Below are 72089 nucleotides of genomic sequence, written 5' to 3'. Positions count from 1 at the left end.
AAAACAACTTTATCTGCAAAGGTAAAACAAACAGGTGATTCACTGAGAATGTTACAATATGACATGATAAAGAACAGAATTATTTCAAGCTTTTAGAGTGCCTACTTATCAGTGAATAACTGAGCATCTGATCTACACAATTATGTTCAGCAGTGAACATTACTAACTGTTTCCAAGAAAGCCAAAACTTTATTCCATTTGGTGGCTGCCATCTGAAGACTTCCATGTGCAAATAAATTTTTAGTCAACATTTCACATAATTATTGACCAATTTTTACATTCCTGTAGTAATGTGCTTGTTGAAAAATACAACTTTATGTTACACGATTAATTCACTGTGACAAGTTAGGAACTGTGTGTATGACTGTATTCGAAGCCTCACTCCCTTTAGGCATATGCAAATGTTATATTCATCAAGTATTTTATAACGAGAGCACTTAGTTACTTGCAGTAAACTTCACCCCAAATTTAAAATTATTATGAATATTTCTCAGCAATACCTCACACAAAGTAACAGAAAAAATGTTTATCACTTACCACATTTTTGCTGTTCATGCAGTCAAATTGCCGCATGAAACAAATACAATGCAACCCTTCATTCTTTGCTTACAGATGGGTACATACAGCCACAAGCAGGCATGGTAGATGATGTGGGGTATTTCTCAGGTGCATTCTTCATAGAGGTGAGGCAGGACATACTTTTATGGGTATGGCAACAGGATGGAGTAGGAGACATAATAGGAATGAGGTGAAAGTGGGTGGTGTACCATCTGGAAGGTACCTTACAATGCTATCTTGTGAAATTCAACAAAGGGCTCTGTTGCTGGCATGTTAAGGGGCCTGAAACAAACTCAGTGCAGGTCATCTTGCCCATGACAGGCTCTGTATAATTTCTGTACAGAGGCCCATAACACTGGACAATTTTACAGTACTCGTGCAATGCACAGCCTTCATAGATCAGTGCACAGTGGCTTACCAGCCAACCCGGGTCACAAACGCTACATCACCTATCTACTTCGGTGTGCCATGGCTGTTTTAATAAGAATGCAGCCGTCAATATTGGCGTCACCAGTGCAACCTACACTCCAGGTGCCTACAGCAGTGTTTCTCAGTTGTTACCGACTGAGGGCTGAACTGGAGATTCCAGAATAGTTCTCATAGTAGCAAATATCTTTCAGTGGAACAGGGCATTCTCTATCTTGCCTTCACTAGAAATGTGTTTCATTAGCTGCATGTTGTTACACACAATGTGTGTTGCTATGAAGCTCTATTCCATTTGACTACTCAGGAACATCTCTGTTCTTGTGTCATTTTCATTACTTCTTTGTTTCTGGAAACTTATTACCAGTGTCATTCCATCTCACCATCCTTCTTCAGTGATGATGTGGCCTTATTACTGTATTATTCTTCCAGGTCTGTGACTCCTGGATGGCACTGCCATTGCCTCCATGAGGATGACAGTTATATTTTAGACAATTTTTCCACTGAGCACATCAACAACATTGGAATCGAGGACATCACCAGTCCAATTTGCAGTGCTCACCTGACACCTTAAAGAATGATTCTCATGTTAGTGACAACCTTAGAGTATATAAGAACCATTTTTATGTTGCTTGCACTAGGAAGCTGATTCACTTGCACAACATTATCATGTGCCTTCTGTGTTTCAATGAAGTACTAACGTTATTGCTACCTGAGCAACATTTCTCTCCTTGTGCATGGATCATCCACATTAGGTGGGAGATATGACCATGAGTTTGGGTGGCCAATAGCAGCTCCCCGCTGCACTCCCTGTAGAGAGGTGAACCAGGAATACAAAGAGCTCTAACGAATTTCGACCGTAATAAGTGCAAAATATGTTCAAAAAGAGTTATACGAGGTATTCTGTGTATTAACTGCAAATACTGGTACCACAAAAAATGCATCAAAGTTAACCTGAAATACTTTAACAGAGAAGAACAGTGGACATGCCACCAGTGCATCATACTAGCATCTGAATCCACAGTAAACAATGCTCTAAAAATGCAGGATCACATAATTACGTTACTGAAACAAGAAACAATTGACCTCAACCATAAGGATAAAAGCCTACTGGTTAAGTATCATGAACTATTAGTGAAGTGTAATGAATTTGAAGTGGCAGTAACCAGTAAAAACACAAACAATGAACTCTTTATCCACACCTTGAATGTAAATATCAGTAACAAAAACTGGCATTTGACAGGACAGCGTGCTACAAGAAATAGTCAAGCTGTAAATCATGCTCAGAATGCAAGGCTCAGAAATCATGTGTTGTCTAGCACAATGTGTGATCATAGCTCTATAAAATCTGCATGTAAACAAACTGCAATGGAAAACAAAGCTAATGTGGTGGTAGACCTATGTGAAATGGATCCAGAAAGTGATTTTAAAAGTGTAACTTCTGATAACCACCTGGTGCAAGATGTTAGCAAGATCAATTTACAGTCTAACGTTGCACAATATCTTACACAAAAATTAACCCAAAGTGAACAATCTGCCACAAAGTATACGAGTAATCCACTGACGAACATAGTTTCTCAAGCACCAATATATGTGCAGGACAAAAGCGAAAGAAATTCCAGAATGTTACAGAGCAAGAAAATTTCGGAAAAAATGAAAGTTCTAATATTAAGTGACAGTGATGGAGGGGCCTGTGCTCAAAAACTGTAAGAAAAACTAGGGCCCTCGTATCAGGTAAAAAGCATAGTAAAACCTGGTGCCCCACTAAAAAGGTGATAAAAACGCAGAAAATTTGACAAGAAACTTCAGTACACGTGATACGAGGTCTATCCATTATGATTTGGAATTAAAAATAAAGCATTGGAATTTTTTTTATTATATACAGATGAAAGCCACACTTAAATACTACTATTCTACTTAGTTGCCATTTAAATTAAGGAACTTGTAGTGATAGACAAGCTTGGACATTCCTTCACCGTAAAATTCAGTCGCCTGCACCTTCAAACAAGTGGTTACCCCTTCTTGAAGCTGTGCGTTGTCATCAAAACACTGCATAGCCAACCAGTTCTTCATTACTGGCTCGGTGCCAGGTCGGGACTGTCAGGTGGATGAGGAAACAAGCCCCAGTTGAAAGATTCGAGAACTTCACGAGTGACATTTGCCATGTGGGTCCGGGTGTTCTCATGAATCAGCAAGATCTTTGAGCCCAACTTTCCCCTGCACTTGTTTTGTATTGCTCTTTCTTAGGTTGTGCAGAGTTTGGCAATACTTTTGAGAGTTTATTGTAGTGCCTCTTTCTGGGAAATCCACAAAAATCACACCTTTTCTGTCCCAAATGAGGTAACCATGTGGTAGAAGGCGCAGGCAGCTGAATTTTATGACTAAGGAATTTTCAAGCTCGTCCCTCGCTACGATAAGTACCTTAATTCAAATGTCAACTATGTAGAGAAGTAGTTTTTAAGTGTGGCTTTCATCTGTATATAATAAACTTTTCCAGTACTTTATTTGTACTTAATTCCAATATGTAATGTACTTTGTGGATATCATACGTTGAACATAATAGGTGGTTCTAACGACATAGACAAACCTCTGAATCTAATGTTGAAACATGTGGTAGAACCATTGGCACCAACACTCACTCGAAGTCACAAAATGAATATCATTATCCATTCTATACCCAGGAGATATGATGTTCAAAATTTAAGTAGTAAAATTGATACTGCAAACCTCCACCTGAATTTAAAAAAACATGCATACAAAAGAAAAATTGCTGCAAACTTTGAAATAGAGAGACTAGCCAGAAACCACTTCACAATGCATGGTTTACACCCAAAACAAATGTGGTAAGGAGATTATCTGCAATAGACTGGCCTTCCTGACAACTATGGGGGACAATAAGAAACCAAAATTCAGAAACCATAAACAGATGCTAATAAGCAATTGGATAAAGACAAACAAGATGGGAAATAAAAAGAGTAATAGCGACCTTAATGTTCAAACTGCGCTAGACAAATGGGTCACAAAGTCACAGAGATGAAACACAAACCCCTGGACACCTCATAAAGGTCAGGAACTGGAAAGGATCAATAATGTGATGGTGAACATTATGAATATGTCCCTCCAAAATGTCAATGTGATGCCTCAGCAGTGTGAAGTGCATGTGGACACTTTTCAGGCCCACCTGGAAGATGAGTCAACTGCCAAGGACAACACAGCTGCTCAGATGTCAACATACCGGGAATACAGCACAATTTAAACTAAAGGTCAGTGACACAGTAAATATGACTTCGAGCCCCTCTGAGTAAAACCCACTCAGACCTGAAAATCTGTTATCACAATGTCCAATCCTTGAGCAACAAAACTGATGACTTAAGCATTTTGCTGACCAGTGAACTCAGTGACATCTCAGTAGTATGCCTAGCAGAGCGCTGGCTCTGCACTGATGTAGTTAAGTTAATCTCACTACCGAACTTCAAATTGGCTTAACACTACTCCAGATCAAATGATGGACGTGGTGGTGTTGCCATCTCCATCAATCAACACATTGAATATAGCCCACTTCCTATCCTAAAGGAAATAGGAACAGACAAGATCTTTGAATGTGCAGCCATAAAGCTTACAGATCTAAATGTAATTGTAGCTACAATTTACCATCCCCCTTCCAGTAGTATTAATGATTTTCTGTTTCAAATGGACTTGTTTCTATCCAAAATAAGTCAGTGGAAACAAGATGTGATTATATGTGGTGACTTCAATATAGACTTTCTCACTCACAACAGACACAGGGAAACATTGATTAACAGTGCAAAAACTTTTAATCTGCATGGCCTTGTAAACGAGCCCACTAGAATAACACCCACATCCAAGACAGCTCTAGATCAAATTTTTGCAAATAGAAATAAACTTAACCCAACTCTACGAGTATACAATGCAGGATTCAGCAACCACAAAGCTGCAATTCTAAAGGTTGATGTGAGCAAAGATACCTCATACCCAGTCCCACCTAAAACATTAAAGTTTTTCACCCAAGAGTACTTCAACAAGCTAAATGCCCTCCTTAGTAAAGAAAAGTGGACAGATATGTACACAGCCAATGATGTCAACATGAAATTCAAGATATTTCTTGACAAAATGATCCACCACTATGAAGAGGCCTTTCAACAAAAACCAGTAAGAATAAATAATAATAATAATAATAATAATAGAAACAAGAGTTGGATTATACCAGCTATAAAAATCTCTTGCAAGCATAAAAGAATACTCCATATGTTATGAAACAAAGTAGTGACTCCCAAACTAACAGAATATAATAAAAAACTACACATTTATCCTAAGAAGAGTGATAGGACAAGCAAAAAAGATGCAAAATGATGAGTACATTGACAAATCCAGCAATAAAGTAAAAGCAATGTGGAATATCATAAAAAGGTAAAGAGGGGAAATGAAAGGTTCACACACTAACATAGAAATTAAAGTCAACAATGAATCTGTATCTAATCCCAACATTGTGGTGAACTCTTTCAACAATTTCTTTACGACTATAGCTGAAAAATTGTCGAAAATAATCCTAATACAAATTAACAACCAGCAAACCAAAAATATCACACATGTGCAGAGTCAACTTTAATTACCAAAGTCACTGAAAATGATGTTGCAAAAGCCCCCAGAGAGTTAAAAAATTCATATTCAGCTGAAATTGGTGGTATCCCAGCAGCTGCAATAAAAAATTGTGAACACAAAATCGCTGAACCATTAACTCACCTCTGAGGCTGTTCTTTCCAGGCAGGTATCTTCCTGAAGCTCTGAAACTTTCTAAAGTAATTCCTGTCTTCAAAAAAGGTGGTGATAAGGACATGAATAACTACAGGCCTATCTCAATCTCATACTGCTTTTCTATAGTTTTTGAAAAAATAATGTACAAAAAAATGATGAACTTCATTGAAAAACAAACAAACAAAAAAAAGTTTATTAAGTTTAGCTCAACATGGGTTCTGAAGCAACAAATCTACTGAAATTGCAGTATATGATTGCATAAATACGCTATTAGAACTGTTAGATAGAAAACAACCCATAACAGGCATATTTCTGGATCTTCCAAAGGCTTTTGACACTGTTGATCACAAAATATTACTGGAAAAAATAGAACACTATGGTATCAGAGGAATTGCGAACATCTGGATTGCTACATTCCTAACCAATCAGATGCAGAGAGTCAGCATGAAATACACTAATAGACAAAGCAACTCAATAACCGAAATACTATCAAGTAATAAAACTGTAAAACAAGATGTTCCACAGGTCTCAGTATTGGGACCTCTAGTTTTCCTCCTGTATATTAATGACTTCAGCCTGAATGTTGACGCACACAGAACAATAATATTTGCTGATGACACAACTGAACTCCTCAAAGGGGAGAATACAGAGGCTGTGCAAAAAGCTGAGAACTTGGTCACTGAACAACTCAGCATATGGGCTAAAATAAGCAGATTAACTATTAATACCAAAAATTAAGATTCCATGAACTTTCACACAACACAAAGCACAAATTCCTCTCAGTCATTTGTCACTGTAAATAACCAGCAAATATATACCAACACTGTTTTCAGATTCCTGGGTCTGTGGGTTCAAGATAACCTGAAATGGAATACACATACAGGAGAGGTAAATGCCAGGATTTGTACTGGCTGTTTTGCATTGAGTGTACTGAAAATGTGCAAGCCTGAAAACATTAACCAGCACGTACTGTGATTACATACGAGCCCACCTAAAATATGGTGTAATATTCTGGGGAAATTCTCCAACTGCTTGGAGCACATTCAGAATCCAGAAGAGAGCAATGAGGATTACTACTGGGAGAAAACCCAGAGACTCCTGCAAACCCATCTTCAGAAAGTTGGAAATCCTTTCACTGCCTTGCCTCTACATTCTCAAGACTCTAAAATTTTTCAGAAACCACATAGTGCCAGCTGACCCCAGAGTCGTAAAAAATAATGAAATACATGAACACAACACCAGGAAAAATGCAAATCTGCATGTTATACATACAAACACTTAACTGTGTAAAATAGGGAGCTTTCCACATGGGCCTCCAACTGTTCAACAATCTTCTCACAAGTGTTAAGTCCATCGAAGACAACATAAAATTTAGCAAAGCTGTGAAGTCATATTTGTTGTGTCACTGTTTTTACTCTGTAAATGAATACTTAGAACAGTAATCTTGCTATTTCTATTAAATTGAAAACATTGAGCAATATAATACATTAGGATACTATGGGTCCATATTAATATATGTTAACAATGTTAACTGACATTTTCCGACATCTGCAACACACTGTGTACCATCAGATCACCCAGAGTAAGTAAATAAAACAAAAACAGATTGGTCTGGGAACAAACTGTAGCAAAAATCTTAATGGCAAATATTTTATGAACAAAGGGATAGTGATACTGTACTTACATTATTGTTGGATCCTTATTATCAACCATTCTCTCCACATGTGTGAAAACATTTCTTCTATGGAGACAGGGAAGGGTCAGAATGGGTGAGAAAACTGACTACACAAGGTTGAGGCCAGAAGTGTTATGGGGACAAAGGATGTACTGCAGGCAGGGTTCCCACTTATGCAGTTCAGAAAAGCTGGGGTTGGTGAGAAGGATCCATAATGGCACAGGCTCTCAAGCTGTCATTGAAGTGAATGATGTAATGTTGGGCAGCATGCGCAGCAACAGGGTGGTCCACTTGTTTACTGGCCACAGTTTGTAAGTGGCCTTTCCTGCAGACAGACAACTTGTTTCCAGAATGAGATTTTCACTCTGCAGTGGAGTGTGCACTGATATGAAACTTCCTGGAAGATTAAAACAGTGTGCCCAACTGAGACTCAAACTCGAGACTTCTGCCTTTCGCGGGAAAGTGCTCTACCATCTGAGCTACCAAAGCACGACTCACGCCTGGTTCTCACAGCATTACTTCTGACAGTACCTCGCCTCCTACCTTCCAAACTTTACAGAAGCTCTCCTGCAGAGTGAAAATCTCATTCTGGAAACACCCCCTAGGCTGTGGCTAAGCCATGTCTTCGCAGTATCCTTTCTTTCAGGAGTGCTAGTTCTGCTTGGTTCCCAGGAGAGCTTCTGTAAAGTTTGGAAGGTAGGAGGCAAGGTACTGGCAGAAGTAAAGCTGTGAGAAACACGCGTGAGTCGTGCTTTGGTAGCTCAGATGGTAGAGCACTTGCCCACCAAAGGCAAAGGTCCCGAGTCCAAGTCTCGGTCGGGCGCACAGTTTTAATCTTCCAGGAAGTTTCAGGCAGCTTGTTGCTTGTCAGTCCCATGCAAAAAGGTTCACAGTGGTTTCAGTTTACTTTGTAAATCACATGACTGGTTTCACAGGAAACCATGCCTTTGGTGGGTAGGTGATGTATGTAACCTGATTGGAGTAGGTGATGGTGGAAGGATGTATGGGACAGGTCTTGCATTTAGTTCTGTTATAGGGATATGAGCCATGATGTAAGGGGTTGGGAGTAGGGACTGTGTTCGGATGGTCAATTATATATTGCAGGTTTGATGGATGGAGCAAAACCACTGTGGGAGGGGTGGGAAGGATAGCAGGCATGGCATTTCAAATTTCAGAACACAATGACAGGTAGTCAAAACCTTGGTGGAGACTGTAATTCAGTTGTTCCAGTTCTGGGTGGTACTGAGTTACAAGGGGAATGCTCCTTTGTGGACGGACAGACAGACAGACTTGGGGGGTTGTGGGAGACTGCAAAGATAAGGCACAGGAGATTTGTTATTGTACGCTTTATTGAGACACACAGTATATTTCACGGAGTAATGCTGATCACTGTAGATGTGAGAACTGTGGGTGGATAGGCTGTATGGAAGGAACTTCTAGGTATGGAATGGGTGGCAGTCATCAAAATGGAGGCATAATTTGTGGTTAGTAGATATGATATAGACAGAAGCAGTGATATAGCCATCTTTGAAGTGGATGTCAACTTCTATGCTGGTGGCTTGTTGGCTTGAGAAGGTCCAGGTGAAGCAAAGGGAGAGAAGCTGTTGAGGTTCTGTGGGATGTGAATAGGGTGTCTTCAATCTGCATCCAGATCACAAAGATGTCTTCAGTGAACCTGAACGAGATGAGTGTTTAGGAAGTATTTTCAACCCATTACCCCATCACTCATATCCATGTAACAGACGTAGATGCAAGACCTGTCCCATACATCCTACCACCACCACCACCACCACCACCACCACGACCACCACCACCTAGTGCTCCAGTCCGGTCACGTTCACCACCTATCCCATAATAGGCAGGGCTACCTGTGATACCAGTCATGTGATATATAAGCTAAGATGCAGCCATTGTGCTACATTTTATGTTGGGATGACAACAAACAAGCTGTCTGTCCACATAAAGGGCCACCTATAAACAGGGCAAGAAACAAGTTTGCAGCAAGAAACAAGTTTATATCGTCATGCTGGGCAGGCTGCCCAACACAACATCCTTCATTTCAGTGACTGCTCCACAGCCTGAGATATACAGATCATGCCCACAAACACCAGCTTTTCCGAAATGTGAAGGTGGGAACCCTCCCTGCAAACATATTGTATGTTCCTACAACCCTCCTGGCCTCCACCTTGGTTTATTCACTTTTCTCATACATCCATACCTTCTTATTCCAGCACTGCTCAGCCCTCATTCCACCATCACTTCCAGTCTTCACTTTTCTCCTTTTTGGCCAAAACGGGTCTTGAGAATGCAGTATACATGTTGTGGAGCTACCAACAAGTCAGGCATCTTGTACTCCGTAGCATGTTGTCATTTGGTAGTCAATTAACCTCTTGGCAGGCGAGGGATAACTGTGGCACCCAGATGTGTCAGGCTATTTCACACATTAGTCAGGTGGCAAAATATGACTTTGGGAGAGAAGAAGCATTACAGGTGCAATATTCTTCATTTCAAGACATGATGATGAGGTTTCAAATCACTGGCCATGAGTGTGGTTAACTTGTTCCAGTCCCCAATAATATTGGCAGTTTTTCTATTTAAGAAGCTCAACTATGTTGAGTGTTAGTTGTATACTTAAATAGCAGCCCCATCAGTCTTACCTGGTGTGGGCCGCTACCCTGCACGGTCTTAGTCGCAAGTGTAATTTTGTCACGGAGCAGTTGCAGAGTTGTATGCCACATTATGGTGCGTGACGTCATTGTTCATTCGGCCCCTGATAGGGAGGTCCGGCAATGGGCCCTGCAGTTAGAAGACCTTTCCCTCGAGGAAGTCCTGTCCATTGCTCAATCGTATGAAGCCTCTCACGCTGCAGGTCAACAGTTGGAAGCGTCATGTGGCGTCGTGGTGGTTCAGGATGGTGCGCACGCGTCCACTGCGTCCGGGATGGCGACATGTGAGCGGTACAATCCAGCCGTTACAGCCGCTCCCACACGGCGCCTAAACGGAGTTCCGGCCACCAGTCCCTGTTACCGTACTGTGTGTTGTGATATATACATCACGATCGGTCAGAGTGCCCCCAGCATTCTATATCTACATCTACATCTACATCCACATCCATACTCCGCAAGCCACCTGACGGTGTGTGGCGGAGGGTACCCTGAGTACCTCTATCGGTTCTCCCTTCTATTCCAGTATCGTATTGTTCATGGAAAGAAGGATTGTCGGTATGCCTCTGTGTGGGCTCCAATCTCTCTGATTTTATCCTCATGGTCTCTTCGCGAGATATACGTAGGAGGGAGCAATATACTTCTTGACTCTTCAGTGAAGGTATGTTCTCAAAACTTTAACAAAAGCATTAAGCCGTTTGTCACAGATGTAATAAAATTTCTAAAGTTTGCCACTCAGCCTCAAAAGAATTGAAGGAAGCGAGTACAGAGGACACGGACGTTGACATTCAGGAAGTTTCATCAGGCCAGGCTCCCGATGCATCAGCACACAAACTCTTTATTGAGGTGTTGGTTCGATCTCACCAATTATAACTGCAAGTTGATATGGGGGTGGCAGTTACTTTATTGAATGCACAGACTTACTCCAACCTTGGGTCGCCCCCATTGGCACCAGTTTACCAGCGTCTACATGGTTATGGTGAACAGTTCATTCCCCTACTGGATCAATTCACTACCAACATGAATTACAAATCAGTTACTCGGGCTATTACTTTTATTGTTGTCAGTGATGCGACCTCTGCTAACCTTTTTGGTTTGGATGCCTTTCAAGCTTTCGGTTTTACTATCACTGACACCATACAGTTGGTCTCGAAAGACATTCCCTATCAATCATTGGGATCTTTGATCTAGGACTTTCTGGATATCTTTGAGGAGGGCCTTGGTTGTGTTTCAGACTTTGAAGCTCACTTAACATTTTCTATGCACGAGGAAGATCCCCTTTGCTCTCTGCACTCAGGTAAAAGAAGAGCTAGACTAGCTGACAGCCCTCGGGGATGTTCTTCCCATTTCTTTTAGTGAGTGGGTTTCGCCCCTCGTTATTGTCAGGAAACCCACAGGAAAATTACGTATTTGTGACGATTTCAAGGCCACCATTAATTCCCATTTGGTGGTGGACACCTATCCTTTGCCTCGTGCTGATGAATTGTTCTCCACCGTTGCCGGATGTCAATATTTTTCGAAAATCGATCTTTCGAAGACGTATCATCAGATACCACTTGATGAGGGCTCCAAATGGCTGGCGGTTGTCAACACCCCGTTTGGCCTTCGGAATATCCAGTGCCCTTGCGATATTGCAGCATTATCTTGAGCAAGTCACGTTGAAAATCCCTCATTGTATTAATTAACTGGATGATGTAATTGTCACAGGCTGCAGGATGGGGGAACACCTGCACAACCTTCTTACCCCCTTTCTCAAATTCAGGTCTGTGGGCTTGCGTAAGTCGAACTTCTTCCAACCGTCCATTGAGTATGTGGGCTACACCATCTCTTGGCACAGTGTCGAGCCTCTAGGAAGTTTAGTCGAAGTTATTGTCAACCTTCCGAGGCCCGCTTCACTGAAGGAGTTACAAGCTTTTTTAGGCACGACTGCCTATTACCACCGGTTCATTCCCAGGGTTTCCAGCATAGCCTGCCCCCTGTACTGCCTTCTGCGCAAGGGTGTTCATTTTGATTGGTCACCTGCATGTGAGTGAGCATTCACGTCATTGAAAGGCCTCCTCACATCAGCGCCGTGTTTGGCTACTTTTGAGCCCCATAAGCCATTGGTCCTGGCTACAGATGCTTCGCAGTATGGGGTTGGGGTGGTCCTGGCCCATTGCAACAAGGATGGTTCCGAGCAGCCACTGGTGTTTGTGTCTAAATCTCTTAATCCCGCACAGGCCCATTACTCCCAGGTGGAAAAAGAGGCTTTGGCCATGGTCTATGCTGTTACCAAGTTTCACCCTTTTTTGTATGGCATGAAGTTTCAGTTAATCACTGACCATAAGCCATTAATATCATTATTTGGCCCTGCCTCTCAGATTCTGGCGACGGCGGCCCACAGACTACAGCACTGGGCCTTGTTCCTCTCTAAGTACCATTATGACATTCATTTTCGACCTACCAGACAGCATGCCAACGCACATGCTATTTCCCATATTCCGGTGGGCCCGGATCGTAAGTTCATACGAGAGAAGATTATGTGTTTTCATTTGGATGTGGCGTCCTGCTGAGAAGTTGATGGCTTCCCAATCACTAGTTCTAGAGTCGCCAGGGAAACGGCAGCTGACCCAGTTCTCCAGCAAGTAGTTCACATCATTCAGCAAAGGTAGTCATCCAGATCTCCAGGCCGGGTCTCGGACCCTCTTCATAATTATTTTGTTCTATGAGACTGCCTCTCTGTCTTGGAAGGAGTTTTCCTTCTGGCTACTGATGATACAGCTCCTCGCATTGTTGTTCCTGCAAGTTTGTGAAGGTCTGCCAACAGGCATCTCCCAGGTCAGTGTTCTCTTTATGGCCACCTGTAACCCAAGGAATGGGAACATGTTCACATCAATTTCGTGGGCCCGTTTCTCAATGGCTTTTGGCTCATTGTCATTGATGCTTATTCCCTATTCCCATATGTGGTTTGCTGCTTCTCAACCACTTCAGAAGTTGCAATCCAGACAATGGAAAAAATCTTTTCTGTGGAAGGTCTGCCAGTCAACCTGGTCTTGGACAATGGTCCACAGTTTATTTCACAGACCTTCCAGGATTTTTGTAGGCACTTTGGTATTCGGCACATTTGCTCTCCCCCCTTTCATCCACAATCAAATGGGGAAGCCGAGTGCATGGTGTGCTCATTTAAGGCACAGATGAAAAAGTGTGGGCGCAAATTTCCTGAGGAGGAGGCGTTGACATCAGCTACGTCCACGTTTGGGCACCCACCCTACGACCCCTCTGGCACTGGCAGCCATGTTGGTTTCTCAGTGGACGCTACCACCCGTCCCCCCTGTGACTCCACCACACTTTGATGGTTCTCAGCCTTGGCAGCATCCAGTAGCTCCAACACTGCCACAGCCATCATTCGAGATCCCTAGCGAGAGCCGGCTCCCCTCGCAGACCTGGTTTCTCAGGACGATGGATCACCTGTGGTCGTCCATTCCCCATCGTCCCCGCCACTGTGTCTTCCCCCTCCATAGGTGGACCAGGATCTGGAATTCGACAGCTTGTCTCCGGTTCTGTTCTGGGCTCTGGTGGTGGGATGACGGGGGCCTCTTCATGTGGGTCACTTCCAGCCATATTCGAAGGTTCCAGCTCAAGGGTTGGCAGATCCCCTCGACTCCAGCCTTCTGATGGATGTGGAGGTCATCGCTCCACCTTCGACACAGTGGCTTCACCCCCCAAAGGAGAAGGAGTGCAGTAGCCACCAGAAAGATCGCAGGTGTGTTATGGACAGTAGTTGCTGCAAGTAGAGTCTCGTCCATCAGAGGGCACACAAGAATTTGGCAGCGACCTCTGCCGGCAGAACAACAACAACTCAGGCAGCACGGGCTGTGCCCAGTAAGTTCACATTAGGCATGCCTAGAAGACAGTTCCCAGTCTACTCTATGTGAAATGCAATGGAAAACGTGAACCATGTTACTACTATATTCATCCAAGGATGATGCTTTTAATATGAGCCATGACTATGAAATAAGGGGAGCGATCTAAACATTAGTACTTATTGTGGTGTGCCAATCTGTAATGTTAGCTTACCTATACAATGACTTATTTTTAAATGTAAATTTGGTACCTAAAAATTTGTCTTCGTTCTTTTTTATCACATTTCCCACACTATCTACCAAAGTACACGTCTGAAACACAACTGCACATTTGTGACCAATCTCTTGTAGTTACAAAGGCACTGCCAATTTTCAGTATGAATTATGTACTACGTAATTAATATCCAGTGTCAGGTTCAAGCATAAAATTCTGAACAACTGTTTCACTGATATACTTTAGCACATCACAAATGAAGAATTAATGTCAAAGAAAAAGATGAAAAAAATGCCACACAAGACAACATTAAAGTGATAACTTTAACATGTAATTAAGCTACTGAAGAAAGAGAAACTCTCACCTGCTACTACCTCCTCTGACTGCACCTGTTGTGGCTCCTGCAAAAAAATTAGAAAGCTGAATAACTTTACATCAATTAATTTAAGTGTCAATCAAACACCTCTAAATGTGTCAGTGGTATGTCATCTCACTGCACATGCTCATCTAAGTGTTGATATGGTGGTAAATTAAATGTTGATAGCGATTAGGAATCAGGTGCAGTGACGAGTAGATAGATATGGAATTTTATTAATGTGAGACTGATGAAAACAGCATAATGATCCAAGTTAAGAAACACAAAATATTTTTATTTTAATTGAGCTTAACGGTATAAATTCACTAGAGCTGCCAACTGCCACATACAGCCACTGTTGCAGAGTAGGACAAAGGTGCCCACAAAATGCAAGTCAGCAGGGTGGGAATGCAAACCATAGCTGCTGGATGTTTGAAGGCTGCTATAAGGATACTGCCAGTGATCAAAATAGAAGTACAGCATAGTTGGCTGGATCAAACATGCCTCAGCTATGACCTGGTGTAGTAGTCCAAAGGATTATGGAAGGGGAAATGAGTAACATACCATTATAAAATGACAAAATAGTACAAATGACTCTGAGAACTACGGGATGTAACTGCTGAGGGCATCAGTCCCCTAGAACTTAGAACTACTTAAACCTATCTAACCTAAGGACATCACACACATCCATGCCCATAGCAGGATTCGAACCTGCGACCATAGCGGTCATGCGGTTCCTGACTGTATCGCCTAGAACCACTCGGCCACTACGCCTGGCATAAAATCACAGATCATAAAGATAGTGATTGAGTCCATCATCACTCCATCTGCTGCTATCAGGCCAGGACTTTGTGAATGGATCATGGTCCCAGAGAGCAATCTGATATTGAGCCACACAACAGAAAATGGAGTAGAACTGTTAAAAGAACTAGTAAATTAAATCTGGCTATTTTTTTCCATCCTGAAGTGTGCAACAACACTGTGTGTGCAACTGTTTATAATGAATGTTGTTTGCCATCATAGAATGATGATTAAAAACATCTCTGCCTGTGAGTTCAGTCCCAACATGACTTAGCCAATCGAGTGACTATGACATGGCATGGTAAAGATGAAGTGAACTTTGTTGGCAGTAATGATTACATTTCTAACTGCAGAAATAATGTTTCTCGACAGGTGCCATGGAGCATAAAATCTCTAGTCATCCTTGGAAAGCTGCCATTTTCATGTAGGTGGGGATGAGACAGAAAATGGATAGCAAATGGATGTAGACTGTCCAGTGACAGGGATATAAACAGTAGAAATGGAAAAGTGCAGGAGAGGAAGTAAAAGGCAGACAGGAATAGCTTGAAGCTGGGTTGTCAGGAAGACTATGAAAGTCATCCTAAATGAGCAGCACAACTCCGCTGCATGAATGGAATCTGTCCCTGGGTGATGGTGTGAGGTTGGGGGCATTTCAAAGCAGACTGGAAATAAATGAGAGAGTTCAAAGCAGGTTGTGAGCATGCAATTTTGTTTCCTGGACGCAGAAAACAAGTAGAGGCAGTGATTCCAAGAGCAGCAATAAATCCTCTTTGTTGGATCAAAGAGCCACAAACATTCCACTGGAAGAGTGCAATGATTAGGAAAGGGGAAAGGGAAATAATGGAGGGGGTGTCATCTCAGTGGGTAATGAGTGGCAGTTCACTGCAACAGGGCAAAGAGGCTGCAGATTCCACCTCCATAAGATCTACAGAGGTGTCAGCATTCTCATTCTGTCTCTCCTTGGAATTAAGAGCAGAGAAATGGCTGGTGGTGCATACCGGCAACAAGGTGGTCAGCCAGTGATGGATATCGTGCTGACACCATCACGGATGATCTCCGAGCTGATAAAGAAGCATATCATTTGCCTTTCTTTGATTTCTTGGAGCCTTTCTGGTTGCCATGGGAAGACACATCTACATCTACATCTACATCTATATTTACATCTACATCATCTACATTCATACTCAGCAAGCCACCTGACAGTGTGTTGCGGAGGGTACCTTGAGTACCTCTGTCGGTTCTCCCTTCTATTCCAGTATCGTATTGTTCGTGGAAAGAAGGATTGTTGGTATGGCTCTGTGTGGGCTCCAATCTCTCTGATTTTATCCTCATGATCTCTTCGCGAGATATACGTAGGAGGGAGCAATATACTGCTCGACTCCTCGGTAATGGTATGTTCTCGAAACTTCAACAAAAGCCCATACCGAGATACTGAGCATCTCTCCTGAAATGTCTTACACTGGAGTTCATCTGTCATGTCCGTAATGCTTTCATGTTTACTGAATGATCCTGTAATGAAGTGCGCTGCTCTCCGTTGGATCTTTTCTATCTCATCTATCAACCCTATCTGGTATGGATCCCACACTGGTGGGCAGTATTCAAGCAGTGGGCGAACAAGCATACTGTAACCTACTTTATTTGTTTCCAGATTGCATTTCCTTAGGATTCTTCCAATGAATCTCAGTCTGGCATCTGCTTTACCGATGATCAACTTTATATGATCATTCCATTTTAAATCACTCCTAACACATACTCCCATATAATTTATGGAATTAACTACTTGCTGACCTGCTATATCGTAGCTAAATGGTAAGGGATCTTCCTTTCTATGTATTCGCAGCATATTGCACTTGTCTACATTGAGATTCAATTGCCATTCTCTACACCATGCATCAATTCGCTGCAGATCCTCCTGCATTTCAGTACAATTTTCCATTGTATACAACAGTATCATCTGCAAAAAGCCTCAGTGAATCTGATATCATCCACAAGGTCATTTATGTATATTGTGAATAGCAACGGTCCTACGACACTCCCCTGCGGCACACCTGAAATCCCTCTTATTTCGGAAGACTTTTCTCCATTGAAAATAACATGCTGTGTTCTGTTATCTAAAAACTCTTCAATCCAATCACACAATTGGTCCGATAGTCCATATGCTCTTACTTTGTTCATTAAATGACTGTGGGGAACTGTATCTAACACCTTGCGGAAGTCAAGAAACATTGCATCTACCTGGGAACCCATGTCCATGGCCCTCTGAGTCTTGTGGGTGAATAGCACAAGCTGGGTTTCACATGATTGTCTTTTTCAAAATCCATGCTGATTCCTACAGAGTAGATTTCTAGTTTCCAGAATAGTCATTATACTCTAGACCTGTATCTCTAACGTTGATCAGTTGTAGAATTTTGGAACACGTATTATGTTATAGTTCTGCACATCTGTTCGACGTCCCTTCATCAAAACGGGGATAACCTGTGCCCTTTTCCAATCCTTTGGAATGCTACGCTCTTCTAGAGATGTACGGTCCACTGCTGAAAGAAAGGGGGCAAGTATCTTTGCATACTCTGTGTAAAATCAAACTGGTATTCCATCAATTCCTGTTACCTTTCCTCTTTTGAGTGATTTTAATTGTTTCTCTATCCCTCTGTCATCTATTTCGATATCTACTATTTTGTCATCCGTGCGACAATCTAGAGAAGGAACTACGATGCAGTCTTCCTTTGTGAAACAGCTTTGGAGAAAGACATTTAGTATTTCGGCCTTTAGTCTGTCATCCTATGTTTCAGTACCATTTTCTGCCAAGTCAGTACATAGAACTTTACTTTCAAATTCATTGAATGCCTCTTGCATGGCCCCCCTCGCATTACATTTCATTTCACTTTGCATAATTTTTGTTTGTCTGCAATGCATTGGCTATGTTTATGTTTGCTGTGTAGTTCCCTTTGCTTCCACAGCACTTTCCTAACATGGTTGTTGTACCATGGTGGCTCTTTCCCATCTCTTACGATCTTGCTTGGCACATACTCATCTAACACATATTGTATGATGGTTTTGAACTTTGTCCACTAATCCTCAATGCTATCTGTACTTAAAATAAAACTTTTGTGTTGATCCATCAGGTACTCTGAAATCTGCATTTTGTCACTTTTGCTAAACAGAAAAATATTCCTACCTTCTTTAATATTTCTATTTAAGGCTGAAATCATTGATGCAGTAAGCGCTTTATGATAGCTGATTCTCTGTTCTGCGTTAACTGTTTCAAATAGTTCAGATCTGTTTGTCACCAGAAGGTCTAATATATTATCGCCACGAGTCGGTTCTCTGTTTAATTGCTCAAGGTACTTTTCAGATAAAGCACTTAAAAAAAAATCACTCAATTCTATGTCCCTGCCACCCAATATGAACATTTGATTCTCCCAGTCTATATCAGGCAAATTAAAATCTCCACCCAGAACTATAACTTGGTGGGGAAACCTACTTGAAATATTTTCAAAATTATCCTTCAGGTGCTCAGCCACAACAGCTGCTGAGCCAGGGGGCGTATAGAGACATCCAATTTTCATGGCTGAGCCTGCTTTAACCGTGACCTTCGCCAAATTATTTCACATTTCAGATCTCCATCAATTTCCTTCGATACTATCACACTTCTTATCCCTATAAACATGCGTCTTCCTTCACTGTCCAGGCTGTCTCTGCAGTATACATTCCAATCTGAGTTTAGAATTTCATTACTGTTTACATCTGGTTTCTGCCAACTTTCTGTCCCTAGTACTATATGGGCACTGTGACCGTTTATTAGTGAGAGCAGTTCTGGGACCTTTCTATAGATGCTCCTGCAGTTTACTTTTAGCACATTAATAGTTATTCCCTGTTTCATTTTGCCTACTCCTACCATGCCGTGTCTCAGGAGGCAGCTTGTCGGGCCTAGGGAGGGAATTCTCTAACCTAAAAAACCCCCATGTGCACTCCACACGTACTCCGCTACCCTTGTAGCCGCTTCCTGCATGTAGTGCGTGCCTGACCTATTCAGGGGGACCCTACATTTCTCCACCCGACAGCGTAGGTCGAGAAATTTGCACCCCCAGATCTCCGCAGAATCGTCTGAGCCTCTGTTTTAAGCCTTCCACTTGGCTCCAAACCAGAGGATCACGATCAGTTCTGGGAATGATACTAAAAATAGTTAGCTCAGATTCCACCCCACGAGCGAGGCTTTCTGCCTTCACCAACTCCTCCAACCGCCTGTACAAACTGAGGATGACCTCTGAACCCAGTGCTCACTATCACCGCAGGCAGGGCCTCCTCCACATCTTGGATGAGACCCCACGGCAAGCTGACAGAGTGAACACTGGCCTTCTTCCTCGACCTTTCCGCTATTTCCGTAAGGTGCTCTATCACCCATGTAACGTTGAAGCTCCCAATCACTAATAACATCCTCCTTCCGTGTGCCTCCTCGGACCTTGCTGAAGGATCGGCCACATGTCCACTGACAGGCAGAGTGGGAAATGCCACATAGCCAGCCTCCACATTAACCCTCCGCCTCTTGTACTGCGAATGCTACTGAACCCGCCATTTAGCTTGGTGAGAGAGTGGCCCAACCGCACCTGGTACCTACAAAGATGTCTCGACAGCAGGGATAGTGGGTGATCCATGTAACACCTGGAGTGTACCACATGGTGCACCGGACTCCCCACTGCCACTACACTCCGAGTGTGTGTGTCATTGTACATTTTCAACACCATGTACACACACACACACACACACACACACACACACACACACACACACACACACACACACACAACAGGATACAGAGCTGTTATCTGTGTAGAAATTCCATCTGACTACACTCATTTACTCAATAGGCACAGTTCATGGCTAAGAATTGTGGAAAATCATCATTTACTGTCACTGTTTGCACAACATTCCACATTTATGTCTCAAATATCCTGACGTGCCACTCAACCTCTGAGTTCAATATTTGATGGAAGATAGTGGTGGCCAGGGACTATATACCACTGCAGTGACTGAATGCATCAAACCTTGGGTGTCAGTAGCATGGCTGGTGCACCCTCTTCTTGCTGGTGGATCTCACTGTTTTGTGCTGCTTTTGTGGACATCCATGCTATATAGCGGAAGTAGGACTGGAGGTCCATCAGTATCAACCACATTTTCCGAGGAAAGGTACCAGAAAATCTGTGTGTGAGCCAGTTGAGTGCAACGTGAAAACTTCCTGGGAGTGGTCACTGAGTACCATGAACAAGTGTGACACAGCCTAACCTGACATTCAATACAGCAGCTTATCTCGGGCCAATATATGTGCCATCAAGCTAATGCTTTCATGCGTGTCACACTCCAGTGATAAGTGTGCAGCAACTGGAGGATGTGTGGACAAGGTAAAGGTGAAGGTGGAACTAAAATGTGACATTCATCATCCATTGCAAGCAACAATATTGCCTGACAGGCTGATTCCCTGTTGCATACTGCAACAAGGTAAAAAATTGCGATGGGCTTCCTTAGGAAAGTGAGCAGGTCATGACAATTGATCTGCTACAACAATACTGCACAACACTGAGCTATGACTTGTGTCTACTGATGCTTCTTTGATGATAAGTATTTCAATGTTGTTTCTAAAGTACTGTCAATGACAAAACCAATATTTCTTCCCTATCAAACTCCATATCAGGACCCACGAGCAACTAGGACAACGTATTGGCCTTAGCGTGCTGGCTGGTGGGCCAAAAACAGGTATCATCAAAGTAATTGTTGACAAATATTCTGAAAACTGTCATGTGGGCCATACGGTCAGGAAGTCTAGCCTTATGTTTCAGCAATTATACCAACAGTTTATGATATGTGATCAACTGAAATTTGGAGCCATACTGGAAAACTTGAAACTTTTTGACACCTTCTCTCTATCTGGGAGTAAATTTTGGCTGTGTGAAAGGGTATCAATCGCAAAAGAAATTGGCTTCTGCAATGCATCTGTGGGCAGTATTAAATTTCCTTCAGAAGAATGGTAGTGAGGTGAGGGGCAGTGCATAAATAATGTTTTAACCACAAAAAATCATTCCAATGTGTGTGTGACCAAATAAGCTTTGCACTTGTGGAGCTCATTGAGAGGGTGCGAGATGACAGACACATCTGGTTTCAATTTGTTGTAATAGTTTCCATCAGCAACAAATGACAACAGCCCATTCAAGTTCTGAGAGACAAAGTGGTTTAATGCTCTCTTTACTTGAGGTGTGCCCTTAGTACTGGACACTGGGTGCAGTAAACCTAAAATTTTCCAACTACAATGCAGACCACTGTCCTCCACTCCTGCAACACCATGTGTAAGAACTGCAAATGTCCTTCCCTTTTGATGCCTCTTGTAATGGTTGCCTGGTCGTAGATATTGCTATAATCACACTATTTCACTCCCATTTACGGAGCTTGTTAGCACTTGATGTTAGGTTGGCGCCATTAAAATGCATTGTGGTAATAATTGCTGCTTGCTGGATTGCTGCTGTGTCTCAATGCTAATGCTGGCTCTAAATCTGGTTGTATAGGGGTAAAAAGATGAGGTCCCATGTTTTGATGTGCTTTTGATGATAAATAATGAGCAAAACCAACAAATATTTAAACTTCAATTATTTACTACTCTAGTGTCCGTCTTAATTCCACTGTGCACCATAGACAATGACACCACAAAGTAGTACTTGTTTCACATGTTCTTTGCATTGTTTATCCACCTCAAACAATAACACACAAACACACTTTACCAAAGTGACACTCCGAGTGCACTCCGGACCCTTCTTGCTGCTTGTATTTATAACCTTGTCAAAGAACTACTAAAAAAGAGATATAGTTTATAAGTCACATGTACATCTGTTACCATAATTTATGCAGAAAAGTTATTGATTTATATCAAGTGACATAATTGAAGAGGTTATTAAAATGGCAGACAGAGTTTTTGACTTGGAAGGAGAGGGAAAGACAAAAGGATAAGGGTTTTAAGGGAGAGGGTAAGGAGTCATTCCAATTCCGGGAGCAGAAAGACTTCCCTTAGGGGGAAGAAAGGACAGGTGTACACTCGCACACACACACACACACACACACACACACACACATCCATCCGCACATACACAGACACAAGCAGACATTTGTATAGGCAAAGAGTTCAGGCAGAGATGTCAGTCGGAAGTACAGAGGCAAAGAAGTTGTTGAAAGACAGGTGAGGTATAAGATGCGGCAACTTGAAATTAGCGGAGGTTGAGGCCAGGCGGATATCGAGAAGAGAGGATATACTGAAGGGTGAGTTCGCATCTCCGGAGTTCAGATAGGTTGGTGTTGGTGGGAAGTATCCAGATAAAACGGATGGTGTAACACTGTGCAAAGATGTTCTGGCCGTGCATCAAGGCATGTTTAGCCACAGGGTGATCCTCATTACCAACAAACACTGTCTGCCTGTGTCCATTCATGCGAATGGACAGTTTGTTGCTGGTCATTCCCACATAGAAAGCGTCACAGTGTAGGCAGGTCAGTTGGTAAATCACGTGGGTGCTTTCACACTTGGCTCTGCCTTTGATCATGTACACCTTCCGGGTTACAGGACTGGAGTAGGTGGTGGTGGTGGGAGGGTGCATAGGACAGGTTTTACACCAGGGGCGGTTACAAGGGTAGGAGCCAGAGGGTAGGGAAGGTGGTTTGGGGATTTCATAGGGATGAACCAAGAGGTTACGAAGGTTAGGTGGATGGCGGAAAGACACTCTTGGTGGAGTGGGGAGGATTTCATGAAGGATGGATCTCATTTCGGGGCAGGATTTTAGGAAGTCGTATCCCTGCTGGAGAGCCACATTCAGAGTCTGATCCAGTCCCGGGAAGTATCCTGTCACAAGTGGGGCACTTTTAGGGTTCTTCTGTGAGAGGTTCTGGGTTTGAGGGGATGAGGAAGTGGCTCTGGTTATTTGCTCCTGTACCAGGTTGGGAGGGTAGTTGCGGGATGCGAAAGCTGTTTTCAGGTTGTTGGTGTAATGGTTCAGGGATTCAGGACTGGAGCAGATTTGTTTGCCACGAAGGCCTAGGCTGTAGGGACCGTTTGATATAGAATGGGTGGCAGCTGTCATAATGGAGGTACTGTTGCTTGCTGGTGGGTTTGATGTGGACGGATGTGTGAAGCTGGCCATTGGACAGATGGAGGTCAATGTCAAGGAAAGTGGCATGGGATTTGGAGTAGGACCAGGTGAATCTGATGGAACCAAAGGAGTTGAGGATGGAGAGGAAATTCAGGAGTTGTTCTTCACTGTGAGTCCAGATCATGAAGATGTCGTCAGTAAATCTGTACCAAACTTTAGGTTGGCAGGCTTGGGTAACCAAGACAGCTTCCTCTAAGTGGCCCATAAATAGGTTGGCATACAAGGGGGCCATCCTGGTACCCATGGCTGTTCCCTTTAATTGTTGGTATGTCTGGCCTTCACCTGGCTCCATCAAACTCCTGACCCCTCCTTATCCTCTCCCTTCAAACCCACATCTTTTCATCTTTCCTTTTCCTTCCCTCTCTCCTGACGAAGCAGCCGCCGGTTGCGAAAGCTCGAAATTCTGTGTGTGTGTTTGTGTGTTTTGTTCATGTGCCTGTCTGCCGGCGCTTTCCCGCTTGGTAAGTCTTGGAATCTTTGTTTTTAATATATATATATATATATGTGTGTGTGTTTGTGTGTTTTGTTCATGTGCCTGTCTGCCGGCGCTTTCCCGCTTGGTAAGTCTTGGAATCTTTGTTTTAATATATATATATATATATATATATTAAAAACAAAGATTCCAAGACTTACCAAGCGGGAAAGCGCCGGCAGACAGGCACATGAACAAAACACACAAACACACACACAGAATTACGAGCTTTCGCAACTGGCAGTTGCTTCGTCAGGAAAGAGGGAAGGAGAGGGAAAAATGAAAGGATGTGGGTTTTAAGGGAGAGGGTAAGGAGTCATTCCAATTCCGGGAGCGGAAAGACTTCCCTTAGGGGAAAAAAAGGACAGGTGTACACTCGCACACACAAACACACATATCCATCCGCACATACACAGACACAAGCAGACATATTTAAAGGCAAAAATATATATATATATATATATATATATATATATATATATATATATATATATATATATATATATATATATATTGAACCATTCTCTGTCAATTTATTGGGAAAGCAGCTGTTAGAGCTTGATCAAATACAGTATTTAAATACATTCAACTCGCTGGAATTGATGTCTTTCACAGTATATACATTTTCTAATGAATCTTTTGTAAGACTGCATTGAAAGTTTCTGTTGTTTGGTGATTTATTCGTATGTTTTGTATGATACAATTTAGTATGGCTAGTTGTGCATCATGGTCAGAGAGATCGTTCACTATTGGATAACATTTATGTCACTGATTAGATGTTTACCTACGAAAATGTTTTATGTTATTATATTGCTTTTCTGTGTAATTCTGGTGGAAAGTTAACATTACAATGCACGTTCTTAGTGGTAAGCAATATTCTCAAATCATTCTGTTTATCTGCATGACCAGAAAAGTAATATTACTGTAATACACAAAGAGCGTCATTACAACACTGTATGAGCCTGAGTTATTTTAATTTTGATGCCAGTCTCATCATCTTGTATTTATGTTGGAATAACACGTGTCTGTTTTCATTTTGGAACATGTAGTAGCGCTAATGGAATTTTAAGAGTAAAGCTTCTGTTGCTTAGATGTCTTTCTTGTTAAGTCTCCCTCTGCAGTTTCTTGAGCACTCCTGTGACATTCAAATGCTGCCCAAGCAAACATGAGACATGCACAGCAACTCTTCTCTGAATTTTTCTGTCTCTACAGTTAATTAACTTAGGGAAAGTTCCCGCAACAAGAAGCAATAGTCAAGTGATGGTTGAATGATGGATTTATACATGACATCTTATTCTTCCCTCTCCCATGTTCACATACATTATCATTGAAATAACAATACCTGTTTCATGGTCTCTGCTGTAAAATTTAGAGAGAAAAACCTGTAGAAGGCTATAGAACTCAGCAAGATGTGGCTGGCTGACAGTTAAGAAGAATCTGGAGGCTGGCAGTTAAGAAGAATCTGGATTTTACAGGATAAATGTATATCAACTACTCCAGTTACCTCAGGAATACATGTAAATCAACTCAAGTTCCTGCTACTTTAATTCCAGATTGTACATAAATTTGTTGAGGTGTGGCAACACATATGCCCATTTCAATCCACCTTTTCCTGGGTGAAAAACCTGTTGTGATTTAGGGTTAGCTGCTTCGATCCATGGCTCTCAAGATGCAATGTGAGTAAAGTGCAAGTCAGATTTTGCACAACTGATGGTTTCGAAAATGGTGCTAGTTGGCACAGAGAAGGTCATTGTACCTCATTATGTTTATATTCAGACTATATTCCAAGACTGATGTTCACCTTTACTGTTTCCTCCTGTGGTAGTTTTGATGCTGTATATGTAGGATATATTAACTGCAGAGCTTACAAACTTATTTCGGAGTTAATTATATGTATGCGACTAACATTATTTAAAGGTAAGACTAGTTGACAGATCTTTTGTACGTTCCATGTAGACACACTACAAATGAGAGTAACTCTACTTGGTATCTCCTGGATGTTTGTATTTATTTACTTAGTCCTTCAAATCCTATATGTATAGAATATATACAAGGAAACTGGACATGGTTAGGTATTTACAAGATAAAATACAGTTTATATTGTAATCCTAAGGACTAGATATTGAAGTAAAAGCTTAGAAAGAGTCTGTGTGGTTTAAAGCACTCCCTCAAATTATGAATGTTACATTTGACAAAGTAATAGCTGACTTAGGATCTGTGAGCAGTGATTATGAGGATTGCTTGTATTTAAGTCTGAAAAGAGCAATAAAACGTACTTATTTACATTGATGATCTGCTGGTAGCTTCAACTTTCCTAAGTGGAATAGATGACTTACAGATGTTACTAAGTGATAACTTCAAAATTAAGGATTAAGGTCAGATTAGGAACTATCTGGGAATGAATTTTTTTCAAGATTTAGTGAAGGGTATTGTTACTATTGTGAAGTTTCCTGTTGTGATAAAGTAATAAAAGTGTTTGATATATATTAATGTAATTCTGTTTCAATTCCCATGTAGTAAAGTGTGTTGAAAAAGAGAATAACATGAAAAAGAAGACATTGAGAACTGATGTAAAAAAGTTAATGGGATCATTGATGTATGTCACATTATGTTCCATACCAGATATTCATGTAGGAATAAGTATTGTGACCAGGTACCAAACATAAGATAGTCTTTGTTTATAGAATGTTTTAAATTTGTGTTGCATTAAATTATGTGAACCATAAAATGAGGTTAATTAGTGCTAAAGATGAAAATTGCACTGATACCATAATTGGCTATGTTCACTCTGACTGGGCTGGTCACAGAGGACATAGAAGTCCACAAGTGGTTATCTTTGCAAAGTTTTGGGTTGTAGTGTTTCTTGGGCATCTAAAAAACACCCGATAGTGTCTCTGTCATCAACAGAATCAGAATTTTTAGCCTTAAGTATGGCGAATAGTGAAGGCAGTCAGCACAGTGCTATGTAACATAGTGTTTCTGGCAGTCAATGAGCTGTTGTACCGCATGAAGATAATATGCCCATAACAAGCTTTCCCAAGAACCCACAGCTCCATCAAACTGAAGCATATATATGTCAAAATTTTGCTTGTGAGGGGGGAAGCTTTTGTGAAGAAGTTGTGTGAATGTATATTAGCACAAATGAGCAACAAGCTGATTTCTGACACAGCCAGTATCTGTAGGTGATAAAAATTTTTATAACTTTACAGCCATGCTAGGACTTACCCAAATCTTATAATTTTTGTAACACCAATAATTAACGTTGAGGGAGGACATTAGCCTTACAATGTAAGTATTCTTTTAAAAAACTCGGTACGGGCACACTCATTAGTGAGCTTGATTTACTGCATCTGATTACGAAAGACCTAGACCTACTTTGTGACAGTACACTAAAAGTACTGGATACCCAGCATACTCATTTCTGAAACAGTTCAGTCAGTTTGTCCTCTGCATATCATCTTAGAAGGCCTAAGATCAGAGCACATTCCTCCGTTTTTGTCCCAACGAATCAAACTACATTTCTTGTGTTTTCGGATTCCTTCCATGTTCACAATCCATTACCGTTTTAACTCTTCTCTGGTACTGCATGTAAATAAACATCACTCTGTGTGCGATTGTTTAAAAGTGCGGTAAGAAACGTAAAACTAAAAGCAAGTTATTTATTGAGTGGGTAACACGTTCTGTCGCTCATGACGTTTGATACAAGTACATAGATTTATTGGGGATGGTTGCTACAGTTGTCATTACACTGTTCTCCTATCACCAGTGAAAACATTGTTTGCCTTGTTTGTTTTTGAGGATGTTGTTATGAAACCAGAGTTCAAGATTAGGTTGGATGAATTGACCTATTTTGCTCCTTTCCCTCTTTTAGTGGAGACAATAATGTCATAGTCTGAGGTCGTGGCTATGTCAGGAGGTTGCTTGGGTTGATATTCCAGATCCAAACAATGGAGTTAATGATATTATCTGTAATTATATTTATTTGTAGTGTCACTTGTGTATGTGATTGGCTTGTATGTGGAATAAGTCACAACTTACTGTCAGTACTGCTGCATATATAACTGTAATATTAAGATGCTATGAGTCTGATGAGTAGCGTATAGAAACAATACGATATTCAGCAATATTTTTTCTTTGCCACAGACAGATGATAGGAATATTTAATAGTGTGTAGAACTTGAATATCACAATTTGTTTATTGTACTGGGGAAAGTATAGATCTTTCCATACTGTAAAGTGGTGTTTGGCAGAACGTCCTTAAATCAGCCTTTAGCAAGGATGTTTATTTCTTATGTCCTCGGTACAATTTGGCAAGAGAGATGTTAGCATCTTGCCCCAGAATATTGTGCTGTAGCATATTCGATGAAACGGGTTGACATCAAATGGGAAATCACTGTGTTAAGGCAGTTTGTCTGGAGAACATTAAGTTACTGGATGTTATTAGTGGAATATTATTTTAGTGTAACGTACATAGGAACCTTTACCTCTTAAGTTAGTTTAGGAGGTAACAGAATTTTTTCATTTCAGATTTTTACAATCTGTGTCAAAATCTAAATTACTCTGCCACCAACCCACCCCAAATCTGTGTCTGTCAGCTCAAATGGAGCCACTTGTGGTATGTATGGAGAATGAAGGTACAGTGTCCTATTTTTGCTTTGGGAGTGTGTGTTGTGCAGTGAAATGGTGAATTTGTATTTGTCTGCTTCCATTCTCCATCTGTTAGTTACTGTATTGTCTTTCTGTAGTATATTAATGCAGTATTGGTTGTACTGTTGAACCTCAGTGTAGCGAATCCGAGTGTGACTATGGTTAAAGCAGAATATTAGTGTTTTTCATATAGAGATCAATGTACATTGTGGACCTGGTGCACTAATTCACAATCTATGTTCACTTTGTGGATAAAATGGAAAACCAAGGCATTGATATTGCAGATAGTTCATTCATAGATTCTGTCCAGTGATGGAAAACTGCATCCCTGCTTCTCAGTTCATCCCGGTATTTCACCATGAGTTGTTCGTGTTGTGTATGAAGCAGGAGCTTTGAAAAGTTTTCTCCAATCCATGTGATGCATAAAAATAATTAATTCTGCTATATCCCAGGGCTCAGTTATGCCAGGTATGTCAGGTTTAAGCTTTCACCTTGAGCTTAAATCGAACTTTCTGTGCCCAAGTTTTTACTACAAAATTTCTCTTTCCATTGCTGCACTGAAAAAACTTACTTTGACAGTTAACATTTTAAGCCATACGTCCAGGATGTACTGCTGAGGGCTTGGTGGAAGTCAGGTATGATTTGTGTAAAAGAGTGGTTTATTAAGCTTATTTCTGATGCTTTGTTTCATGTTCACCTGATTGGCAGTGCTAATTATATTATGTGGCAATATAAAGTTATTTTCATTATGAGCTAGGCTAACCATTAATAAAACACTGAAATTGAGAAATAAGAAAAGCTTTGTTATTATGGTTAAGTTTATTGCCATGGCTACAGTAAGTGATATGTATACTCAGATAAGAAAACCTGTTTCTACTCATGGAGGTAATTCTTTAGTGTTTGTGTATTGTTCAGTCACTTGTCAAACAGCTCTTAGCTGTGGAGTATACAGTCAGTTCCAAAACACGTGCTATATTGTCCCACTGTTACATTGCCAGTTGCTACCTCCAGGTATTCTGGTACTTCACAAAAGTACTGTACTGTGACGAAGGCATTGTTCACTGGATTCTACTTGCACTGGATTCTGGGAAGTTGGCAACTCCTATTGGTCTACTTCAGCTGTGTAACAAAAATATTACATTAAGAGAAATATCAAATGCTGGTTAGGGTGTTTTGATAAAAAGGCAGGAAGCATTCAACACTAGCTTCTCTTGTCAAAGACACAGGTTTTAGCTCTAGCTCCTGATAATTTACTTTCATCTGTGGTATGCAAAAATGAAGATTGGTTGAACGAATGTAACAGAACTATCTTTGTGATTAGTCTGTTGGGGTATATTGAGAAAATTGTAGCTTTGTGTAGTACCAGTGACATGTGCATAAGGGTTTACATTTTTATAATCTTGTGGTAGGTTTGATGTTGGATATTACAGTAAGTGGGACCATCTTTCAGAAGAGAATTTGTAATTGGTGCATTTGCCATGTGTGAAGGGCACCAAAAACTATTGAATTTGGCTGTACAGAGCTACTTATGTGTTTGATTTAATGCTTCTGTAATGTGGGTATACATTTGTTGTTTAGGTGTAAAAATTCTTTCTTGTGTTTCTCAATGTGTTAGTGTTCAAAACTGAGCATACAATTGGGTATACAGATTACCCGATAATTATGATGTATGGTACACCCATGTTTAAATGAATTTAAAATGGTTTTTATTCACTTTTGTTGGCATTTTTGATGTACCAGGCATCAGCTAGGGTGCCTTTTGGGTCATGTGATGTAGGTCAGTTCTCTCAGCCCCTCATCTTCCCTTAGGTTCTAAAGAGGGAAGACTTTGGGGTAGCCTCACTTGACTGTGGTTCTAAGCTCACAACACTGGCGCAGTATTATTTCTGCTACAGGTGCTGTTCAGGTAACATTGGATGAAGTTATGACACTCGAACCCACACTTGTCCTTCAGAGTATTCATGTGGCAATACTGTGCCTAATTTTTGCTGTTTCTGGCATAATTTTGCAATTTTCGTGCTACACAGTTACCAGTGTTTGGTTGTGTCATGATTGCGTGGAAGTGTCTGCAAAGAGAGCAGTGATTTGCATTGATTAGTATTGCCATTTTGTTTGAGAGGTAGTCACATATGAGGATATGAATTCTTTCACAGGCTTAAAGAGAATGGCAGAAGGGGTGAAATAGTATTGAAACAACAGACTGAGTCACCCAAAGCATATGGTGTTCCACTATAAATTGTACTGAGAAGCTTTGCAGAAGTACAGGCAATGGAATGCTGTGGTCATTAGGTGGTTTCTGTCTTCGGAAAGATACTAATGAAGAATTGTCACTTATTTGGACGATTTCCAGCAGTACATTGTTGATTGTGATGGTTGGAATTTTATGACTATTGCTTGCTTTCTGAGGTAAAAGGTGGCACATATTTCAGTACAGTAACACTGGTACAGAAAGTGCAAGGCTAGAAAGGCTGGTTTTGATGGAGAGATTCTGATGTTACAGTAGCTAGAGCTAGTTTTCAGAAAAGACAAAATGTGAAGGAAGATTTTCACTTCAGCTCAATCAAAAAGATGATGCCAGGAGACACATTTCACTGGATTCAGAAGGCAATGGCAGGATGAAAGCACTGCCTGGCAAAGAAAACTTCAGTGGGGTAATCTGAATATCGCTTTATGCTAATACTTGCATCCTGGAAATCCAGTTATCATGAAGGGAATAGTGATATATAGGAACATGGGTTTCGAAATTTGTGGTTCATAAGAGAATTGTTTTATTATGGATAAGACCAGTTATCATCAACAAAAACAGAAGAAACTTCCTAAAAGACAATTGAACAATAATAAATTGTACTAACCCATTAGCATTCAGTTTATTATTAATTGACATGTATTCTTAATTTCTGGAAAACAGTATCCTGGTGACTTAATTTATTAAAATATGAGGATATTTAATTGACTTAGGGCATAAAAGAAAAGAAATTGGGCCATTTTCATTTGAGAACGCTGGGTGCTTGGCAGTTTTCACCTTACACTGCTTTGTAGGAAAATGGGTAGTATAAGGAAATTGATGATAATAAACTGATAACATTTCACTATTATTGTTTATTTTACAATAACTGTTAGTGCTCTTAATCCTTGTGCTTATATCAGTAAACATCATTTTATGGAGTCATTCATTGTCTTTTATGTTTATTATGTAAATTGAAGGCGAGGGGAGAATGGGAGGGAAAGGAATATTGACATGTGCTGCATCAGGACTCTGCACAGCATCAATGGAGATGAGTGAGTGTGAGTGCTGGCCTAAGATTCGAAGTAGGGGAACCACAGCAGCACCCAGACACAATGTTTATCCTAGCTATCTTGGCACGCCTCTTCCTATCTCTTGCCAACTGTCTACAGTCTCTGTTCATTTCCTCCATGCTCACTACTTTCCGATTCCAGGAGGAGGTCGAACACTGGGTCTGGTGGATCTATTGTCCATTGAGGCAAATCAGTTACGACTGTGTGGTGTGTGTTCTTTTGAACATGTCTGAAGGAACAGACACTGTGGATTTGTGTAATTTTATACTTGTATTGGTTGGTGTGCCACATACTGAGCCTAGAGTGATGCTGTCTGCCCACTCTTAATTTAGTTGCATTCCTATTGTGGTCTGCACAATTGAGGGTGTTAACAAGGAATGATTCCACATATGTAATGGTTTGTTTGTGTCCAATTTTGTGTGACCCTCAGCGTAGATATTATTACAAATAATGGAATTGCTTGTGTAAACAAAAAATCAGCTGCTTTTGGCTAAAAGGAATTGTTAGATGCTGGTTAGCTTGAGTGAATGATTTTACATGTGATGGATACCACAAAATATGGGTATGGCAAAAAGGCATTTCATTCCAGCTGTTCCTCAAGGTCCCGTATCAAAGGTAATAGTTCTATCCATGCTTCTCTGTTGAAGTACTGCATATTCACGTCCAAGAACTAAGAACACAGCTACATGCTCAGAAATGATTACATCTATCTTATCAGCATAATGAATGGTGCAGGAACTGTCTGCACACAATCTGAAGTTGTATTTAGTTATATCCATGCATCAACCATGTATCTATTTTCTAACTACCTGTATCTGTCAAAGTGTTGAAATCCCATGGCATATGAGACAATGCTGTGAATTGCTATTATATTTATGTTGACTTTGCTATCTTTGTTTCCCTATCACAAATGTAAGTAGTTACTTGGTTGTATGTTAAAATATGTTCATTTCATCAATTTGGTTGTAATGATGCTTTCTAATGTAACACAAATAATTCAATTTCAGTGCAAGAGAGAGGAAAAAACATGTCCTGAATCCAGAGGTGCCAATTTTCGTGAGGTATGGTATACTCGTGTTTGATATAATTAAATCTCCTCTTGTCCACCTAATACTCATACTTGATACTGTGCTATTCTTCAAATGTAATTGTAGTGTGTCAACTGCCAAATAGAATTTTCTGTTGATAAACTGTCTCAAATTAATATCAGTGACTTTTATGTCTTTACAGTGCACTCAGCGAGACAGATGGACATCCAGTGGACCTTTATACCATGTCAAACTGGGCACCAGTTTTCCATGGGTAGAGTATAATTGTGTTCAACTCATCATTGATAGTTGCTCATCAAACAGTATTCTTTCAGTAAAATAACTGAACCATAAAGTGACATTTCAAGTTAGGCACTGATAATTCAGATATGTGGGACTCAGAATGAGGAGTAAATGTGAAAGACCACTTTAACAAGCAACCTATATTTCAGAAGTGGACAGGAGATACAAAAGGAGGCAGTTGTGATAGGCTAGTCAGTGACTGGCAGATGTGATTATACTGCTGATGTTGCTGGGCCCATTTGATACATGACCATTATTTGTGGTGTGTGTGAGCATGTACAACTGAGAGCTTGGAACCCGGGAAACAGAGGGGCAGTTTTATCATTCTGCTGCACTATTGTAAACCTGTACTCAGGGTGGTGGGACTGTCAACTCAGCACTGGTCACTGCCAGTACCTATATTAGCCTTAATTGATATATGGCTGTTCAACTGGATGAGTAGTTCCTGTTTCTCCTTTGTAGCTTCATACCTCCAATTCTGTTCCATCACAGAGTCAGTGTTTGAGACTGATGTGTCTGGGATACAAGTGGGATTCATAAATTTAGTATGCATTACCTCTATGCACTTAATTAATAATTTCTTACCTACACTGCATGGTGATGTTGAGTTAATGTATCATGTACAATGTTTCTCGTGTCCTATGAAAAGCCTATAATCATCATCAACATGAATGAGTTAATGTATGGGAGTAATTAGAATTCAGTAAATTGCTCTGTCTTCCAGTAATATTTTTTAAGACTACAACTAATGAGAGGTTGCTAGTTTTATCAAAAAATCGTGAGATAAAACATGTACTAAAAAGTGTCTGATTATTCTTAAAATGGGTTGTGCTGACGATTGTGCAGTATGTGAGGATACACAGAGTGGCCAAAATATATCCTCCAAATTCAAATGGCACGGAATAAGCACACAAACATATTAGTGCTATCTTTTCCACATCTTACCCATATCAAAAATTACAGTCTGTAATTTGCTTCAGCCAAATCCTGTCACCCAGGATGATTGAATTATATTAAAAGTGAAAGATAAGGTATAGTTATTGGTAGTTACTGATTAGATGGCAGTTGAACTAACAAGTGTAATGTTGCAGGTAAAATGTGGCATCTGTCAGTGTAAAAAGGATTTTGGATTCTCCAGCCACACTGAAGCAGAGAGGATGTGGCTGAACCTCTGTCATGAGGGATTTTTGCCATCTTCTGTAGTGCGCATGTGAAAGGGGAGTACTGACAAAGGATGTTAATCCTGAACACGGTAAGAGTTAAATCAATATAACCTTGATTTTTGTGCACGATTAGTTTTCATTCTTCTTTCAAATAATGATACTTGACACGTCATGACTAAATGTTGTTCAGAATTACAGTTACATGAATATGTAAACAAAAGAAGTGATTCTCTGTATGTTACATAATGGTTAGCTTCCAGGTACTGTTACAAATTGGATTAAAGATTTTCTTTGAAAACAGCCACATTTTGTTTCATCCGTATTGCAATGGCAGATCACTGTGTAGGAAGCATGTTGTGTTTATGGATTCTGTTGGTCAATTTTAGCATGGTTGCTTCAGCATGACAACAGTTTTCCCTTTGGTTAAAATCATAAGTATGTGTTTAGTAATGCAGCACACTTAGTTTTTACATAAAAATTGGTTTCCTTAAAGTGCAATGATCATACTGTTTAGTGTTCAGTAAAATTGCACTTAGGTGGTTGGTGGCTTTAGCATTGTGTACTGATGACGGTGACAACTCTCTTGACAAACAGTGAGAACTGAATCTGATGGATCAGGAGTCAGTGGTCAGTAGCCAACTTGAATGCTCATACCTATATTTAATAGTTTGTGAATAAAGTAAGCTGGTTTTTGTTCCAGTAGATTAGAATTTGACTAAGTTGTCAGAATTTGAGGCAAAATCAGAAATAGAAGTGGCAGTACATTATTGTAATGATGAACATCTCTCTCCATCTGCGCTACATGTCAAGCTATTAGAACTCACAAATTTTCTTGTTGACTTGTTGGCTCTCGGTAACTCAACCAAAGTGTTACATTCAAACATAACATAGGCCTCGGCCTATGCTACTGGTCACTCTGTCAGCACTTTCTTCTGAACAAAGTACATGAAACATTAACTAAATCTGCAATTCCTAATAACTAGATGAGCAAAAATTACTCTAGTGCTCTGCATATCAAAAAGAAATGTACCATTCTCATTGGCACCTGTTTGGCTGTGACCAACATTCACAATTTGCCAACATCTGCGTACAGTGCGGGAGCTGCTGACACTGAAAGTGCGCTTTAGCCTTAATGTTTAGTTCCTTAAATCTGTGTCATTAAGTATATTTAAGAAGTCATATTTTAGTATATCTTAAAGCTATCTTTTTAACTTCACTTATGTTTGTATGAGTGTATTTGCAGAACTTCCACAGGCCACAATACCATAAAATAGTTGTGAATTAAGTAGTCCATGGCGCTGTTAGTAGCATCCAGGTGTATGCTGTAGTGACATTTTGTCATCAGAAATGTTGTTGATTTCAATTCATGGCAGATGTTATTTATTGTTGTCCCATATCGAGTACATATCCATAACAACACCCTGGAATTCTTTTAGTTCAAAACAATTTTTCAAATCGTTTTGGTAGCATGTATTTGCTTACATGTGGATTTGTTAATATTTTATAAAAGATAAATATTATTGAAGTGACTGTTTCCACTTTCATATTTTGAGAATGTTATGTTTGCAAGTCGACTGTTAAACTGTAATTACAAGAAATGAAGCATTTCCACCTACTTTGAGGCACATCATTTCCATGTAAAAAAGAAAGGTAGTAGGTCAGGTACTCCCACACATCCTTGGAAAATTACTGAAGAAAGATTAAACTGATTCTTGTGTTACTACGTTGATTGTGCTAATATACACAAGCAGAATGTTGCTTAGATAGAATTGGTGAACATTTTGATTGTCCATCATTAATTTCCAGATGTCAATTTGATGTACTGATTCACTCCATGACTTGGAGATTCGCTCTTCCTTTTCGTCCTACATAACCAGATGTGTAAGACGAGGAACGAAACAAATTCAGATTTACTATGGAAAGGATATATTGCTATTAACTATAAAGATGACATTCTGATTCCCAGGCAGGCATGATGAAAAGACTATTATATATAAGCATTCAGTGAAAGCATTCATCTGAAAAGAGAAATGTACACTCATTCACCAAAGCAGATGTGTGTACACATGATTGCTACCTCTGAATTTTTTTGCAGTAGACTCTCTCATTCTAGCTGTTTGTGAAAGGATATTTTCTGCTAATAGCTTACTATTCCAAAAATGAAATGGAGCAAAGAGGCATTAAGTGTCCTAAATCAGGCATATAGTGAGGAAATGTGTATGCATGACTCACTGTATCCTAATAAGGTAGTAGAAGATCATTTCTTTCCTAGTAGTATGTGTGTAATGTTACAGGGTAACATTTAATTTGTATCATAATACCTTATCTTATGAAAGCTCACATTTGATTCTATTGCATCTCATCCTTTATTTCAGCATGCCAGAAAAAAGAAACTGGTAGTGAAAGGGAGAAAGGCCTTGCAGTTTCGCCTAGTGTGACGGATGACTGAGAAACTGAGTAGCGCACACACATACATAGTCCAAACGTGGAAGAATAGCACAAGTACACCTATAAGTACTGGTTCTTTAAAGTGTTGCAATCTGCAGTGCATATATCCACAACAACTTTTGAAATAGTGTGCTGTGCTATTTTGTGGCTAAAAGCCAGACAATTATAATTGCCCAGTCGCCAGTAAGCATAATGTTAAATCCAGCGTGCAACGTAACAGGGCATTTACCGGTATTTTATTTGTCATTTAGGCTGGTATAATCACAAAATGTATAACCATATGATTTATTCTTATTTTCGAGAATGTGAGACAGCCTTCCTCATGACTGTCACACTTGCTAATTCCATCTTCTATTATAGACAGCAACTTCTCGAAACAGACCATGCCCACCTCATTAAGCTCCGAAATTCACATGGATCATTAACCCTCAGTTCTTTCCTAAGCAGCGAATATAATCTCCTGCCTTTATCCTTTCTTTTCAGCCAGGATTGAACTCAATGACATCCTGCTTTTTATTTTTGTCATTGTTCTGCCCTAATCCGAAGATTTACTGTCACTACCAGGGCAATAGCAGATGGGTACTCCATGTGCAAAATGTTGTATAAATACATATACCTATGCGACTGAGTGTCGTAATATAAAACTAACTATTGAGTCTTCAATTCAGAACAGTAGTAACCTACATGAGAGAATAACTGTTACTTAATAAATAATGATATCCATTTTCTTATGAATAATTCAAATGGATGACACTTCTGTTCGCATTTCGTGCATTACCACTATTTACTGAGCATGCACACTAGGATGTTGTAATAGGTCTACATGAACTGCCCAGCAGTTACAGATAAACATGCTTGGGATGCTGGTGCACAGGTCTATTGTTTAGGCACATTGTGGAATAGGGACTTCAGTGTGTGTTTTTTCTGAAGTTTTTGGCTGAAAGATGATACATCAGTCTTTCCATCATGTCTATATGGATCTCAGTGGTTAGTCTTCACAGTGAGTACCAATGTATCCTTTCCATAATAATGTTTATATTCTAACCTAGAATTTCCATTGTTTAAATAAATTAAACATTTGTACAGATACTTGTAAAAGAGCTGTTGACTTTCCTTTCCACACATCTTCATTTCCTATGGATAATTTTATACCAGCCCCTTTCCCCAGTACACAGTCAAGGAGAATATCTAGTAGTATATGTTGTGGCACACACAATGACCGCTGAATAGTCCAAGAAATATGCCACAAATGTCTCTTTACCTAGTGCCTTAGTTACAAAAACTAAACAGACAGCTGTTGTTATTCTGGTAGAACTAAAATTTCTAAAGCCATGCTCGGCATATTTCTCCTATAAAATTAACTATTGGCTTTAATTACATTCTGTTGTTGTAGATAATGTTGATGCAATATTTACTGGTCTGTAATTTCCTGTATCTTCCTGACTGCCGTCTGCAGTGGCTCTATTTAAGACGTGTAACTCTGCTGTAAAGTGGTAAATTGACATTTACATGATCTGTGTCTCTGTAATTTCACTGCCCCTTGTAGGGCTGTTTCAGTATCACAGTTGTCTTCCAATGAGTTCATGTTTCGATCACCTACTGCCGTTACACAAGACAATTCAGACAGTCCTCTGTGAAAGCAGTTCTGGCTCCTTCAAAAACCCTAGTCCTGATGTCCAAACAGTTTTCTTTTTCAGCATTGTCAGTATTGCTGCTAATTCAAATTACATTTTTCACTTGTCCACTGATCATGGAATGAATTTCCTCCTTTCATGTACTGCAGCTCCTCCACAATTCTATTCACGTCTACAGAAGTCAGCCACCTTTTTATAGTTTTGTTTGTTAGAAAATAATATTCGTGTACTATAACAGTGAAATTTGTTAGTTCTGCTGCTACTGCTGCTTCTGCTTAATCTATCTCACTCCATGTGTACTGTAGCGTAAAACGTCAACAGTAGAACATTTGTATTTCTATGTATATTTTTGTGACCCCCACCCCTCCTTGGGCTGGTGCAGAAAACCTAGTTATCCAGATTTTTGTGTTTCTTGGTTCTTTCTCTTCCTCCCCAATTTCCTGCCATGTGCTCTGTGAATGATAATGCTTTTTCTGGTGCGATCAGTGATGCCTTCTTCTGAAGGGCTGATGATGTTTCTCCTTCATTTTCCTAAGTCAGTGATGATTGTCATTGGGATATTGATTAATGTTTCTTTCATTGTTGACAGTGGGATTGATTTGTGTCTCTTTTCTTAGATAGCTTATACTATCTGGCATTCGTTTGCACAGTATGGCTTTTTAAAATCATTCCTGTGCAGGTCATGTTCCATGAACTGTTCCTTTTCTGAGTTTGTAGCTCCAGGAAAAGATATAGCTATGTATATTCTTGAACTTTCTGTTTGTACTGTTAGTCTTTATTAACACGCTTAGACCATTCCTCTGTGGTATGCTTACAAGAAAAAACACTTGTTGCATGTGGAATTCTTTCTCAAGTTCCTTTTGGAACCCTGTTTACATCGTTGTTTGGATTTTTATAGATAAATTTCGCTCTGCCATCATCATTGAATCCGTTTCATCCCTGTCTCACATGTTTTAGTGCTTCCTGTAGAGGGACATGAAGCTTGTTAATGCCAGTTGCTTTGTATTTGATTTTACTGTAGCCATAGCACTTGCAGAGATTCTTACATAGATATCTGAAAATATTTAATTTGGTCCCTTATTATTCATATTTGGTGACGCATTTTGCTGATACATGGTATTTTCTTCTATCTTCAAAACACACATTTTCTTGGTTTTGTGTTTATCATGGTTCATAGGCCTACTGGGGAACTCACCATGTAAAATATAGAGTAACACATCATTCTTGGTACCTCTATGGTGATGTGGAAATCCAAGTGGTGTAAATAAGGTAAGTAAATTGTGTACCTGTTTCTCTTCATCTTCATTGTTCATGTCTTTATCCTATTATGTGTAACTAACAAGCCGCAACTGAAATAAATAGCTAATTTTCATTATTAACTGGACTGAGTATTTTCATGTGACAGTGGCTTCACTGCTGTTGAAAACTGTCAGTATACATTGAAGTCCCATAAAGTGTATTGTGAACACTGTAATACATCGTTCGTCGTCATTGAAAGTCTATACACTGCACTGCAACGTTGTTCTATAAATTGATCTCATCTTTTAGTCAGATGATGCTATAAATTGTCCTCAACTAGATTCAGTACCACCTCACTAGCTGTTACATTCATAAAACTTTCACCATTCTCCAGGAACATTCATAAAGTTAATGAGATTTCAGCCTGTGTAAATGGTTTTTCATCTGCCTAAGTGAATACTTGCATAACAAGAAGGAATATGTATTTAAAGTATTGCATGGATGCTGCCGGTGGCTTTCTAGACATGATGGATCACCTGTTGGTGCTTCCATTCTGCCACCTGCAATAATAAAGTGAAACAGTTGAAGTAATCTCTTTGAGAGTTTGTGTAAAGTGATCAGTATATTATGGTTATCTTGTTCTGTAGAACCTTCAGACGTGGTGCTACCAGCCTCGGCCAGTTTAGAGCCACTCCTGGAAGTCACCGACTGCTGAACTTGTGAAGGGCTATTAATTGAACCAAATGCCTGGATTCACGTTAAATGTGCTCTTGTAGCAGTAATGACAGCGATCATTAGTCACTAGCATCAATAATCGTTAAGATTAGCAGTATGTTGAGTTCACCCAAATCAGCTCTGTTCATTGAAATGTCAGTGCCAAAGTAACTTGGTTATCAGAAACTACATGCCACCCCAGGGGGTCCACAACTCTTTTGTGGATGCGTGCATAGCAAGCATGGGTCCCCGAGCTAATGTGGCCCTCCTTCCTTTCCGGGCTGCATACCTTCTTTCTCCGCATCCTTCCCCATCCCCCATGTCTGCCCCCCTCCACCCCCATCCCCCCCCCCCCCCACATCCGTCTCTTTCCTGCCCTTTCTCCCCCTCTGGGAGTATGTTTTATGCCTATGTCCGGAGATGGACGCTCGAGAATGTAACGCATCCTTCGTTTTCTCTGCTTGCAAGTCTTAATCCTTCATTTGTCCTTCTGTTTTCCTTACCTCTTCTCTTTACCCCTTTCTCCGCTGCGGCATTTGAGACCTCTCTTCGGCCCTTTCTCTATTTTCCTCCCTGTGCGTGTCTGAAGGCTGACCCACGCATTGCCATGCATAGCCAGTGACAAGGTAACGCATTCCCCGCTCCGGGTAGACAGGCAGGACACGTACGTACCCCCTGATAACGGCCAGGCCCAGGGAGGGGTGATTACTTGAGCTGATACCTTCCGAAAGTGCCGATTGGTCCCTCCGTCCGTTTTTTGGGATGTGTGACCTGAGGCGTGAACAATCACATAAGGCGGGAGTGCCCTCAGAGAGGGCCCCCACAAGAAAGGAGCGCACCATCAGAGACGCCGGTAATCATGGGGGATACTTCTGCAATGGTTTCCTCATCTTCTACTATGTCGGCTCACAAGCGTAAGTTCAATGAATCTCAGCCACAGACAGTTCTTCCATCGTCGCCACAGTTCCTTGTTGTTTCTCGGTCTGACGAAGGTCACAACTTCTCCATGGTCAACCCTTTAATTGCTCACAAAGGTGTTAACGCAATTGCAGGTCCTGTAAAGTCGTGTTCCAGATTACGGAATGGCACCTTGTTGTTAGAAACAGGCACAAAAATTGCTGCATGCTTCACTGCTACACACCTTCCCTGGCCGGTTGGAAGCGCACCCCACTTTCAATTCCTCACTTGGAGTCGTTTATACACGTTTATACACACTCCCTCGACAAATTGTCTGATGAGGGAATTCAACACTACCTGTCTGACGAGGGCGTAACGGCTGTTCATAGTCATAAAAAGGGTTGACACGAACATCGTTCCAACCTGTACTGTCTTCTTGACATTTGACAGAGTTCAACTCCCATCGAACATAAAAGCGGGCTATAAGATAATTTCCGTTCGTCGCTATGTCCCAAACCCTACACGTTGCCATCGGTGTCAGCGGTTCAATCATACCAGCCAGTCCTGTTCCAACCCGGCTAAATGTGTCATGTGTGGCAAGGATGCCCATGAGGGTGCTTGTCCCCCTCCATCCCCTCGTTGCATCAACTGTATGGGTGACCACGCTGCTTCCTCTCAAGATTGCCCCACTTTTAAAGACGACGAAAAGCTCATTCAGGAAATCAGAGTGAAGGAAAAGGTGTTGACCTATGCTGCTCGAAAATTATTCGCCAGTCGAAAGCCCATTGTGCCTCAGGCAGGAAAATACACCACTGTCCTTGCCTCTCCTCGGCCAACAAATGAGGCGGCCACGCGGACTAGTGATCTCACCTTTAGTGACATGGTCGTCAGATCAGCCAGCGCAAAGATCACCTATTAAACCTCCCCACTTTTGCCTGCTCACTCTATGGCTCACCCTTCGTCGGCTTCTGCTATATCTTGAGCCCGAAAGTCAGACACCCGGAATTCCCAAAAAGTGGCTACTCCTGAAGATTTTTACGAACCCCAACTTCACAACATTCATCTGAACATCATGTTTCCAAGAAGGCTAATAAGTAACCCAGATCCTCTCCTTCTCCGCCACAGTGAGTCTCATCTACAGCACCACCTGGCGATAACCGCCCTCGGCAGTCTTTTGTGTCGCCAAGGTGCACTGATGGCGGCCGATCAACCAGCCGATCGCTTGTGGCAGGAGCTGCTCCTGAACAACCTATGGATCAGGATCTTCTGCATTTCGCTGAGTGCCGGTCCACGCTGTCGGTCGCAAGCTCTGAGCAGTCGTTGAGTTGACGGCAACCTTGGTCACATTCTTCCATTGGAATATCTGCGACATCCGAGCGAAACAGGATGAATTGACGATCCTCTTACGATCCTACTCGCTGGTCATCTTCTGTCTTAAGGACACAAAGCTGCGTCCCCATGACCACTTTGTTCTCCCCCATTTATTCTGTCCAATTTGATCTTACATCTGTTGAAGGCACTCCAGCACATGGACTCATGATTCTTCTCCATGATACTCTCCATTATCACCCAATCCCCTTAAACACTTGCTACCAAGCTGTCGCTGTCCGTCTTTCCCTTTCTGGATACACCTTCTCTCTTTGTACTGTATACATTCCATCGTCCACACCAATGGCACAAGCTGATCTCCTTCATCTTCTTGGTCAGCTTCCACCCCCTTATTTGCTGGCTGGGGACTTCAATGCCCACCATCCTCTTTGGGGATCCCCACACCCTTGTCAGAGTGGCTCACTATTGCTAGACGTCTTCCACCAAGCGGATCTAGTTGCCTCAACACTGGGGACCCTACATTTTTGTCTGCCTCCACAACAAACTTCTCTCATTTGGACCTTTCGGTCGGTACTGTTCTGCTAAATCTGTGCTTCGAATGGTTCGCCCTTGATGATACACACTCGAGTGACCACTTTCCATGTATCCTTAGACTGCAGCCTCAACTGCCATACATGCACCCCTGACGCTGGAAGTTTGCCCAAGCTGATTGGACCCTTTTCTCGTCTCTAGCGACATTCGATGACCGTCACTTTCCTAGCGTCGATGTTGAGGTCACACGTATTACAGACATTCTTCTTACAGCTGCAGAACTTTCAATACCACGCACCTCCGAATTGCCCCCCAGTTCCTTGATGGAACGAGGCATGCCGTGACGCAATACGTGAGCGGCGACGTCCCCTTCGCGTTTTCCGCCACCATCCTACAATGGCCAACTGTATCCGCTATAAGCAGTTCCGTGCGCGATGTTGTCGCGTCATCCGCGATAGCAAGAAGTCAAGGTGGGACTTCTTTACTAGCTCATTTAACACTTTCACTCCCTCCTAGGAAGTTCGAAGTAGGATTCAACGGTTATCAGATGCGCCTAATTTCTCCCCAGTCTCTGGGCCACTGTCGCGCATGATACGTTAGTGGACCCCATCGCAATTTTTAACTCATTGGGTCAACACTTTGCTGAGATTTCGAGCTCTTCAAATTAACCGCCAGCATTTCTCCCGAATAAACGTGCAGCGGAAGTGCCACCTCCTGCTTTCTCCTCTCAAAATCGCGAAAGCTACAATACAGTTTTCTCCATGCGGGAACTCCAACATGGACTCTCTTCTTCTCGCTCCGCCACCCCAGGACCGAATGGTATCCACATCCAAATGTTGCTGCATTTATCAACCCATAGTCTGCATTACCTCCTTAGCCTTTATAATCGAATTTGGATTGAAAGTACTTTTTCCAGACGATGGAGGGAAGCTACTGTCGTTCCTGTTCCGAAACCTGGAAAGGACAAACATCTCCCCTGTAGCTATCGCCCCATTTCTCTCATGAGTAATGTGTGTAAGGTTTTGGAGCGTATGGTGAATAGCCGTTTCGCTTGATGGCTGGAGTCCTGCAGTCTTTTAACACCTGCCCAATGCGGTTTCCGAAAGCATCGTTCTGCAGTTGACCATCTTGTTGCTCCCTCTCCATAATATCATGAAGAATTTTCTCCGGAAACGCCAAACAGTAACAATATTTTGGTCTGGAGAGAGCATACAATGCCTGTTGGAGGACAGGCATCCTCTGCACACTGTTGTCTTCAGGCTTTCGCGGTCGGTTGCCCCTTTTTCTTGGCAAATTTATGGCAGAGCCCACATTTAGAGTGGGGTGAACACTACTCTCTCCCGTACTTTCTCCCAAGAAAACGGGGTACCCCAGGGTTCCATACTAAGTGTTGTGCTGTTTGCCATTGCCATAAGTCCAATTATGGATTGTCTCCTTCCTGATGTCTCGGGCTCCCTCTTTGTGGACGATTTTGCAATCTACTACAGCTCTCAACAGACCAACCTTCCTGAACGATATCTTCAAGGCCGTCTAGATTGCCTCCACTCTTGGAGCGTCGAAACGGGCTTCCGTTTTTCCCTCAGTGAGACCGTTTGTGTTAATTTTTGGCATCGTACGGAGTTTCTTCCACCTTCCTTACATCTAGGACCTGTCACCTTTCTGTTTTCGAACATCGCTATATTCTTGCTTCTTCTGTTTGACAGAAATCTGTGCTGGTCCTCCCACATTTCCTATCTTTCGGATCCCTGTCTGAGATCCCTCAACACCCTCAGTGTCCTGAATGGTACCTCCTGGGGAGCAGACAGAGTGGTCCTTCTTCGCCTCTATTGCGCCTTAGTGCACTGGAAATTGGACTATGAAAGCATAGTTTACTCCTCTGCTTAGCCGTCTATTCTTTGGCGTCTCAACTCTATCCACCACTGTGGATAACGTTTAGTGTCTGGAGCTTCTTACACCAGCCCTGTGGAAAGCCTTTATGCTGAGACTGCTGAACCTCCGCTGTGCAATCGGCGGGCAGTCCTAATTAGTCGTTATGCTAGCCATCTGTCTTCCATGCCTGCTAATCCCGCCCATGACATTTTTTTCGACGCCTCCTTGGATTTAGGGTATGCAGGCCGCCCTCCCTCCCTACTACGACTGGGAGTCCACTTCCGGCAACTGCTCCATACTCTTTCCTTCTGCTTTCCTGAAACTTTCTTGACAACCTAGTATACAGCACCGCCTTGGCTCTGTCCCCAGACCTGCCTGCTCCGTGACCTTTCAGTTTCCCAAGGATGGAACCCCTACACTTGTTTATCGTCGAGCATTTCCTGCTCTGTGTGCACAAATGAAGGAAGCCACATTTATTTACACTGATTGCTCCAAAACACCGTTTGGTGCTGGGAGTGCCTATTGTTGGCAACACCCCAACTCGATTTCGACTTCCCAACCAGTGTTCGGTTCATACTGAGGAGCTTTACGCTGTTCTCCGGCTGTCCAATACATCTTTCGTCATCAGCAGATACAGTATGTTCTGTTATGATTCTCTCAGCTCTCTCCTCAGTCTCCAAGCTCTGTACCCTGTCCAGCCTCTGGTCCACCGGATACAGGACTGCCTGCACTTGCTTCACTTGGGGATGTTTCGGTGGCATTCCTCTGGATCCCAGGACACGTTGGTATCTGTGGAAATGAGGCGGCCGATATAGCGGCCAAGGCTGCAGTCTCTCTTCTTCGGCAAGCTATTCGATCAATTCCCTTCGCCGATCTATGGAGTGTTTTATGTCGTCGTGTTGTTCTTCTATGGCACGCACATTGGTCGACACTTCCTCATAATAAATTGTGGGACGTGAAAGCTCTTCCCTGTGCTTGGACCTCTTACTCCCGAAAGCATCGTCGGGAGGAGGTAGTTTTAACTAGACTCCGGATAGGGCATTGTCTTTTAGCCATCGACATCTTTTAAGTGGCGATCCTCCCCCACTGCTCTCAGCTGTGGACGGTAAGACACCTTTTAACTGAGTGCCCCTATTTTACTCCGTTACATGCCCGTCTACAGCTGTCCCCTGATATATCTTCCATTTTAGCAGATGACGCGCACTCAGCCGATCGCGTTCTCGAGTTTATTAGTGGCAGTGAGATGATGTCAGTCATTTGAAGCTCTTTTTGGAGACAAGCAACCCTCTTCTATAGTGGTTTTAAGCTTTCCTTCTGTTTTTAGTTTCTTCAATTTTTTGAGTTTCTTTCCCATTGCTGCTGGTTTCTAGTGTTTTTTTTTTTTTTTTTTTTTTTTTTTTTTTTTTTTTTTTTTTTTACCTATGTCACAGACTGGGCGCTAACGACCATAGTTTTGTGCCCTAAAACCATAATAAACAATTGAAATGCCAGAGTGAAATTAACTTGGTTATCAGAAACTACATTTGGGGTTCAGTGTGTAATAGTGCTGTGCAAGCTCACTAATTTCTACTTTTTCGTGGTTGTGGTGACAGACCAATCCATAGATCAGATCCAGGTATAGATAAGTTTGAAAGGTGAAAAATTGTTGCACAGCCAGCAAATCTGATGAGGAAGTAATGACTGTGGTTACAAATTACAAATTGGTTTGTAACATAGCTTGATTTCTACATTTATGCCATATCCAATGCACTGTTCATTATAAAAGCAAACTGCCAAGTGAATTGAGAACCTCTATAGACTAGTTCTAGAGTTCCCGAGAAGTATTTTGGCAGATGTACATACTTCATGCATAAACTCAAGGAGGGTTTGACAATCACTTTCAACCCCCTGTAGGAAGAAATTGCAATTTATTTAAGGGAAATTTGTTAATAAGATGAAATTTAGTAAAACACTGTTCATACCCTCTCCAACAACAGAAATTTTACGTACTGTAATACTAGGTCCATTTTTTTCACTTTACTGTTGCATTGGTGCAATAACAATATAAGTTACATTTTTCATACTTCCAAAAAAAAAAAAAAAAAAAAAAACGAATTCCTGCAATAGAACTTCATTAACTGGCATTGTCTTCATCCAACGTTATTTGGACTACAAACACAATTATAATTGTCTACCATATAACCAAAGAATTATATTTATTGAATTGAAGAAATTGGACTAGTATTCATAGCGTGTAGGCTTTCACGGCCGGCATCGTCAGTAGTTAAAACTTCCGGGCTGAGAGGCCGTGGTCGAACAGTAGAACTCCTTCTCCCTGACGTTTCGTTGCCAGCTGCGGACAACATCTTCCGAGGCGAGTCTACGACTGGCTACCAAGCCGCGGAGGTCCTGTATATATAGAGCGGGTAGAGGGCACCACCACTCGTCACGTGATGTCAACAGTAAAACTATCTCTGACTGGCGTCATTACTCTCGATCGAAGGTAATCGATTGTCACATCTTTGATGCAAGGTTGATCGCCATATTTTATCTAACTTCAAACCTTCTTCTTTCTTGTTAAAATTATTGTGGTGTTTAAAAATCTCTATCGCCTATAATTTTAACAAGAAAGAAGAAGGTTTGAAGTTAGATAAAATATGGCGATCAACCTTGCATCAAAGATGTGACAATCGATTACCTTCGATCGAGAGTAATGACGCCAGTCAGAGATAGTTTTACTGTTGACATCACGTGACGAGTGGTGGTGCCCACTACCCGCACTATATATACAGGACCTCCGCGGCTTGGTAGCCAGTCGTAGACTCGCCTCAGAAGATGTTGTCCGCAGCTGGCAACGAAACGTCAGGGAGAAGAAGTTCTACTGTTCGACCACGGCCTCTCAGCCCGGAAGTTTTAACTACTGGACTAGTATTGCTTTTGCACCAAAAAGTTCTTTTTAATTTTCAAAAATTAAAGTAACTAAAACAAACTACTATTGGCATTTGAAAGCTTACTGAACATTATGAGTAGTATGTGACTTAAAAAGGATTGCTATGCTAGTGAATCACAAGTGTGTATGGTACACAAGTTCATTATGCTTCTCTTTCTGATGAACGGTAAGTGGCATTTGTAACTGTTCTGTCACAGATGACCTTGTCATATAATCCATGTCGGATGCTGGCAAGTTCTTGTCCAGCCTCGTGATCTGTTTGTTTGTCTGACTTAACTAGCAGAGGCATTTCCTAAACTCCCTTCTCAGTTGTTGACTTTCAACTAGAAGATTAATATTGAAATCACCACAAAGGATAATCCGTTTCTTTTTTGTAAAATTTAATTAGCAACAATTCTAATTTATCAAAAAAGACTTCTGTGTTTCCACATGGTGACCTATACACTGTTATGACTGACTTTTTTCATCAGGCCATATAGCTGGACAGCAGCTGCTTCAAAAAACTTTTCCATACTTACGTTCTCTGCTTCACAACTCATTTAAAATTCTAACTCTTGTCTAAGGTAAATACTGACTCCACCACCTTTTGCAATTTTCCTACTATAATGATTTGTCAGTTTAATTGGATTAATATGAATACTAATAATTTCATGGTCCTTACACCAATGTTCAGTAATACACAAGATATCAGGTTGGGTGTTACTTACTGCTATTTCAAGTTCACAGTATTTGTTCTTGAGGCATTGCACATTTAGTCATAATCATTAAAACAGGGGAGTGAGCACCAGTGGTATTTCTCCTTTTGTATAACACCTTTAACTTGGGGTTTCCATTATGGGCGGATACCAAAAATCCTGTTGTACCAAAGGTTTCTTGTTTCTGTTGCTTTTCCTACTTGAAGATGTGACCACACATAAACAATTCAACTTGAATGACACACCTCTAATAGCCTCATAGATAACATTTTCTCAAATATGTCAGCAACTGAAATGGAGGTAACAAACATAAATTTAGGATTGTCTGACTACAATGCTCTCACCATAGAAATCCCTTTAAGGTCAAAGGAAGATGAGGTGTAAATAATATTTAAAAAAGAAACTTCTCTGTGAACAGCAGTTGTCAGTTCATAAGTATCTTAGAAAATGAAAATTGGTTACATGTTATGAAACAAACAAGTACAGTTGAGGCGTATAGTGTATTTGCATCGATTTACATTATGAACTTTGAGGTCTGTTTTCCAAAGAAACTGACCAGAATCAAGTCTACTGGACACAAAAAGTCAAGTTCTTGGATGCCTCTTGGCATTAAGAAATCATGTGAAAACATGAAAAAACTGAATTCAGAGTTGAGGGAGTGTACAGATACTGATTTTATAGAATATGTAAAAAGGTATAGGAAAATATACTACAGAGTAATTGCAAATGCAAAGTTGCTAAGTAATGATATGGAAATAAAACAGTCCAGAAATAGAACTACAATAGCATGGGATATTGTAAGAAAAGAAACCAGGGTACCTATCAAAGACAAGGAAATTATTCTAAAAGATGAGGAGAATAAAATGGTAGATAAATATGCCATGCGTAATTGTATAAAGAGTTACTTTTTAAATGTACCCCAGACATTAAGCTGGAATTTTGGGGAGCAGATTAAGATGGAAGCATCCGAGGCAACCCGCAGTATGATGGCAGTTCCAACAATAAAAAGGAAGTTTTAAAAGTAATTAAAAGCCTCAAGTCCAAGGTGTCAGCTGGCGTAGATGAGGTGCCAATAATACTTGTAAAGAAAACAGCTAATCAAATAGCGAAACCATTGGCGCATATAGCAAGCTTGTCAATGGCTGAAGGCATTTCCACACAAACTGAAAATTTCTTAAGTCGTTCCCCTGTTGAAAAAGGGTGATAAGCTTAAAATAGAGAACTACAGACATGTCTCACTTCTCCCATCTTTCTCTAAGCTTTTAGAGATACTGATGAAATATAGTGTCACACATTATCTTAATTTCCACAATCTGATAAACAGTAATCAGCATGGATTTCAAGTTGGAAGAAGTACCGAAACAGCTGTACTGGAATACACAAAAGAAATAACTAAATTGGAAGAGGCTCTCGCGTCCGTCGGCCGTCGTAATTTAATATATTATTATTGTTATTATTATTTTTTGATTGTTGCCGACTTACATGGTGGGCCTTGATAAAAATATTTAATTCAATTTTGATTTACAATTAGAGCTTTCCTGAAGTTCTCCTTTTTAACAATATTAATCTCAAGTTATTTGTTACGTTAATGAATGTTAGACTTGCTGAATCCTAAAACATGAGCTTATAAGCTGAACAATGTAATAAACTTTGCATATTAATTTCCTCGGCTAGTCAGCTCACTTGAAAGCAAAAGATCTTTAGTTATTAATTACAATTGCGGCCCACAAACGCGCGAGAGTATTTTTTCTTACCTCTGTTAACCATTGCCACGTAGTCGGAGTCCTGGCTCCGGTTGTTGGCTATGGTACTGAAAATTAGACTCTTAAATCCACGTATTTCTGCAACTTCATGCAGCTATGGAGAAAAATTAATATAATGTCAATAGCGGGCGAGTATTTTGCTTCCGCTAATTTTCCGTAAGTTAATATCGGCACGTAATGGCGTCGTTGGCTGCATCGGCCACTGTGATTGTTGAACTGTAAATTATGTGAATGAAGGTTCATTCAAGAAAGGCGCACATGAAATCGGGATCACCTCTTACAAGTTAAAAGTGCACAGTAATATTAAATCAATATATTATCTGCTTAACTCAAACAAATATGCTTAGATTTGCCAGCACTCGAAAGATGTCCATCTACACACAACTAAGAAAAGAGAAGAAGTGAAGACAACTAAAAAATTAACAAAAGAGCGTATCTTGTCGTCTCTTTAGATCACTTTGTTATATTTCTTTGCATTCGAAACTTAGACAGAGAAATTATTGTTTTACGGCTACATGATAAAAATATATTGTTTTAATTTTTAAATGCTTGTTCTTCATAAATATTGTTTTTTAAGTGTTTTCTTAATACCTCACTGGGGACGCTATAAGGCGAAATAGTGTAGTTGGGATAGATCTAAATTTGTCAAGGACCCGAAGTCAGAAACATGTATGTTATCAAGGCATCAAACTTTTTAATGCACTACCAAAACATATCAGAGAGCTGGAAAATGAGGATAAATTTAAAACTGTTACAAAGAACTTATTACAGCATAACTGAATATCTCTGTGCAACTGTATAAGAATATAACTGTATATAATAACTGTGAAAATGAAATTACATTAGTGAATATGTCTGTCAAGCACATAAGGAATGGTTATAAAAAACTTATTTGTTGTATATTGTATTAAACATAAGATAGATTCATATGAATTCAGCATGGATAAAAATTTTGTATAGATATTATATAATTGTTAAAATGTACACTGACAAATCCTAGATCACAAATGTGATCATTGGGGTGAAATAAATAAATAAATAAGACAGGGTGTCATAATGAAGCACTACAGCAAACTAGAAGCTTATTTGCAATGGAGTACTTATAGAACCTTGATTTTGGAGAAGTAAACTTCTCGTTATCAGCCATCTTAGTGTTAAGCTGATACAGCAGTTTTGAGGGAGACGAGAAGTGTAAAACTACATCTTGTGTAACACCAACCACAGTGAACTCCTTGGGTGTATTTCACATGCCAGAATGGCTACTGTTTGTTGCAGTCACAGTGGAAGCTACTGACAGGTCTGGATCTTGCCCCAAAGACCCAGTGTAAAAACTCCATTCCCTGTGCTACCCTGAATTGGATACATGGAGAGGTCTCAATCTTGCATCGTGTAATGGAGCAATTTTCCAACAATGTAGTGGTACTAAAGTCGTATTTTTGGCCAATACTGCACATTCCTGGCTAATTCTCCAATGCCTTCTTGGAAAGGGAACTATGAAATCTTGGAGGCAAGTGCTACTAAGGTCTGAATACATTACGTTTATAACAGGCTGTAAAGATAGGTACCAAGAAACAGTTTGAAAGCACTTCTAGATGACGTCTGTGGTAGTGACCACTTTCCGATCTTTCTGTCACTGCCACAGCGTCACTCTTCTGGGTGTCCTAGCAGATGGGCTATGAATAAGGCGGACTGAGACTTGTTCTCCCCCATTGCCGCTATTGAGCCTCTTTCTAATGACGACATTGATGTGGTGGTTCACTCGGTCACCACCGGCATTGTTACTGTCGCAGAATCTGCCATTCCCCGTTCTTGTGAGTCCCCTCGGCGGAGGACTGTGCCTTGGTGGTCCCCTGTGATCCCCGAGGCGATTAAATATCGCTGGCAGGTGCTCCAACATCACAAACGGCATCAATTTTTAGAAAACCTCTTCACATTTAAATGGGTCCGTGCGCGGGCCCACTGCATTATTCACCAACACAAGCAGGAGTGCTGGGAGCGGTATGTGTCCACGATTGGCCTCCATGTATCTCCATCGCAATTCTGGACCAAGATTAGATGCCTCTATGGCTATCGGACCCCTTTCAGCTTCCCTGCGCTCTCACTGAATGGAGCAGTTTGTAATGACTCCGTCGTAATTGCCAACCGTTTGGCAGAGCATTTTGCTCTGAGTTCCGCTTCTGCGAATTAACCACTGGCCTTCTGCTCCATTAAAGAGTGGAGGAACATCAGAGCCTTTCATTTCACGCCCACCATCCTGTATCCTACAACGTTCCATTTAGTGAGTGGGAATTTCACAGTGCCCTAGCCGCTTGCCCTGATACCGCTCCTGGGCCAGATTGCATCCACTGTCAGATGCTGAAACACCTTTCAGTGGACTGCAAGCGACGCCTCCTCGACCTTTACAACTGTATTTGGGTCGAGGGTGAGTTTCTGCCGCAATGGCTGGAAAGCATTGTCATCCCTGTTTTGAAACCTGGCAAGAACCCTTTGGAGGTGGACAGCTACTGCCCCATTAGCCTCACCAGCGTTCTTTGTAAGCTGCTTGAACGGATGCTGAGCAAGCGATTGAGTTGGGTACTCGAGTCTCGGGGGCCTCCTGGCTGGGGTGGGTTCCGTAAAGGCCGCTCTGCCGCCGACAATCTGGTGAGCCTGGAGTCCGCCATCCGTACGGCCTTTGCCCACCGTCAGCACATCATTGCTGTCTTTTGACGTGTGGTAAGGTGTAAGATACGACGTGGCACCATCTCATCCTCTCTACGCTTCATGGTTGGGGTCTTCGTGGTCCGCTGCCGATTTTCAGCGGAAAGTTTCTGTCTCATCGAACCTTCTGCATGCAAGTCGCGGCCTCCCATAGTTCCTCCCGAGTTCAGGAGTGCGGGGTGTCACAGGGATCTGCTTTAAGTGTCTGCCTCTTTTTAATAGCAATTAACGGGCTTGCTGCGGCGGTGGAACGTCTGTCTGAGTGTCCTTGTATGCTGATTACTTGTGTTTTTACTATAGCTCTATTGGCATTGCAGCTGCTGAACGTCAGCTGCAGAGCGCTATCTGCAAGGCGCAGTCTTGGGCTGTAGCGCATGGCTTCCAGTTTTCGGCAGCCAAGACCTGCGTTACGCATTCCTGCCAGTGATGCACTGTTCACCCAGAGCCGCTGCTTTATCTTGCCGGTGAACTTCTTGCTGTGGTGGACACACATAGGTTTGTGGGAGTGGTCTTTGATACCCAGTTGACTTGGCTGCCTCATATGATGTGTTGGCGGCATCTAAATGCTCTGGGATGCTTGAGCCAAACCAGCTGGGGTGCCGACCGATCTACCCTCTTACGGCTCTACCAGGCTGATGTCCATCTCCCAGAACATGAGCCCCAGTCAGGTTGTACGATCGCGGTCCACATCAGAGCTTCTCTCCGTGCTTGGTGTTTTTCCTCTTCCACCTCCTTTCCCGACCCCTCTGCGTGCACCCCTGTGGCGTGTGCCTTGCCTTCTGCTCTAATTGGCACAGGGCTCGAAGGACTCAGTCCCTCTGGAGGCATTCCGCCGCCGCTTTTATTCCATCAGGGCTTTAGCGTTTTTTACAGTGATGGTTCGATGGTTGCTAGTCGTGTTGGTTATGCTCTAACTCTAGGGGCCATTACGAACAACGATTCTTGCCGGCTGGCTGCATCGATTTCACTGCTGAGCTGGTCGCCATCTTTCGTGCCCTAGAGTATATCCAATCCTGTTCCGGTGAATCCTTTATCTGTAACGACTCCCTGAGCAGTTTACGAGCTATCAACCAGTGTTTCCCTCGCTCTTGTCTGGTGATGGCTGTCCAGGAGTCCCTCCCTGCTCTTGCCTGTTGCAGACGCTCTGTGGTATTTGTGTGGACCCCAGGCTATGTTGGGATACCCGGCAATGAACATGTAGACCACCTGGCGAAAGAGGCCACCAGTAAACCATCTGTGGACTTCGGCCTCCTGGAGACTGATTTGCGGGCAGTCTTAGGCCGCGCGGTTCTCACGCTTTTGGACGCTGATTGGCGCGATCTGACCACCCCTAACAAACTCTGTGCTGTCAAGGAGATGATGACTGTGTGGCAGTCATCCCTGCGAGCCACTCGCAGGGACTCAGTAGTCCTTTGATGGCTCCGTATTGGCCACACCCGCTTGACACACAGCTTTATACTGTGGCATGAGGACCCGCCTCTATGTCAATGCGGGTCGGCTTTGACAGTGGTCCACATTTTGTCGGACTGTCAACTTTTAAGTGTGCTCAGGGAGACTGCGCTGCCTGATACGCTCCCTGCCCTTTTAACTGATGACACTGCTATGGCGGGCTTAGTTTTGCATTTTATTCAGGCAGGGGGCTTTTCTCGCTTAATGTAAGTGTTTGTCTTCTTGTGTTGATTCTGGCCTATTGCCTACGATTTTAGTCTGATATTTTAATGTTTCTCGGTGGTTGGCTTTTCCTTTTTTTGTCTCTATGGTTGGCCAACCACCGTCACACTCTGTGTGATTTTAGTTCGTCTTGCCTGGTCTTGGTCTAAGTTTCTCTTGTCCTGTGTCATCTGTCTTTTTTCAATTGTCGTTTTTACTCTGTGTGGGTATTTTAAGTTCTGGCAGAAGGGACCGATGACCGTAGCAGTCTGGTCCCTTTAATCCCACAAACCAACCAACCAACCAGAACTTTTAGATGATGTTAGCAAATTGTAATTAAAAGGTATGGTGTGGTACTCAAATAGTGATGTTTACAGTCATATTTTGCTAAATGCTAGTTATTAAGCATATTATACTACTTCAACTCTTGCGATGCAAATTTGACTGGATCCATAAAATGTATGTTGTGTATGGATCCAATGAAAATAAATAAATAAAGCAAATAAGCCACTGCATCTGCCAAGAGAAGAAATTCTCTTGAAAGCAGTATTGGTATCTTTGTCTGTCTAAATAAATCATTTTGCTGAGAGGATCCAGATCTATTGCAATCAAGAAGCACACACTCCTTGTGGTAGGAGACAATGTAGCAAATGTGAATGGCTCATTATTGCTGTGACCAATAAATATTGACTCTTTTGTAACTGAAACGGATAATGATTACATGTTGATCAAATAATTAGCAAGCATGAACTTCATAAACAAAAATGTTATTGCAGTGAATACTAAAAGAACTTTCACAAAGACAGATGTTAACATTTTAGGTGACTGGCCCAGATTGAGGCTAGGAGGGTTACAGAGACACAAGAGATGATGCAGGAAGAGTTTTCATCCGTGCAATTATGAAAAACTGGTACTGATGGGTAGAATCCAATTCGCAGAGACTGTGAAGCAGTCCTTGCAATGAAGGAGGTTGTGTTGGCAGCATGCTCACAACTGGGTGGTCCAGCTGTTTCTTGGCGATATTTTGTTGGTGCCCATTCATGCAGACAGCTTATTGCTTGTCATGTCACCACAGAATATCCCCTTTCCTGTTCCCACTACAGCACTAAACAGCACTCTTCCACAAGTGCGCACAGTCTTCTTTGTTCTCCTTTCCTGCTGCCCCCACCCCTGCCCCACCCTGCCCTGCTCCCCATCTACTATAAGGTGAGTAGCAACATCTTTTCCATAAAATTGTCAATATACCATCCTGGTATACAAATGAGACAAATGAGCAGCTCATTACCGTAAAAGCACTTTCTGTGTCATCTTGATAAATGGTAGGGTTTGGCAAGAGGCGTGTCAGTCTTTACAAAAGAAACGTTATCTGCTCTGAAGTTGTCTACATGTTCCAGTCTTGAGATTATATATATTGATGTGAAATCCACTTAGCCTGGAAAATTTCACACTCATCTTCCTGAATACCAATTTGGATAGCAGATAACAGCTTGGGTCACATTGGCATGTGTCAATCAGGAAAATACTTTAAGCGGAGAAAAAACTGAATTTCTATATTTTTGAAGATCTTAAAGAAACTTCTGGTAGGTAGACCAACCAACGTAAATTAGTCCTATGTTTCGTAACCATAGAAGGGATGCACACTATTTTCTCACTGTTCTGCCTCTCCCTGTGTATCAGATTCTGACACTAATGGTATTAACAGCTACTTATCATTCATGTACCTCAGTGGCTGCAAGAAAACTGAAATGCAATGTGTGCTAGAATAGTCCAGTTTTTCACAAAGTCATGAAATATGAGGAATTTGTTAAGCACATAAGGTACTCAGCTAGAAGCGGCCTACTTGACCTAAGGCCATTTGTCATTAAGGTTGCAATGTAGGCTACAGCTATATCACTTTTTCAAACTTCTGCATCTTTAATCTGAAAAGCCCATATTGCAGGAGTACTAAACACAAGCACTGAGGGATTGATATTGTGTAATTTGTCATCAAATTTTGAGCAGCCAAATTTGTGTGACAATCAAATGATCAAAAACATTCTGAAAATTATTCTGTGTTGCAACAAATGTGTTATTAAAAACTTATGTAATAAAAAATACACAGCAGGCATTCAGTCAAAAGGTAGCAAGAAGAGAAAGCTGGAAACATTATAAAAGTGACAATCCTTCTTAATATGCCTATTCCTGTAGTATTGCTACAGAACTGAAGCCCTTTCAGTATCAGTGCAGCAAACTGCGATGGGAAGAGAGCAGATTGTGGAAAGGATCAGGTTGCATGATTGGTTGTCTAATATTACTGTGTTGTGAATAATTTTGTAGTTTTGACTTTATTCATTCATACATAAATACAATTGTAAAGATGAATACCCCACCCCCCTCCGAACCATGGACCTTGCCGTTGGTGGGGAGGCTTGCGTGTCTCTGTGATAAAGAGAGCTGTACCGTAGGTGCAACCACAACGGAGGGGTAACTGTTGAGAGGCCAGACAAACGTGTGGTTCCTGAAGAGGGGTAGTTGCGAGGGCAACAGTCTGGATGATTGACTGGTCTGGCCTTGTAACAATAACCAAAACGGCCTTGTTGTGCTGCTACTGCGAACGTCTGAAAGCAAGTGGAAACTACGGCCGTAATTTTTCCCGAGGGCATGCAGCTTTACTGTATGATTAAATGATGATGGTGTCCTCTTGGGTAAAATATTCCGGAGGTAAAATAGTCCCCCATTCGGATCTCCGGGCGGGGCTACTCAAGAGGATGTCGTTACCAGGAGAAAGAAACCTGGTGTTCTGCGGATCAGACCGTGGAATGTCAGGTCCCTTAATCGGGCAGGTAGGTTAGAAAATTTAAAAAGGGAAATGGATAGGTTAAAGTTAGATATAGTGGGAATTAGTAAAGTTCGGTGGCAGGAGGAACAAGACTTCTGGTCAGGTGACTACAGGGTTATAACCACAAAATCAAATAGGGGTAGTGCAGGAGTAGGTTTAATAATGAGTAGGAAAATAGGAATGCGCGTAAGCTACTACAAACAGCATAGTGAACGCATTATTGTGGCCAAGATAGATACGAAGCCCACACCTACTACAATAGTACAAGTTTATACGCCAACTATCTCCGCAGATGACGAAGAAATTGAAGAAATGTATGACGAAATAAAAGAAATTATTCAGATAGTGAAGGGAGACGAAAATTTAAGTAATGGGTGACTGGAATTCGAGTGTAGGAAAAGGGAGAGAAGGAAACGTAGTAGGTTGATATGGATTGGGTCTAAAAAATGAAAGAGGAATCCGCTCGGTAGAATTTTGCACAGAGCACAACTAAATCATAGCTAACACTTGGTTTAAGAATCATGAAAGAAGGTTGTATACATGGAAGAACCCTGGAGATACTAGAAGGTATCAGATAGATTATATAATGGTAAGACAGAGATTTAGGAACCAGGTTTTAAATTGTAAGACATTTCCAGATGTCGAATCTGACCACAATCTATTGGTTATGACCTGTAGAGTAAAACTGAAGAAACTGCAAAAAGGTGGGGATTTAAGGAGATGGGACCTGGATAAACTGAAAGAACCAGAGGTTGTACAGTTTCAGGGAGACCATAAGGGAACAATTGACAGGAATGGGGGAAATAAATACAGTAGAAGAAGAATGGGTAGCTTTGAGGGATGAAGTGGTGAAGGCAGCAGAGGATCAAGTGGGTAAAAAGACGAGGGCTAGTAGAAATCCTTGGGTAACAGAAGAAATATTGAATTTAACTGATGAAAGGAGAAAATATAAAAATGGAATAACTGAAGCAGGCAAAAAGGAATACAAATGTCTCAAAAATGAGATCGACAGGAAGTGCAAAATGGCTAAGCAGGGATGGCTAGAGGACAAATGTAAGGATGTAGAGGCTTATCTCACTAGGGGTAAGATAGATACTGCCTACAGGAAAATTAAAGAGAGCTTTGGAGAAAAGAGAACCACTTAAATGACTATCAAGAGCTCAGATGGAAACCTAGTTCTAAGCAAAGAAGGGAAAGCAGAAAGGTGGAAGGAGTATATAGAGGGTCTATACAGGGGTAATGTTCTGGAGGACAATATTATGGAAATGGAAGAGGATGTAGATGTAGATGAAATGGGAGATACGATACTGCGTGAAGAGTTTGACAGAGCACTGAAGGACTTGAGTCGAAACAAGGACCCCGGAGTAGACAACATTCCATTGGAACTACTGACGGCCTTGGGAGAGCCAGTCCTGACAAAAATCTACCATCTGGTGAGCAAGATGTAAGAGAGAGGTGAAATACCCTCAGACTTGAAGAAGAATATAATAATTCCAATCCCAAAGAAAGCAGGTGCTGACAGATGTGAAAATTACGGAACAATCAGTTTAATAAGTCACAGCTGCAAAATACTAGCACAAATTCTTTACAGACGAATGGAAAAACTAGTAGAAGCTGACCTCAGGGAAGGTCAGTTTGGGCTCAGTAGAAATACTGGAACACGTGATGCAATGCTGACCTCACGACTTATCTAAGAAGAAAGTGTAAGGAAAGGCAAACCTACGTTTCTAGCATTTGTAGACTTAGAGAAAGCTTTTGACAATGTTGATTGGAATACTCTCTTTCAAATTCTAAAGGTGGCAGGGGTAAAATACAGGGATCGAAAGGCTATTTGCAATTTGTACAGAAACCAGATGGCAGTTATAAGAGTCGAGGGACATGAAAGGGAAGCAGTGGTTGGGAATGGAGTGAGACAGGGTTGTAGCCTCTCGCCGATAGTCAATCTGTATATTGAGCAAGCAGTAAAGGAAACAAAAGAAAAATTTGGAGTAGGAATTAAAATCCATGGAGAAGAAATAAAAACTTTGAGGTTCGCCGATGTCATTGTAATTCTGTCAGAGACAGCAATGGACTTGGAAGAGCAGTTGAATGGAATGGACAGTGTCTGGAGAGGAGTATATAAGATGGACATCAACAAAAGCAAAACGAGGATAATGGAATGTAGTCGAATTAAGTCGGGTGATGGTGAGGGAATTAGATTAGGAAATGAGACACTTAAAGTAGTAAAAGAGTTTTCCTATTTGGGGAGCAAAATAACTGATGATGGTCGAAGTAGAGAGGATATAAAATGTAGACTGGCAATGGCAAGGAAGGCGTTTCTGAAGAAGAGAAATTTGTTAACATCGAGTATGGATTTAAGTGTCAGGAAGTCTTTTCTGTGAGTATTTGTATGGAGTGTAGCCATGTATAGAAGTGAAACATGGACGATAAATAGTTTGGACAAGAAGAGAATAGAAGCTTTCGAAATGTGGTGCTACAGAAGAATGCTGAAGATAAGGTGGATAGATCACGTAACTAATGAGGAGGTATTGAATAGGATTGGGGAGAAGAAGTTTGTGGCACAACTTGACTAGAAGAAGGAATCGGTTGGTAGGACATGTTCTGGGGCATCAAGGGATCACCAATTTAGTATTGGAGGGCAGCGTGGAGGGTAAAAGTCGTAGAGGGTGACCAAGAGATGAATACACCAAGCAGATTCAGAAGGATGTAGGTTGCAGTAGGTACTGGGAGATGAAGAAGCTTGCACAGGATAGAGTAGCATGGGGAGCTGCATCAAACCAGTCTCAGGACTGAAGACCACAACAACAAAAGCAAAGATGAATACATCTTTGTTTTTCTTCTGTGTTCCTATACCATTCGACTGATTGCAGCGAAGCTGATAAGCTTTAATGAATTGAGCTCATGCCTTCAAAAGTTTGTCAGGATGACAATGTGAAGGTACATTGTGAAAGACTGTCGGGATGTGGTAAAGTTAGAATTTATTAAAGAACAAAAAAATGAAATAGCAATTATAACAGAAGCAAGGACTGACGACTATGTACATCAGAAAAGCCATTAATTATGAGTGATCAGTAAGGAGCAGACAGAAGAAAAAAAAATCATTCACTTTTCGTTGCACTTCTTTCTTTCTCTCTCTCATTCTTTCTTTCCACTCTCTCATATGCAGGATTGCTTCAATATGTTGCTCAAAGTGAGATGTGCAACGAGTGCTTTGTATTATATGTGATTCTGAATAAGAGAAGACTTAATAACAGCATTAACTATTTGTATTAAAATGAAGTGGAGTGAAGCTGGGAGAATTTCCTTCATCTTAAAAGGCACTGGTTTCCTTGGAGTCATCTACAATTGAATTGAAATGTGAGAGGAATCCATGGACCTATTTCATAAAGAAAACAGGACTACGAAAGCTTTCAAAAGACGGAATAATGAAAATAAAAAAAAGATGCAAGTTAAAGTGAAGGAAGACTAGCACAATTCCATTCATACAGGTCAATTACTAATAATGCAATTGAGCTATCCATTAATTTTTTTCCATTTCTATTATTGTTATAATAAAACTGGTGAGATAAGTGCCACTATTTCAGGCTACCAGTTGTAAGTATGGTATGTTAACTATTGTTATAGAAAGAGATATCTATGACATTGCTATTACTCTTAAAAACTAATCACCTGTAATTTCTGTTTACATGAATCGCAATGCGGAGCAAGTAAACCAAAAAGGAAGAAAATGTTGGAGAGAAATAAGAACTGGACCAAGGTTACGTGAAATTCTCCAGAGTAAGCTGTTTTATTCGGCGCAGCAAAGATAGGATGGCTTTGCAAGTTGCTTATATGCTTAGGCTTGGTAGCACCTCTTTTAATGTAAATACATAGCTTTTCCTTATTATTCCCTTCCTTGAATTTTATTGTGGAAAATTAACTGGAATTTCCCAGTGTTACACGTTGTCAGTAAAACATAAAGAATTGCGACAATAGTTTGCATATGATAATAGATGTAAAACAGGATTTGACATCGTGTAAATTACAATTAAGAGCAATAATTAGCATATGTAATTTTAGCGTTTTTGTGAAATTTTTATTTTGCATATTTATACATGGCAGGAAAATATATGTCCATTGTTGATAGCAATAGAGAAAATGCAATAGACTGAGGCAGTATGGAATTGTGCAAACACACACTTGAAGTTCAGGTGCCATGCATGTCTACTGCAAAAAGTTTAAGTAGGTCAGAGATCAGTGTGCCAGGTATGACAAATGATGGTGACACTCCACAGCAGAATAACCTTGATGACACAATTTTTACAACTGACAAGACAATGTCATGCAGCTCCCAGAGTGACATACTGCTCACAAATGAAACAGTACAATACAAATAGGAATCTGGTCAACATGTTACAAAGCTGACGGTACCCACAGTAGTACAAGTGATGGACTGCTATGACAGTTATTACCTAACATAAACATGAAATTAGATAATGTGCACACCAATTTCTGTGATATGGAACAAGATCCAAACACTGAAATTGATAATTTGACACATGATATGAACACAGTAAACCAGCAACAAGAGTGTTACATAAGATCTAAATACAATGAACCGAGAAGTATTTGCGAGTCACAATCCCACAGAAGTTCAGTGACTTAGCCAAGAATTTTCACACTGACGAAACATTGAATGATATGAAAAATAAGGAAAGCTTGAAGTACTTTCTGAAGTTAACAATAACATTACGGAGTTGAAACAGAAGGTAGATTCTTTTAATGACCATCATGACTAGTAGAGCAATAGATAGAAAATTGCAGATGTGGAGACGTATATCGAAGCAACACAAAATGAGTTGTGCTCAACAGTAAAAAAGTTTGCCATGTTGTTAAACAAAATATTCAAACTATGAAGGTGTACGCTAGCTAATAACATTCTTAACTACTCGTAATAATGGGTTGTTCATAGTTACTCATGATCTGCCGCAGTCTATGTCCTGAGTACATTGTCGGTCACTGTTAATTAACTACTGGAGACTTAATTTGGTTTAACCTTGTGTTAAGATTAATCATTTTTATTATACTTTCAAAACAAAATCAAATTATTACTGCATTAGCCTACAATAATTACAATACAAAAGGAGCAGCTACATGCTCATTGCTCAAAAACCAAAACAAGACTTACCTACATTGCCAACATGTCTGTTACTGACGTAAGGAGAGCAAGATGTAAGTGTGGGGACCGGCTGTTATCGAGGTGTCATCGAGAGCAGATCTGTCTTAGGTATCACGGCTTAACGTCACTGAAGTCTAGAGAGTGGACAACACTTTCGTCTTACTCAGAGCGACGTTATGCGTGCCATTTTCATTGTGGCCAACTACGATTCGATACAGAATGCACGAAACCTGAAAGACACCCTCACTGATACATAGAGAGTAGTGTTTGTCTGCGGAATAATGGGAGTGCAAGGGTCTGTGACGTTGATATGGCTGTATGTAGCACCGTTAGACGTCGGGGTGGGGGGGGGGGGGGGGGGCGGGCGGGCGTAGCTCAGATAAGTTCCGCTTGAGACGCGACAGCGTTCGGACGTGCCTTCACTTCCGTGCCGTCGTAGCGCCGCAAGCCGTGTTTGCATCGTTTCTTGTGTTTTTTCTCGTGTTATTTTGCGTTTTTGTGTACTCTTATTGTCTTGTTTCTCTTACTAGCGGTTTCGGCCGCTTATGGTTACAGTTATGGCTAAATCGGTTCCCCGTAAGAATACATTATGTTTTGAGTTTGACAAGGCATCGCGTCGTGTGCAACCAAGCTCCCGGGAAATTCATGATTGGATTGTACATGTAATTGGGATAACTTCTGATCAGGTTCACACAGCGTACTATGATATGGCTGATTCCTGTTTATTTGTCAAGTTTCTCACTCCGTTGCAACTGGAGAAGATCTTGCAGAAAACTGGAGGAAAGGCGGAATTCCATCATCGCGACCAATCGGTGAGTACCGTGTTAATCACCAATGCCGATGTGGAATATAAACAGGTTCGGGTACTCAATTTGCCACCAGAAGTTGAACATTACCTGTTGAAAGGTGTTCTTGCTAAATACGGTGATATTCGGCAAGTCAGAATGGAAAAATGGTCTAGCCAGCACAAATTGCAATGCTGCAGTGGGGTTCGTTCTGTTGATATGAGCATTAAAGTTAATATTCCCTCGAATATCGTGGTCTGTGGCTATAAAGCACATGTCGTTTATAGTGGGCAAGTAGAAACTTGTTATACTTGTAACGAGAGCGGGCATCTACGCAGTGATTGTCCTCGGCGTATTTTCGTCCTTAAAAACACCTTACAAAAACGCCAGAGGTTGACACTAGCTGATATCATGACCCAACATCAGAATTTGGAGGAGACACCTTTGCCACCCGGTACATCAGAGGCAGTTGAACCCAATCTTAGCAACGAGTCCTTCCCGCCATTAGCGCAGAAGAGCGAGAAGCTTCCACTTGCTGTCGGCACAACGTTATCAGTCGGTAACAAACGACGCCGCACCTGTGACGATAGTGGAACTGATGAAGAGTTGTCGGTCAACGACCCGATCTCGGTCACGGACGCAAACCCTCCCTCGCAGGATCCCTTGCCGTACACAGCATAGATGAGGGCTCCGACGCCGCTGCTTCCACGGCGGCGTCGGTAAACAACAGTGCCGGCCAGTGTTTACAGCTGACTGTTGTGACGCCGTCGGCCGGCCCGCCACAACACGACTTGGACGCACAACAAGAGGACGACCGTCCGATGTCGGCTCTACAGACACACGATGAAGAGGTTGGTCTGGAGCCCGTTGTCAACACCGACCTGCCCCTTCATGAACTCAACCAACCTGGGAAGCCGGACGACTGTTTACCAACAGACCGTGTGGATACAAACAAACACACATTGCCTTCCGCCGCCGCGACTTCGCACGAGTTAGCTCCAGTGGAGGAAGCCGGCACTCCGGCTACCGATTTCAGTCATGATCCGCCCATCCCGCCTTCTGCCATGGAACTCCCGGCTGGTGGACGACGGAAAACTAAACTCAAACCAAATGTCTCCGCGGCCCGAAGGAAGACTCCGATTAGAGGTGCCGCGGAATCAGGACGCGAACCTGGCACTGTCACTTCGCAGTCTGACAGTGCGATGGACTGGGCCGCTAATGCAATGCAGCTTTCTCCCTCCTCCGATGGGCACGACCCAGGCTTATAAATTTCTGTCTCTTAATATTAACAAGATCACGACAGCTTTGAAGACAGGGTTGTTGCGACAGTTTATCTACGGGTCTGCAGCCGATGTTGTACTTCTACAGGAGGTGTCTATATTAAGTCTCACCGTCCCTGGTTTTCATGCGATAGCAAATGTAACGAAAGACACGGGCACAGGTGCAGCCATTTAGTGAAAAGGCGGCGGACTTCAGGCTGACTTTTCTTCCCCACGAATACATTGTACACATTGGGCGAAGTGTAAATCTCGGATTTTTGTACTCCCTCTACTATGACACACCTACATGACAATTAACCTTCTCGAATGCTTCAAGCTTATAAAATATTAACTATTAACGTTAACAGGATGTCAGATTTGAAAAAAGTAGTGTTACAACAATTTATATATGAAACAGAGGCGGATGTTGCGTTGTTGCAAGAAGTGTTATTCACTGATTTTACCGTACCCGGTTTTCAAATATTTTATAAAGTCCTACCGGACGCAAATACAGGAACCGCGATTTTAACTCGTGAAGGTTTACCGGTAATGTTGTTGGATAAACTGGTTACAGGAAGAGGCCTTAGTTGTAAAATATTTGATTTCACCCTTGTAAATGTTTATGCACCGTCCGGTAACACCAACAAGGTGGTGAGAGCTAATCTCTTCAAGGATGACATTATCTACTTGCTGAGGAAAAATCCTGCGTCTGTAATAATTGGTGGCGACTTCAATTGTGTAGTTAACAGGAAAGATCAGGTACCGCATTTTAATTACAGCAAGGAGCTGCATGACTTAATTAAAAACATGAAGTACAAAGATGCATGGGAAGTCAAATTCCCTACGCTAGTCAAGTTCACGCAGTACACTTCGACATCATGCGGCCGGATCGAAAGGCAGTATGTGTCGGAGAATCTAAGTCATAACGTGTTGGATGTGGAAGTAATCCCGACATACTGCTCGGATCACTGTGGGTTTTCTATGACTATCAATTTAGCAAGACAACCTACTAAATTTTACCGCAGTCAGTGGATGCTCAACATTGCCCATCTCAAAGATGACGAACTAGACGACTGGATCAAAGCCACATTGACGGCATCTTTGAAATCAGTGCATAAATACGGTTCTAAAATCGAATGGTGGGCAATCCTTAAAATCATACAGTTTTCAAAAAACTAGAGATGTCAAAAAGACAATCGAATTTTATTATTTGGTATTGCGAGAACTACATGACAAAAAATAATGTAGCTGCTACTCACCTAGAGCAAATTCGACAAATAAAAGCGAAGCTTCTAAGCATCACACGCCGGCAGTTAGAGGGATTAAAACTTAAATCAAAGGCGAAGTCTCTACTACAAGAAGAAACTACTTCAATGTTTCACCTGATCAAACACCAACTTAATAGGCGACGCAGTTTTATTGAACACCTCAAACTCGAAGACGGGACTATAATTATCGACCAAAATGACATGGTGCGCGCCATACATCAGCATTTCGCTCACCTCTACGCTAAAGACCAGACTGCCGAGACTGCACGTCCTGAAACTTTGCACTTACTAACGGAACGGATCACTACTGATGAAAATAACTGTCTGCTTGCTGCCTTTGCAGAGGACGAAATATTACATCTCGTAAAGACGTCACCTTCCAACAAATCGGCGGGTCCAGATGGATTACCAAAAGAATTTTATCACAAGTTTTGGCATATTATTGGGTCAACATTCACGGATATAATAAACGAAACCTTACAAGGAGGAGATTTACCAACTGAACTTAAGGAAGGAAAACTAGTCTTGGTTCCGAAAAGTAAAGGACAAAAGAACATCGATCAGTTTCGCCCCTTAATGTTGATGAACTATGATTACAAGACCATTGCACGAGCACTTAAGGAGAGACTCACACTACTTCTCAGAATAGTAATAAAAGGCCAGCAAGCCTGCTTCCCAGGCAGGACGATCATGTCAGTCATCTCCGAATACAGAGACCTCATTTCTATCGTGGCAGTCACTGACATCAGGTGTGCAATATACTTCGTCGATTTCTGCAAGGCATTTGACCATGTCAGCCACCGATACGTGGACCTAATATTTAAACATCTGGCTTTTGACGATCGGGCAGTTAGAGTAATCCATCAGATGATGACCGGAATAACTGCCAAGGTTACGTCAACGGACAGCCGACGAAAACTATTCATATAGAGAGGGGAGTTCCACAAGAGAGCCCGTTATCAATGCTTTTGTATGTTCTTGCACTTGAACCTTTGCTACGGCAACTCAGAGACAAATTAAGTGGTGTCACAATCTCCGGAGTCACGCTTACAGCTAAAGCATATGCCGATGACGTGGGCGTCGTCCTTAGAAACGGAGGAGAAATTACAATTCTGGAAGAGACGAGACGTCAATATAGTCGCGCCTCTGGTGCAAAAGTGAACATCCATAAGAGTAAAATCTTAAAACTGAGAGGGTTTGACAGGGTACGCAGCCAATGGGCGTCACTAGTTGATTCCCACAAAACACTAGGCATTACTATGAACAATTGTCCAATGAAGATGGCTGCACTAAATTGGCGGGACACGGCGAACAAAATACAGGGTGCGTTAAGGGCACTTCGTTGGAGATCCGCGAATTTATTGCAAAATGTTCAATTAATTACCACCTACGTGTTTTCTAATTCCTGTTTTGTAGCACAAATATTCCCAGCACCGACGTTACAGGTGAAAAATGTAATGCGTCTTGCAAATAGCTACTTGTGGAAAGGCAACAATTTAAAGTTAGACTGGACTGTGTGACCAAAGCAAGACTGATGGGCGGGTTAGGGCTAACTAATTTGGTTACAAAGGCAACTGCACTTTACATCAAAAGAACCCTGTTTATGATTAATAAGGACAGAAATAACATCACCTCCCGACTATTCACAATTGTCCAGCCAGTTTCCCTGCAACCCCCAGTGAATGTGGGCAAACTAAACAACACACTAACGCGTATCAAGAAATTTTATATTGTGGTCAGCTACTTAGAGGCACGCACAATGTACAAGTCAAATATAACTACAAAGGAGATTCTAAATACAAGGCACAAATCGGATACAAAAAATACCATAGAAATCAAATATCCGAACGTCATATGGCGTACTGTATGGAAAAATCTTAGCCTCAAAATCCATTCAACAGACGTGGCTTCCACTTGGTACAAGGTAGTCAGCGACACTGTACCAACCAATGCAAAACTTTATCGGATAGGAATGTGTGCTACAAATCACTGCACTAAGTGTGGATTCGTGGACACACTTCAACACAGATTCACGTGCAGAGGACAATTTCACAATTGGACATGGATCAGACGGAAGATTGCACTCCTCACCAGATGTGATGGCCGCAATTATACACCACAAATGTTGTTACAGCCTGAAGTGACATTTTTTCCAGAAAGCAAAAATAACGCTGTCATGTGGCTCATGAGTCACTACACACATTACGTAATTGGAAGGAATGGATCTGACAATTCAATTGATTTCATCGTCTATATGGAATCCGCTTATTGGGAATCAAAAAAATAGAGTGACCATAAAAAACACTACGGCAACATGTTGAATATAGTCTTCGAGAGGACAGGCATAGGATAAAAACGAACAGCACGATAGAAACTATAAGGAACTAACAAGCAAACAGTGGACTGTGTGACCTACTTTATTAATCTCTGAGAAGTATTATGTACGAAAAAAAAACACAACAGAAAAAGGTAAAAAATATTACAACATTCAAGAACCAAACAGGGCATATAAACAAAAACAAATAAAAAAACATACAATAACATAAGGGAAAACCACAACGTCCAAAGTAAAAACTTTGTTCCATGATATAAATAATATCAGAGGAGACAAACAAAAAGTCTGTGTCCTCCCATGTCATAATGGGGGAGGGGTTCTGTGTCGTGACGCACTTGCAGTGCCTAGAAGAGGCCCCACTGCTTTTGCTGCGGGTCCGGGATCCTGCCTTCATTGCAATCAACTTATTGAAAAGAGAGGTAAAAAAAAGGGGGTTAAGGCGTTGGATGGAAAAAAAGTGGTAGAGCACTGGTCAATCTATTAACAAAAAGAAAAAAAGTCGTAGAAAAAAAAGGATAAGGTATCGGTCTCCGACCGGGGATTGTATATAAAAAAACAAACAAAAAGCGGTCTAATGCGCCAGACTCAAGGTAAAAAAAAAGATGGTAGAGCGCTCGCTTAGAATGCGAGAGGTACTGGGATCGTTACCCAGCGCCTCCAGAATTTTTGACACACCTACATGCGCACCTTGCCATGCAAGTGGAATAATTCACAGCCAGCAGATGTGTCTCGGCAGATACAAGCGAACGATTACAATCCACAATTGTCAAGCGTGCTGTTATTCATGCGCAGGAAGCACCCTTCTCCCACACCTACACTTAATTTAGAAACAGTACAAGTGTTCCCATAAGATTCTCAAGCCTACGTCGGAAAGATCTGCCTTCCGCCGAGTTCACGTAAATCCCACTGCACATTCCAATTCTTTGCGTGCAGTCGTCTGCTACTGGTGTTGCTAGTTGTGACTGCTGATAACAGATGCCGTAGCAATCAATTCATGGAGTGAGTTGTATGTTTTGCGATAGTCTGTCTCTGAGAAGCAAGCACAGGTGACATAGGTGCGAACACAGGAAGCTTGAAGCCCCTCGCTGCCTGCAGACACAGAGCAGCCACACTAGGAGAGCGGCCTAAACCGTAGGCGAAATGTGCTCATTCGCTTTGGCGCGACGCCGAACTATAAATAAGGCTGTCACTAGCGTGAGCGTAGTGTGAACGTCGTGCAAAGTCGGAAAAGTCGGCTGCATGGGCGAGTGCCAAGTTTGGGGAGCGTTTCGTAGTATGCGCAGTGCAATGGAGACACGGATACTTGTTGTGGCACAGTGTTTTGCAGTTGGACGAAAAGAGTGGTACACAGTAGTAAAGAGCGAGGCACTGAGTTGGCATGAACAATGGAGTGAACAATGGGGCTCGAGATGTGCTTGTTACCTCAGGTGATGTGTGATTGTCGACAAGGAGTGAAAACGGAGCAATTTGTGACCGCCCTTTCAATTTAAGACGTTAAAAACAGACGGAATTTGCATTCGTAATACCAGAACATCGAAACTACTTGGAACTCTTGTGTATATGAACGTGTCCGCGCCTTTGTACTCTGGTCCCTTCAGCGCCACAAACCAACCAACCATCGTGTCCGTGCACATCAGAGTCACAGAGAATGGAGAATAGCGCAGCTTGGTCGTGTGTGGGGCGGTAGCTCTGTTGGTAGATCGTTCGCTTTGCACGTGAAAGGTCCCGGGTTCAAGCCCGGCGCCTGTATGTTTTGTGGTCAGTGCATGGTAAGTGTTGGTCGAGGGGTACCTAAAGGCACGCAAGATGTTGCAAAGCCAGCGTCTCAGTTGGTAGATCGTTTGCTTTGCATGTGAAAGGTCCCGGGTTCAAGCCCAGCGCCTGTATGTTTTGTGGTCAGTGCATGGTAGGTGTTGGTCGAGGGGAACCTAAAGGCACGCAAGATGTTGCAAGGCCAGCGTCACATACTGATATGATGTATACTGACGTAAGGAGAGCAAGATGTAAGTGTAGGGACCGGCTGTTATCGAGGTGTGATCGAGTGCAGATCTGTCTTAGGTATGACGGCTTAACGTCATTGAAGTCTAGAGAGTGGACAACAGGTTCGTCTTACTCAGAGCGGTGTCCGAACTCTATTTTCGACGTTATGCGTGCCACTTTCATTGTTGTCAACTACGATTCGATACAGAATGCACGAAACCTGAAAGACACCCTCACGGATAGATAGAGAGTAGTGTTTGTCTGCGGAATAATGTGAGTGAAAGGGTCTGTGTCGTTGATATGGATGTATGTAGCACCATTAGTCAAAGGGCGGGTGGGCGCAGCTCAGATGGCAGTCTGCTTTCGGCTGCGGTGGGGCGAGGACGTCCGCTGCGCCCCGCCGTGTGCGACCGTGAGCGCTTGTTTGGGTTTACCTTCTCGCGGCGCGAGTTGTATTAGTTCCAAGTTCAGTGCGACTATGGCACACACATGGCGCCACGATACGATCAAAATTACCTTCCAACCAGATCACGCGCGTCCTCGAGCCTATGAAATAGAACAGTTCATACGCGACGATCTACGTTTAGATCCGGGAACTGTCGTCGGAATACATTTTTCTATAACGTCGAGCGTGGTTTACGTTAAAATGACCAGTGCAGAGGTCTGCGCGAGAGTGGTATCTAAATACTCGAACTCTCTCAGATTCAAACATTCTGACGGACATATCGGTGCAGTGACGGTGGATCATGCAGGCATGGGACTAAGGACTGTGAGGGTTTTTGAGCTCCCCTTCGACGTCCCAGAGGAAGTTGTCAAGGTCGCCTTCCGACCATATGGCAATGTTATCAGCCACGTTGCAGAAAAGTGGCACACTTTTTCGACGTATAAGGTCTACAATGGTGTGCGCCAAATTAAACTTGAGCTCAAGAAACATGTGCCGTCCTATTTGAACATCTGTGGCTGCTGTGCAATCATCATGTACGACGGTCAGCCGCTTACCTGTTCCGGATGTGGGCAGGAAGGCCATGTTCGATCGAGCTGCTTACAATGTCGAATTGCGCAGATACCAGTGGGAGCCTCCGTTTCCCCGACAGGGACGACAATCCTGCCCCTCACGTACGCTCGGACGACGATGCGCACCATAGTTGAGGACGAAACGGGCGATCAGCCACACCCATCGACGCCAGAAGTACCAAGGGAGGAAGAGGAAGGACCCCCGATTCCAACCCATATGTCGACCCCTCGACAGCAACAACAGCAGCAACAGTCCCACGGACTCCAGACGCAACGTAACATTCAGAACGCGATGGACGAGGACTCGAACATTGTCCCAACCGCGGCTTTCCTAGCGGAAGGTGATACGACTCTGGATTGCCTCCCACATTTGGATACGGATGTCCACGTTCGAAAGCAACGTTCACCTCGACGACGGATGCGGCGTCGACGGACCCCTTCTGACGATTGCCTCCTACACACGGCTGGTCAAGAAGGTGACATCTCATCAGACGGCATGGATGCTGCGCCTGCTGAGGATCTAAGTGGTGTAGACGGTTCACTTTCCCATACCACGAGTGCCAAGTTACTTCTTGCACCACAGATGCAGCAGGTCGCGTCGATGGATGGCGCTGCGTCTGCCTCTACCAAAGACGACGTACGTGAGGGAGATTTAGGTGCCGATCAGCTACACAGCATGGTGT

This window comes from Schistocerca gregaria, chromosome 11 (genome assembly GCF_023897955.1).
Source record: "Schistocerca gregaria isolate iqSchGreg1 chromosome 11, iqSchGreg1.2, whole genome shotgun sequence".
Lineage (NCBI taxonomy): Eukaryota > Metazoa > Arthropoda > Insecta > Orthoptera > Acrididae > Schistocerca > Schistocerca gregaria.
Note: the sequence above shows the minus strand (reverse complement) of the source record.